The sequence below is a fragment of the Gobio gobio genome (genome assembly GCF_949357685.1).
Source record: "Gobio gobio genome assembly, chromosome: 20".
NCBI lineage: Eukaryota > Metazoa > Chordata > Actinopteri > Cypriniformes > Gobionidae > Gobio > Gobio gobio.
The window spans coordinates 17,000,965-17,061,912 of record NC_137113.1 but is presented as its reverse complement, the minus strand read 5'-3'; the positions used below and the strand labels follow the sequence as shown (position 1 = coordinate 17,061,912).

Genomic DNA, 60,948 nt, shown 5'->3' with positions numbered 1-60,948 from the left:
CATTTTCAGATTTTGATTAAAGATTACGAAGCCAAATAATTTTTTGATGAGGATTGACTTGCACGGATGGATTGTTCACCACAAAACTAGCAATTTGAGCTAACAAAGTAAATATGGTCAATTTTGATTTCACGAGGACTTTAAACAAAATAATGATGTGCACAGTGATAATATTCCTGCAATATTCCGTAAAAACAAGAATGGTCAATGTTGATTTCATGGTGACTTAAAAAAATAGTATCACACAACCTTGTAAGCTGGGACTCAACTTTTTCACCATGCTTTTCACACATTCTAACTACGACCCTTAGTGGCTCTATCAAGAATTACACCACTGCCATGACAGCGTAGGGCAGGCGGAATAAACTCAGCTGTCATGCATCTTTCCCCTCTGCTCAGTGTCTGGCAAGTGTAGTGCAGTGCCGGTTGTGTGGTGGGCAGTTTCAAGGACGAGAGCTGGTTCACAGTTCGCTAAAGAGGGCAAATTCAACAGTGATGGCGCTTCAAAGGCATATTTTTGAGGTAAAACTTTCCTCTTTGCATACGCTTTGTCTTCGGGTTTCGCCCAGTTTAATGCACAATGAGGGTGGGCGCAGGGGTTAGTTAGCAAGCTAGCATAAGGGAAGGGGGTTGCTCACTGAGTAGCCTAAAGCGATGCAGCGAACCGGCAAAACCACATGCCTTTAAATCCAGAAGAAAGTATATGATGATGATTTGGATGTTAGTCGCAAACGAACTGGCTGTGAAAATGTTTCACAGAAAAGCCCCAACGCCGTCGCTTTCATTTAAAAAAACATCGTTTACAGTTGCAGTGGTTTTACATGCAGTGCACTGCTTTCAGGACGAAACGCCCTGACTGTGCAGCATGCGCTCATGGGATAAGACTATTGGCAGTTTGCTCGAGCTCAACGTGGTTGAGTTGACAAAAAAATACTCAAAGGCAGTCAGTCAGACAGATTAGCATGCAGCTATACAGTAGGTAGCGCGAGTCTTGATCAAAGCGGAGGCGCGTGCGTTCCATTCATGCGGCGTTCTAGGTGCGAATGGGGCACAAAACAGGCTAAAACATGCATATTAAGTATTTTATTTTTTTTCAAACAAATGGTCAGTGAAAGATGCTTTAACCTTCAGAAGATGTTAATGGTCAACCTCAGGAGGTCAAACAAAATATTTTAAAAGGGTTTGTTCACCCCAAAATGAAAATTGTCATACTCACTCACCCTCATGTCATTCCAAACCCGTCGACCTTCGATCATCTTCGAAACGCAAATTCAAATATTCTGGATGAAATCCGAGAACTCTCTAATTCTGCCTTCAGGTGCTGTCGGAATTATCGTAAATACGAGTTTCCTAGGTAAAAATTGCACATGAAGACCCTCCACGAGCTCATAATCACGACTTCAGAAGTGGGAATACGCCCAGAAACGTAGTAAATACATCGTTAAAATAGTCCATGTGACTCCAGTAGTTCAATTTTAATTTTATGAAGCGACGAGAATCGTTTTTGTGCGCTAAAATAACTACTTTATTTAACAATTTCTTCTCGACTGTGTGTCAATCTCTGCGTGGAGCTCACGTGAACAACTGGAAGCGCTACACTGTATTTAGTACGTCAACAGCGTAGGAGACTGACACTGATGAGAAGAAATTGTTGAATAAAGTCGTTATTTTTGTTAGTTTTTTTGCACAAAAAGTATTCTCAACGCTTCATAAAATTAAGGTTGAACCACTGGAGTCACATGTGAGAATTTAACTACCTTTCTGGGCCTTAAAGCTACACTGTGTGATATTTTCCCCCATCTAGTGGTGAAAAGGTATATGACCATCCAGTGAATATTAGGGCGTTTTCACACCTACCTTGTTTGGTCCGGATTTTCGGACTTTTCAGTTTGGTCCGAATCAAAATTGCAGGTGTGAAACCTCCCCCGTACCACGGTCCGGACCAAACAGACGAAATTTGGTCCGACGAAAAGAGGTAGTCTCGGTCCGGATCAAACTGAACGAAGGTTCGGTTCGTTTCTAGTGTGAAAGCATTTTCTGTATGGTTCGGACTTTCAGATCATTTACAGGAAGTTCCTGTTTATGTTTAAATATTATAACGTTATTTTTAAATTCAATCTAGGCTACATCGATTATGAAAAGTGAAAATATGCGCAATATGTCAGTAGACAGAAAGTCAGAAATAATTTTGAACGAAATTTTGTATGATTTTGCTTAGAAAGCATTTCTTTAATGGGAATTTCGTTTTGTATAAATTGTATCTTAATTTTAATCAACGTTTAATCAGATAATTGCCTGGATTTAATAAATAAGGAGCAAATAGTCTATAGCAGACAATAATCACGGGAGCGATCATGCTTTACACATGAACTGGAGCGGGTCTCAAATAAACCGAAACTCAGCAGGCTACTTGCCTCACAAACATGAGAAATATGTGTAGATAAAGCTTGAAATGTCCACTTTTAAACGTAACGAATAAAAAAATAGTCAAGCAATGCGCACTGTTCAATAGTGGCAACAGCGATATGCGTCCGTTCATTCAACTTGTCAAAGACGCTGACGTCAGACGCACGTCCGTTTACAAAACAATCAATGTCCAGATGCCGCCCACATAAATGATGACGAGTGGACGCAAGTGCGTCATGTAAAGTTCTTTAGTCCGCTCACATAATTGCAATGTGAAACCAAACCAAAACTAACCGAATATATAAAAAGTATCAAAACATGAACTTCGGTTCGGACCTTGGTGCGGACTTTTAGGTGTGAAAACGCCCTTAGTTTCTCTTCCTCTCAATTCCGATTTCGTTTTAACTCCTACGGTGGCTAATTTAGTCCAAGATTAATATAGCTTCCAGTTCGACCTCGTCCACATTCGACACGGTGCCATCGAGTGTTAAAACGTGAAAGGCGAAGCTTGAATTTACGGATATGTTCCTCTTGGCTAATGTACTTTCAAGATGGAGGGGCAACATGGCGACCCGCATTCGAACCATTACCAATACATTACCCGTATGTATTTTCAATGGCATATTATAAACTTACGAGAATACTTTATTACTTGAAAGAAGTAAATATACATTAATGAGCACACATATTTTTGAAAGAACTAAGTGTTTTAGCTAAGAATAAACTAAAAAAGTTACACAGTGTAGCTTTAAAGTGGTATGGAGGGATCAGAAAGCTCTCCGATTCCATGAAAAATATCTTAATATGTGTTCTGAAGATGAACCGAAGTCTTACAGGTTTGGAACGACATGAGGCTGAGTAATTTATGTTAATTTTTGGGTGAACTTACCCTTTAAGCAGTTTTGTCTATTTCTCTATTTAATAGGGTTTGTCATTTTATGTTTAATACCGAATTGTTTTTTTCCTTTTTCCCCAAAAAAATTAAATCAATAAAATATATACAACTGAAAAATCTATTTAAAAACAAAAAATAAACGAAGTGGTAGCTTAAATTAAAGTTTTTCACTTAGACTAATGAACTCGAACCAGATGTTGATTTGTAGTTAGTGGCTCAGGTCAAAAACACTATTTAGATTGATAATAGTTTATTAAACTTATCTGCTAGATGTCATGTCACAACAACATGACATTGTCCCTCTAATGTCACAGCACTCCAAGGTCTTGCATATTGACACAGGGCCGTTATATTGACATTTGGTCTTCCCAGTCTTTTATTTGATGACTTTTTTATGTGCTGGTACAAGACTATAAATATAGTTTATATCCCTCATGGTGCATTTAGTTGAAATGTGCCGTGTGAAGTCCCTCTCATGGAAGGATTCAGGAAACAAAATTATATAACCTAACACGAAATGCTAAGTAGCATTTTAATGCCAAAAAATTTAAGTATGGCTATTGTTTTCTAACATAAATAAATTACATTTATTTAAGTAAGTTATATTATTATTATGAAGCTTAAGCTTTGCCTATTTTTTAAATATGATGTTATCGGTAACACTTTACAATAATTCATTGTAAAGTGTAATTCATTCATTGTTTTGACTTGAGGGTTAAACTATTGGAGACATTTATTTTTCTTTAATTTAAAGACTGCATGAAATATTATAAGTTCCTATTTGTTTTCTAAATGCATGTTATAGATCTTATTGTGCACAATTTATCCATTCAAATGTAAAAAATTTTAACCTCATAATGTTTAATCAGTCATAACTGTTTAAAAGTCATAACTGGATCCTCCAGTAAATATACCAGACTTCTCTCTGTTGACGTATACAGGACTTCTCCAATCAAGTCCGCTTAAACTCCACCCCTTCAAGCTCACGTTCATCTGCCTCTATTTTTGAATGCAACTCCCACGTCTCAAAATCTAATCAACATCCAACGCATTAAACCAAGTCCCTGGCCTACATTTGTTCTTTTTCGTTAATCCGTTACACTTGAATGTACGTCACAATGCAAAAGAAAACATCTGTTGCTACTTCCTTTTCATAGTGAATTTAAATATTAGGTATTTGCAGTACCATGTTCAGTGAGCATGACTTATTTTTTCCTTTTAAATGTATCAATCCTAATTTCCTGATATTTCATTGTCTAGCTATAATAACCAAGTTATCAAGGTATTTGTTATTCTGTAATAGCTGATCCTTCCTGCATGTTATTAAATTCTATGACCTGTCTTTCTGAATACAGATTGACAAATGAATACCTAGTAAGCTTCTGAATAATAGAGGTTTTACATTGAGTATGTTGTTATGATTCAGATGACTTCAATACAATGTTTGATTTATCATTGCCTTGTTTTACAGTTCAGATGAACAGATTGTGAGATGGATTAACCCACTGGCCCGCATTGCTGGTGGATTTACTCATCACATTTGATTATGTTTAAAAGCTAGTGGCAGCTACTCTGCCTTAAAGCACCATTGACATGGAGTGTGTGTTTGTTGACAGTCAGGTGCCCATTTTTTACTCCATAAGAAAATGCTCCATGTTAAAAAATTTGGCACGTAGTAGACGACCTTAGTTGTTGTGAAGCCAGGAAGGACTGCTTTAAAAATGTAGATCATACAGGATTTTTTCAGACAAGGCCTATTCAGCAACTTTTTAAAGATTCACAGCCAATCCAGGGCTATTTTTCACTTTGTCTCTCTGAGCAGGTCTCCTTTCTGCAAGCTTTGACATCCAGCCAGACTCTCACAGAAAACCCGGTCTTCTCTTCTTTTTTTCTCATCAGTGTTCTGGTCGCCTATTGGTGTAGATCACATCAGACAATGCAGGCAGGGCTTCCAGAGTTCAATGAACTCTCATTTAGCAGCTGCGATATGGCTCGCTGTACACCTCTCTCTCTCTCTCTTTCTCCCGAGGCCCGTTCAGCATGTGCTCTGCGTCTTGCTTGGGGTTGTTATTCTTTGTGGAAGAGATTACCCCATCTTTCCCCCCCTTTCCTCGTGTCAGCTTGGTTTGCTCCAGTCATTCATTCAAAGACCGACTCTTCTGCTGACCCACTTTCACCCTAATGAGAGCATGTGATTGAGTGATCTTAATTACATTACAGTTAGCCAAGAACTGTGGGCAAGATGTGATTAAAGTATATTATATTATTTGCCTTTTTAACACTTGCTTAGTTTTCAAGCACTTAGTTACCAATTTTGTGGTTCATTCACATGTTTTAGAGGGGGATATCTTTTAAGGGACAATTATGATGCACTATAAATGTGTGTGTTTCCTATCGGTTCTTGATTGATGTTAAGTTTATTGGTAAAAGTCTATATTGGATATTTAATTGTGTATGCTAATTACATTCAGATTACTTTGCCGTCATCTAATGTTTGCTTAAAATTAAGTTTTAAAAACACTAATAATTTAGTAAAGCTGTTAAATGTTATCTTTAGCAAGTCTCAAAATTAATATCCGTTTTTCATGCTGTAAATTACAATGTTGTGATGCCTAAATGTGTTTGTTTTTATTTATTTATTAAATTTAATATTAGCCATTTATCGTTATTAGCTGTAACATTCAAATAATTGACTTACTGACTTATGGATTTGGGCCAGTGAGCAAAACATCTAGAAATCATATAGCAAATACGTACAACACCCATGCATTGCAACTGCAAGTTTTATGACGTTTAATGAAATGTGAAAATCTAGTCGGGCTGTGCTCAAAATATCGATACAACGATACATCGTCATGAACCCCTGACGATGCGCGTATTGATACAGCAGCTTTGACCTTTATTCTACACTGCTCTGTCCCTCCTTGTAAAACGGTCTGATGCTTTCCGGGTTGTATGAAGCCAGTCCCTCAAAAATACGCGATGGGCTCAGATTGGTTAGCTGGCCCAGTGTGTTGTGATTCGCTAAACGCCTAGTGCACGTATGACGGAAACGTCACGCCCCTTACCTTTATCGGAGGCTGTGCTTTGGTCAGTGTTAGAAACAACGGCGTCAATAAAACCATATGAGCCCGAATCAGACCCAGAACATTTGAGTGAAGATGATCGAGCAGAACCTGTTCATTCCTCAAGAGTAAAGACTGCGGATCTATAATGATCGCTACTGAATGGCACTTTAACTTTTGTATTTTTAGAACGATTATAGCCAAATATCTGTCACAAGAACTAACCCAAAACAAACACTAAGCACTGGCTTTAACTAGTAAGTTAGCCAAATCACACACAGAACCATGTTTAGCATGCCTGTAGATAAACAATACATAAAAGCTCTAATCAAAGAATCATTTACACTAATGCCAGGTTCGCTGTTGAGATTTTAACGTTAGTGTTTGTAACGATAGGTGTTCGTCGGATAACGTTAAGTATGAATGAGCATTTAACAGACTGGTTTGCAGAACAGCGCTGTCATCTGTTTACTTCCTTGCTACAACCTATTACAGGAAAACACATCGATGAAAAATAAATCAGACTTACAGGTTGTGGCCCGTGAACAGCTTCTGTTTGTAAATCCAGCTTTCAGGACAAGCCGTTGTGTATATCCTGTATTGAACTCGCGAAGTTTGTGGAAGTTTGTGTTGTCCTCCGTGAAATGTGCAGCGCGCGTCATACATCCACGCACCGGCAGTGTTTTTTTCACGCAGCTGACGTTGTGCAAATCTGGCATTGAAATCGCGAAGACGGTGGATGTTCTCCTCCGTGGATGTGCTGCAGGGAGCCCCGCGAGCGCCTGATTCCCTGCTGACTCAAACACACGTGCATATAACATGTTTTATGTTAAACGCTCTGCAACGCACCCCCCTCCCTATGAAGGCTGAACAAAGCAAGTACCCCAGACCTGCAATCCGGATGAAAATAACAGCGTTTCCTTGGCATCGCGGCAACAACACTCCAGCCTAACTATACCACAACAGCGCCGCGATACAAAATGGCCTCACCCCCCCTTATTTAATATTCTCGGAGGAGGGGTTTATGTAAATATTGAGCCTGTTGATGTCACCAACCTTGGAGGAATGTGTGTAGTCGCCTACTGGCCGTTTGCTGTAGTTCTTAGAAACTGATTTCTTTAAAAGCAAATATCTCCCTTTGCTTTAAACTTTGAACGTTGTAACTTTGCAGATGTTGTTTATGCTCAAGCAGCAACATTACACGTTAGCTAAAGTTAGAATAGTGAAATCGTGGTTTACCACCCCTTTAATTGTAACCAATTATCACGTGAGTCAAGTGTTGCCAATTTTAACAACGTGAGCAGCAGTGCAAGACATTCAAAATGGATAAGAGGTTTTTAAGTTGTTACAGTTTTTGCAGCGTGCCTCCCATCCATTAAATCTTTGTGCTTTGTTACTATTGATATGAAACAAAGTCTTAGATTTCAAATTACGTCCATTTTATTAAGAAATCTAAAAACATGAATTAGTTTAGGCGCTAGATCGCTCTGGCGCAAATCAGCTTATGAGAAGCGGCAGGCGGCAGCGCACTGCACACGTGAACTGATCTTCTCCTCCGCCTAATACCAGTTACAGTCCGAAATAAACATGAATGTGCATCTGAAAGTCTGTTGAGCGATAGAGTACAACTTACCGAAATCCATATCATGTCTCATGTGATCGCTCAATCAGTGTTTCAAAGCGGAAAGACATCAGTAAATTAGCTTGTAAACAATGTCACATAACGTCACATTTACCTCAGAAAATCCATATCCAGTGTCCATAAATTAATTAGTGAGCTAGAAAAATTGACTATAGAGAGGAGCATTTTGCTAAATATATGCACCATATTACATATTCATTATCATTTTTAGTTTTTTAATATATTTCATGCATGTTTTTAATTAATCTGGCAAGTTATGACAGTCACCATTTTAAATATTTAATTTCAAAAACAAAATGGAGTAGAAGTATGATTATGTAAATTCTAAAGCTAATATTATTACTTTATTATTTTAAAAAAAAAGTATTTGTACAAATCAGTTCATTTTTGACCTTCAGTAGGCTACAACTGACTCCCATAGTTTACAGCATTAGTTGAGAGATGTGTGTACCTGATATGTATCCAAAATAATCAATTTTGAATCGAGCCATTCCAAGCTTTTTTTGTGACAATTTATTTAATTAATTTAACTCATTGTTTTTAAATAACAAAAACAAAATAATTTTTCACTTATCACATCTGTTATAACACTGGCTATTCAATAAACATATATTAACTGTTATTAAACTCTGCAAAAAAGAAATTCCAAATTGATCCATATCGTGATACGTATCGTATCGTGACTAGTATCGTGATGCGTATCGTATCGTGACGCGTATCGTAACGTGACATTGTTGGTGATACACAGCCCTAAAATCTAGTTGCGTATTTTATCTGATGCCTCATTGAGATCTGCATATTCATAATGAGCATGCACAGCATTGCTATTGTAGCTATTGATATTTTGACACATTGTGTTACAACAATAATCAAAATGTAACCAATTCTTAATCCCTTTCTTCACACATGATGCACAAGAGAATAAAAAACATGCCACAGCCTCAGTGTATTCAACCAATGGACTAAACGGTCCCGCTGCGGATTCTGTAATGCCCTTGTGAGCTGCTGATGGGGTGTTTTTGAAGAAGTGCAGTCACAGAGGAAATAAGAAGAACCCATAATAATAGAGACAACTGTAAACTGTGTTTGACTGTGGAGGAAGTGAAACTAGTTTGCACCTTTGTAGATCATGCCATTTGTTTGACGATTGATGCACTTGCTCCTCCTGCCACAACCAAATGTTGATTAGAAAGATTAACATATGTAAGGTTAAAATAGACATTTCTTGATGCACTAAACATGTGCAGATATCTCCTGCGGTTTTTAGAGGGTACATGCTGCACCCGTAAGTTGGCACAAGCTTTTTTCCACAGCACGTCTTCCATAAATATACTGCTTACCAAGAGCTCTAGCTCCATTCGGTTCTGTTATGACTACCACCCTTGCAGTTTACCTCTGACCTGGACAGCTGCTATATAGTATGCTTCAACAGCCCCCCCCCCCCCCCCCCCCCATCACCTTTTATCCGCAGTCAAGAGGCACAAGCCCTTTAACATGACACAGGAAAGTGGACTCTCTTATCCACTGGTTAGCAGTGTATGTAGCAGCGTGACACCCAGGACTTTATGATAGAGATGCAGAGGTAATAAGAGTGGCTGTGTCCTCATCGCACATGCGCTCGGTTTGGCAACCGTGAGGTTATTTCAGCTGAGGTGTCTCGTGTCCTTTGAGCTGTTGTCAACACTGTCAGTTTTCTTTACCCCAAGGCAGTGAAGCATGTAGACTGAGCCATGATGGATTTGTCTCCAATCAAACTTGTTTTGTTGCCGTTCTTCCCGAAATCTTTGTCAAAATGATAAGCTCACCTGAAACCATCTCAGCTGGTTTGGTGAGCTTTATTTGTTTGCTGTGATTGGTTGGAACGCATCATTCGACATTCCTGTCATTCAACTGCAGCTGAGCTGGAGGTGCTGTGCAGAATAGATGCCACAATGGTTTCACATTCTGGCTTTCTGTGGAATATTTTGCCGGCTGCAGTAATCTATTGTGAAAAGCTGTAATCAGAGATCGTCCATGCTTTGACCTAGAGCACAGAGGGCGGCAATGGACTGGCTCTCATTCTCTGTTTTTCTTTTCTTCCCACAGTTTTGTTGTTGATGTTTGGTTTGAAGAGAGGGGATGGATGTCCGCATGGTTCTGGGTGGTCCAGATAACATTCTACTGGCCAATAATCCTGATGCAGGGAGTGGCTGTCTGAAGCATCCCTGTGAGGACCAGGTAAGCAAAGAGAGATAGCTAGCGCATACTAAGGCAAGCATCACTAGCTTGTTTTCTTCCAAATTTGCAAATTTAACTTTGGCACATATTTGAAATATTGCTATGAATCCATATATGAATCCACAATGAACAATAGTACATTGTGGATTCATATTCATATATGAGTCCATATATGAATCCACAATGAACAATGGTATATTTATACTTTAACCAGTGTTGGGAGTAACGTTACAAAAGTAATGCATTACAGCAACATTACTTTTTGCTGTAACGCAGTAGTGTAAGGCATTACTAATCAATTTTCAGTAATATTTTACTCGGTACATGTTCAGTGACTCTTGCGTTGCAACACACTTTTAGCCCAAAATGTAATTGTTCAAAAAAAAAAAAAAAAAAAAAAAAGACAGTGAGACATTAACGAATGAAAAATGCAAGTAAGTTATTACCTGTTCGTGGTCGGTCAATAGCCGTGTGGTGTCCAAGTTTGTACATAAATGACAGCTCGCGTTGGCCAGTAGAAAAGCGACTAAAGAAGGCTTAAAGGCTCAGTCGTTTCAAAGAATAGCACACGGCGAGCGAGTAGAGTATAAACACCTCTGCAAACGGACGAGGTGCGCGTGCAGTCAGCAGAGGCTCACGCTGCGAAACGAAAGTATAAACAAGGCTTAATGGATACGCATTACTTCGATTTTGTCAGATATAAGGACAAGAAGAACGTAATAGGCAAATGCAGTCAAATGCAACCTTTGTCTAAAACCGAAATAACTATCGACGTTGTGAAATAGCACTAGCAATTTAAAAAAACATCTCTTGCACTTTGTGCATGACGGTTTTGTTTTGTGAACCTCTTGAATTCAAAGAGAATAAAATAATGACAACGATAAGAAAAAAACAAATGTGCATCTTGTCAAGGCATTAGAGTTTACATACAGTTCTGTTGTGTCTAATATGAATAGACTCAAGCTATTCCCAGATATAGCCAGATAATCACTTTACCTCTACCATACTTTTAACAGACTTGGATCGTTTGTGATTCATCCTTTCTTGCATTTTCTTGAGCCTTAACTTTGCCAATTGTATGCTATAAGTTAGTAGCTTGGATAGCCCACAGTCATTATGCTACATCGCCTTCTACTGGATGTACAACGCTCTGTAGTAGCCTACATTTTGTCGTTTTAGAATGTTAAGTTCTACTTCTGTAATTATTTTGGTGAAATTAACTCAAAAGTAATACAGGAGTAATGTAACGCATTACAATTCAGAGACAGTAATATTGTAAGGTAAAGAATTACTTTTAAATAACAGTAACAAGTAATCTATAATGTATTACAGTTTGGAAGTAACTTGCACAACACTGGACATAACACACAGAGTTTCTGCCAATCTCATGTTAATCTTAAGTATAGAGTAGTAGTAGAGTACCTTCACATCTCCAAGAAGTCTTTAGTTTTATTAGATTTATAAACACACAGAAACTCAAAGGTCTTCAAAATAAAAGTTTGGTTTAACTTGACTAATACATTACTGTTGTACAGTAGAATTGATATACGTCTCAGTGTAATAATAATACTAACACTAATGTAATAAAAATAAATTATCAAAACTTTATTTTTGAGTAATGAATTACAATTTTTCATTGTTTTAATTTTAACCGTATAAAGCTCAGTTGTGCAGCACTTTGTTTGACAAAAAAAGTTTAATTAAATTTAAAGATAAATTAAATTAATGTCATGTCTTGATTTGATTACTAGAAAATACACAACACATCATTTGCGGGAAACCTTTTCATAGAAATGAAATAAAAAAATTAAAAAAAAGTTAATATGGTTGTTTTAATTAATTAAATTAAGTACCTAGTAGCCTACTAATTACTAGTAAATATTACAGTAAACACACATCACAGACAATGGCAGACAGCGACCAGGGCAGCTCTGGCATAATGTCAATAATAAATGACTTACAGTTTCTTTACAGTTATTGATGTAAATATCCCTAAAGTACAGAAAAAAGGTACCGTCGGGTACCGGTACCGATTAAAATGTGAACGGTTGTTAGTTCATACCTAATGTAAACAAATTAAACTTATTGTAAAACATTACCATATACTAAGAATAACTTGTAGCTGTACCATTATTATTTTCCATTAACACTGTATTTCTCATGTAGGACAGGAGCTCCAGCCCGTCTGTCCTTCGTTCTGTGACCACCACGTGGAAGGAGGGTCTGCTGAACAGAAAGAGACCATTTGTTGGAAGATGCTGTCACTCGTGCACACCCCAGAGTCAGGTTAGCTTGATGAAGCTTTTGGCATATTGACCGAATGCACGTTTATGTTTTGCATATTGACTTCCTACATTTATTTGTTGCAGGAGAGGCTGTTCAATCTCAGCATCCCTTCTCTAGGGCTCCGTAATGTGATTTACATTAATGAAACGCACACAAGGTAAACATCAATTTCTGTTTGCCATGGGCCTGGTTGCTCTGAATACATGACCACTTTCTTCCTTTATCATTGGAATACTCGCTGCACGTTGCTAAGTTATACTCCTTTCTGTTTAACATAATTCATTAACATAGTTTGTGTTGCGTCATTAATTCCATAGTTGGACAGATGTAGTTTTCCAGCAAATCACCCTCTCTGTGTTTACTTTCAAGCATCAATTGGAAGGTTGTAGGTTTCTGTGAGGAGTGGAAAGTCGGGAAATAAATTATTAATGCTGTTTGTCAGGGGATATTATGTTCCTAGATCACATGACAAGGACCAAAGGTGGTCTGATCTGGTACTGCCAATCAGGAGAGGAAATGGACAGTCCGTAATACTGCAGGAATAATTTAATATTGTCTTTCAGCAGTTTTTGAAAATAAAGGAATTGTTCTTCCAAACGGCTCCAAAATGACACAGAAAAGCTTCAAAGAGAACTGCTAAAACAGAATCACTGAGCCAACCAAAGCACAAGACCGATTTCTAAAACAGATCAGCTGGTTCAATGAAAATAACCAGCTGCAAAGAATTATCAATTTACAAATAATATTTGTAAAAATTGGCCCGCCAGCAACAATATCTGGCCCGCGTCCACAGCCAGATTATTTTGATAGCGGCTGGTGCTGAAATAGATCTGTCATGATAGTGTAACGGAGGCCAGCTAGTGACATCTGTGCAGGTAGATCTCACTGCTGTGACTGTTACAGTGACTGACGCTAGAGGTCGCAGCCTTTAGCCTCCTTGTTAAAGTGTCCGACTCCCATGCAGAAAGACCCGGGTTTGCTCACCGCTTAGAGCAGGCAGTGCGAACCGGAGAGATTACAGCAACAATCAAGTTCGCTTTAGTGATTTTGCCTTCAAAAAAAGAACAAGAACGTTTTTGCAGCAATGTGTTTATTTTGGGAGGAATTGAGAGTTTCTGTTCTGTGAGTCTGTGGAATGGATCGCTAGACCCGCCTCTAAAATAGCCGTCATGAAATTTGTGGTATGATAAAACAAACAGTGAACCATTGAAACGTTTGCTTATAACGCGGAGCCTCAGCACCAACATGTGAACAATAACAATCAAATCAGCTTCCTTTTATTAAAAATATTGACAAGACAACCAGCAAAAAAAAAAGTTGCCATGCTTCGTCTCGTGGTGCCGTCTGATGTTATATTCTTTACAAACAGTGGCGACTTCGTTGCAGATTCAGGGCTCCAGAGTGCGACTAAATGGTCGCATTATGCGACTAAAATTTGAGAGTGTGCGACTGAATTTTACATCCAGTCGCACATGTGCGACCAGTAAATTTGCCTGCTGTCATACTGGAGAAATTAAGAAAATACACTTACTAATTATAATCGATAGAATTCAAATTCTATCTTTGCCAGCCGTTTCTATATGAGATAATATTAAACCATTTGTCCGTGATGCATTTTTGCTATTCGCAATCCAGAAGAGAGAGAAAGCGAGTGAGCTACAGCGAACACAACACCACAGTCAGCTTAATGAGTGACGATGGCCAAGAGAACTACACAACAGTTTAGTCTGCTTACTTTAGGGATGTGCTGTGATAGGCTATTAATCTAATTTTATTTTCGATTTTGGCTTCCAAGAATTATAAAAAGTTGGTATGAGGTAAAACTATTCCTATAGCCGTGTTCCGTTGAGCGCGACTTCCCTTCACAGCTGCGCTGTCATTTCTCCCTAAACCTAAACTAAACGTCAGATTCAATGATTGTTGTAAACTGCAGTCTCTACTGTTGCTAAACAGCGGGATGTGTTTGATAATAAAGAGCTATTAAATGCACAATAATCCGCGCAAGAGACGCTGTTTCCGACTTCAAGGCGGCTTATGTGTGTGTGCTGCCAAATGGACCGACTTGCACTTAATATTTTAGGCTTCGTGTGCGCGTCTAAACCATCAAATAAACAACAAATAGCCGGTGTCAAAATGACCGGATTGGAGAGTAGTTATTTTAACAGTTTATATCTTAAATGGGCGTAAATAGTTTGGAGAAATAGGAGAATATGATATTATTAGTTCTACATTTGATCGGTCTTAAAGGGGCAGCGTCTGATAAACCTGCTGACGATTGAGCCATTAATTCGAATCGAACAAAAGGCAAATAGAAAATATTCACATCTCTTGAATTAATAACTTTAGCTTTTATAAGCATTAATCTATCAATTTATACAGTGAAAACTATGCAGTGTTATTTTACATTTCATTAGGCTACTTTATTAGATTTCTTTGTAGGTTTGTTCTTTACTGTAATATTAATGTTAGCAGACCTTCCGAATGCCTGCACACTGGTCCATTTACAAATAGATGTTTTATATTTTTGTTCAAACTTTGCGGTTTCTTTTGCTATAGATATTTTACTTTTCAGATTATAAAGCCATGTTAATTATGTTTTTTTTTTTAATATATAAAAAATATATATAAAGTATAATAAAAAGAACCGGTAAGAATACTGTTAAAGTACCGGACCGATAAGCAGTATGGGTAAGAGTAGTAATACAATTAAAATCTTAACAATACCCTTCCTATTCCTATTAGTAATACAGTGGAAATTAGTAGATTTGGTTAGCATGTTGATTTACGGTGTGCGCCCCTAAAATTTCTGGTTGTGCCCCTAAAATTTTCAGTTGGGGGCTACTGTGCTCCTAGTGAAAAAAGTTAGTCTGGAGCCCTGAGATTAGACACATCGGCTTTGAATTCACAAAACCAGGTAACGTTAGGATGAACGCAGTTGTCTTTCCATTCTTCTTTGTATGCCCTATTTTCGCTGTCGACTTTCCTCTTTAGACTCTTTGATAATGCCATTTTCTGTCACCGGCTAGCCTAAATGTTAACATCACTGCACACAACGTAATCGTGTACCTCCAGCAGGCAAAAAAAAAAAAAACAATGCAGTTGACTACGTGAGGATGACCAGTAAAAGTAGGCTATGTCAAATAATTATTACAATAAGTTAGGCTCCATTGTGTAACAAGACAATTAAAATACACATTTATTATTCACAATATGGAAAGAGGAAATAAAACAGTTTGTTAAGAGCATGACTCAAACATGCCATTAATGGGCTTATTCAAGTCCTCTTTTATTTTTTGAGTTATTTTTATCCATTCCGCATCTCCCACATAATATGTGTTTTAGCAAGGCGGTCTGTGTTGCAAGTTGGTGAATGATACTTAGGTTACGTGTCACTACTGCTTTATTAATTTATCCAATTTTTTGACAGAGTAAAAGCTCACTACCAGTTACAGAAGACACTGGAACAGTATGTCAACAGGCGATTCTAGTTTTGTTAATTTCTTAAATTATCCCTTGACTATGTTCTGGGCCGCCATTTAGTGGCAACATTTTTTTTTGCCTGATTTAGAGGATCTATTTTGATTTAATTAATTAGTTACATTTATATAGTGCTTTTCTAGGCACTCAAAGCGCTTTACATGGATGGGGGGAATTTTCATGTTCTAAAAAAGTAACAACATGATAGAATTTTCATTTTTGGGGGAACTATTTATTTAATGACCAAGTCAAGGATGAAGTAGATTATTTAAGTCTTTAATACCCTTATCCATACAGTTTTGTATTTGTATAATGCAGGCACAGAGGTTGGCTTGCACGGAGGCTGAGTTATGTGCTGTTTGTCTTGGAGAGAGACGTCCGGAAGGACATGTTTGCCCGCAATGTGGTGGAAAACGTGCTTAACAACAGCAGGTACTAAGTGTTTATTAAAAGTGAGGAGCAAGTTCAATGAAAAGGGCTGTTTCTAAGCAGCAGAAATGCATCTTAGCTTCCAGATTCACTGTAAGTGTTATTGCTGTAGGCTGGAATGTGCTATCGTGGAGGTTGCGTCCGAGGGTGGTGACGCGGATGCAGAGTCTGGAGTGGATCCCAAAGCTGTCAGTAAAATTAAACGGAAGGCCAGAGGATTCCTGCAGAAAATGGTTGCCAACATCTCGCCTGCCTTCATCAGGTGCAGCTTTCACATAATGCTCCATGAGTGACGATGCTAAATACAAATGTACTTTAATAACAATTTTATTGATGTTATAATGTCATTTATTATAATACCATTCAACATTTGGGGGGAGGTAAGGTGAAAGTCTCTTAGTGTCTTATACAAGGCTGCATTTATTTGATCAAAAATGTACTAAAAATAGTAATATTGTGAAATTTTATTACAATAACTGTTTTCTATTTTGATATATTTTAAAATGTAATTCATTCCTGTGATGGCAGGCTGCATTTTTTAGCAGTCATTACTCCAGTATCCTTCAGAAATCATCTTTATATGCTGATTTTATGTATTATTATTATTCCAATTATTATTATTATCAATGTTGAAAACAGTTGTGCTGCTTTATATTTTTGTGGAAACCTTGATACGTTTTTCAGGATTCTTTGATTAAATAGAAAGATAGAATATATTTAGAATATACACCTTTTGTAACAAAAATAAGACTTTACTGTCATATTTGATCAATTTAATGTGTACAAAAAAATCTTATTGCCCCCAAATATTTGTATGGTTGTGTATATAATTTTATTATATTTTAATAGTATAGATTTTATATTTTTATGGGAGCACTAAGGGAAAATAACAGTTTGGGTTTGTAATTCATTCATTGGATAGAAATAAATCCTAGATGTTCTCTCTTTCCTCTGTCTCTTTTAGATTAACAGGATGGGTGTTGTTGAAACTGTTTAATGGATTCTTCTGGAGCATTCAGATTCATAAAGGTCAGCTGGAGATGGTGAAGAAAGCATCATCTGAGGTCAGACATCTGCACAACCGATTCCCGCTCAGCATGGGCATTTCTTCTTATCTGCACTACCACACATACTTTTGCAACTCCCAAAACAGCCACAGATAAAACATCAGTTGACAAACTCACATTACATTAAGATATACAATTCATTAACAAACAGCAAGTCTATCCACCTCCTTTTTATGTATATTTAATGGAATCTAATGGGTGGACAAGATGGAGAATCGTTATCTTGAAATATAACCAACATTTTACTCTGTCTCTTCTAGTACAACGCTCCCCTGGTCTTCCTTCCTGTACACAAGTCCCACATAGACTACCTGCTCATCACCTTCATCCTGTTCTGTCACAACATCAAAGCACCTCACATTGCTGCTGGCAACAACCTCAGCATCCCCATTTTAAGGTACAAAGTCGTAATCTTTTTTTTTTTTCTTCTTAAGTTTTTCAACAATAGACAGTTAAACTGATATGTGCATATGACGTGTTTATGGATTGTACTCCCTCAGCACACTAATACGCAAACTCGGAGGATTCTTCATTCGTCGTAAACTGGATGAAACTTTAGACGGAAAGAAGGATGTGTTATACAGATCACTGTTACATGCAGTAAGTTCCCAGAAACGTCATATCTTATTTGTGTATTAGTGATAAGACACTATTCAAGTTGTTTCAAAGCAGATTTGCGGAAAACTGAAACTCCAAAGTTGACAAGGAAACCCCCGAAGATTTTAGGGAAAAAACCTTGAGAAAAACCAAATCGCGCTGCGAACCCATCCTGTTCTGTTATTACTAGATGCACGTTTTTAGTCAGTAGGATTTGTTTTGTACTATTTTAAATAACTTAACTTTATAAATTAAATAAATAAAACAATTTCTATTCATGAAAGAATCCTGAAAAAATCTAATGTATCATGGTTGTAAAATATGAAGCAGCACAGCTGTTTTCAACATTGATAATGTTAAGAAATGTTTCTTGAGCAGCAAATAAGACTGATATCTGAACCATGTGACCCTGAAGTAATGATGCTGAAATTTCATCATTATATATTTAAATATAAATGGTTATTGAACAATATTTTAAAATATTACAGTTTTTACTGTATTTTTGACCAAATTAATCCAGCCATGGTGAGCATAAGAGACATTAAACATCTTAATCACTGACCTCAAACATTTGAATGGTAACTTTTGATGAAAACAAAGCTATACTACTGATATAATATGTACTTCATATATAACCCAGAACTTATTTACTGAATATAAGTCTCCAGTACTTGCTAAGAGAAAATTCCTTAGTGTCTCGGTTTGTCTATTTTTAAAAAAGCAGTTGTCTGCATGTGGTTCTTCTTTGTAAAAAAATATAGGATATTATCTTGTGAGCGATGGGACATCGGGGCAGCTGTAAAATGGTGTGCTTTAGTTAAAATGACATGGTGATTGTCATTGCAGCGACTGTGGAGGGGCTTGTGAATCGAGGTGACTGTCACAGGATGCTGATGGATTACTTCTGCATTATTCATGCAGTCTCCTGTTGTGCAGCACATTACCACAACGGGCTGCTTTAATTACAGGGAATTTGGAAAGGATGGGTCATGGATCTTAGAGATTGTTATAGTCTTTGGAGATCTTTTATGCATCAGCATTTATTGATGTGTGGATCGTTCTTCTGTTTCCCACTCATTTTCAGTACACAGAAGAATTGTTGCGGCAGCAGCAGTTTCTGGAGGTGTATTTAGAGGGCACGCGCTCTCGCAGTGGGAAGCCGTCTCCAGCACGTGCCGGCATGCTCTCCATCGTGGTTGACACGCTCTGTACCAGCAGCATCCCTGATGTTCTGATTGTGCCTGTTGGTATCTCATATGACCGCATTATTGAGGGAAACTACAACAGCGAGCAACTGGTAGGAATCACTGTGGTGAAATTCACCTTTTAAGTTAACAAATCCACTTATGTTACTTTTTTCCGGCACTTTGCACCATAAACACCACTCTCTTTGTTTTATAGAATTAAAGTCCCCATGAGATCAAAATTGATTTTTTTTTTTGCTTTAGCATGAATATGTTAGTCTTATTGTTATCTATAAGCTACTGCTCCAAAACAATGACAAAATTCACATTTAGAAGGTATAAGCATTCAAGACTAGGCTCCGATCACACAGAACGTGTTTTTCAGGTTTGAAAACGCGAGGTGCACTGCATTGCCTTTTTAGGTCGACGTTTTTCAATTTAGAAAATAGCAGTGCGCTGCGGCTTTTTTAATGTTGCTAGGAAACCCCCTAATCAGCTGTCCTGTCAGTCTCATTAAGGTAACAGTCACCACAACGGACGGCCTGCCTCTCCATTAATTAGATTGGACAATAGAAAAAAAACACGATGACGTCGGGCGCTTTTCTAGTCAGAGTAAATTTTTCTCCTTCTAAAACGCGAGGCGCAGCAGGCGGTTAAAACGCGAAGTGCCCGGGGGCGCATAAGCAGCGCGCATAACGCTCCCTGCCAACAGAAATCTATAAAAAAAGGCGCCTCTCGCTGCAAAAACCGTCACACCGGACACGAATGAAGCGTTTCGTGTGAGTGAGTTACATGTTAAGTCAATGCAAAGACGCGAATAGACATTCTGCGGCGCGTTTCGCGCGAATGAGGTGGCAAGAATGACGCGATTCGCGTGAATTGAGCGTTTGACGCGTGATTTTAAAAATCTGAACTTTGGCGGATATTCGCGCCGCGTTAACCAATCAGGAGCTTGCTCTAGTAGTGACAACAATGAGGAGAAAATCTGGTTTATATTAATCATATTATTAATATCTGGTTCAGACAAGTGTGCATATGATTGAAGTTTATGTGTGATCAATAATACAAAAGAATAAGTAAAAGGTATAATAAGCTATACATGAAATAAAGCAAACAATTCAGTCAAACATTCAAAGTCAGTGCTAGTAGGCTACAACGGTAACGTTAAAGGGTAACTTCAGTGATTTAGCATTAAGCTTTGTATTTAAACTGGGTCATTTATGCAGTAGAAATGTGAAATTATTTTTGAATTTGGTGCCTTCTAGACTGAGAAAAGACAGAAAATGTATTTTTGTCTCATGTGGATGAAAGACAATAACTCCCAGACTGCACTTGCTTCGCTGCCCCACGAGGCCACTCCGTACACCGTCGTTTTGATCTTCATAGTAATCCAATCATTTCGTTCAGTTAGAGAATAAACACTACAATTAAAAACTGAACGTGTCTTTTCAATAAAGTGTGAGTGAGCCGAACGAAAGTCACGGCACAGACGCAGCAGTGTCAGATTTCCTCAGCAGTGTCAGATTTCCTTCATCACGTAGAGCTGAGGTAAAGTTAAGCGCCAGTCTGGCACGTTTTCAGATCGCATATTGAAGCTAAACTATCACAGGAATTCATTGAAAAGTTGAAACACTCACTTTACTCTGCACCACGCTCCGTTATTATGATTGTCCGTACGGCCTTCTGTATCTTACATTCTGTGCGTGAGATCTCTCCCCTATGGGCGGGTTGATAACATGCGGAACAGCTCCATCTAGTGGCTGTAGTTTTAGCTTCTGGCCAAATGAATCCTCCGATGACGATATTTGCGCCATCGGAGGAATTTTTCCAGAAATAAAATGCATAATTCTCTCGTCTCAGGGAGATATGAGGGGGGAAAGTACCATCATTTGAATATACTACCGGGTTTCTACTGATAAAAAGCCTAATGCTAAATCACCGAAGTTACCCTTTAAGTTAAATAGCCTAAAAATAAAAAAGTAATGAAACTTCATTTTCCGCTTACCATAAATGAATTGCCAGCGAACAAATTATAGATCCATGAGACCAAAGATCGCCTGTTACATATACACAAGATGAATTATAGCTTGAGACACCACAGAGACATTAAAGCCAGCGGCAAATGTCTGTAGGACTAGCCAAGGAAAGGCTGCTCTCACCGGGGTTAACCAGCGTGGAGCGCCGCTGATGGCCTGGATCTCACAACTCCAAAAACGCCAGATAAAATGTTCAAAAAGGCACTCTTTTTTATAAATAAACCACAGATTTGAGCTTTAAAGGGTTAGTTCACCCAAAAATGAAAATTCTGTCATTAATTACTTACCCTCATGTCGTTCGACACCCGTAAGACCTCCGTTCATCTTCGGAACACAAATAAAGATATTTTAGTTGAAATCTGATGGCTCTGAAAGGCCTCCATTGGCACAATGCACGGTTCACTCTCAAGACCCTTAAAAGGTACTAAAGACGTCGTTACAAAGTCCATCTCACTACAGTGGTTCTACAATAACTTTATGGAGTGACGAGAATAGTTTTTGTGCGCAGAAAAACCCTAAATAATGACTTGTATAGTGATGACGATTTCAAAACACGGCATCATGAAGCTTCGAAGCGTTATGAATCAGTGAGTCGATTCAGCAGTTTGGATCGCCAAATTTCAGCAGTTTGGCGGTTTGACACGCGATCTGAATCATGATTCGACTCACTGATTCATAACGCTTCGAAGCTTCATGATGCCGTGTTTACATTAATACATTATCGCCTGAAAAAGTCTTAAAGGCGGCATGAAATCAAATTTTACAATTCGTATTTTTATATTAATATTGTAGTGTTTACCGTAAAACTTCAAATAATAGCCCGGGCTTCTATTTACCCAAATCACCGAACTTCACCGGCTTGTATTTGAAACAGGCGTCTATAAGAGACAGGCCTTTAATTTAGTGTTGAGATGTTCAAGCATGACGGTAGGAGGTTACCACATTATATTACGTTTTATTTATAATTAATTCGAATGTGTTTAACAAATCTTTTAATGTAAGAAATGTCTTCGATTATTGGCAGCACAAAAAACGAAACGATGTGACCGCAATGGGCAGAACAATATAAGTTACCGCTAAAATCCATTGAGCGTATGAACTTGTTGCCCGAAACACATCAAAAAGAAAGAATGAAGGCTACCCTGTAAAACAACTGCAATCATGTGATAGAAAATTACTCTATTCATCACTATCATCATCCCCGCGATACTCAATTACAAGTTCATGGGCGAATTCCTCGTCCTCGTCGCTTTCCTCCACTTCTCCCTCTCCAGCCTCCGCTAACTCTGCCTGCCTTGCTCGCACTAACAGATCCCGCCCAGATGCGCACGGCTCTCCCTCTTTGAAACAATGGATAAGGTAATCCTCGCTTCCATCAGAAGCTACTGTCACAAGCTACATACCTAAGCTACATACCTAAGGATAACATCCCGAAGTTAATGAAATATATCTCCTCCTTCTCCCTCGCACACACAAACACACGCGCACGTCTGCGCGCAAGCATTAAAGGAATTTTCCAGCCGCTCCGTATCCAGCTTTACCCACGCTTGAAATTGGACAACTGTCAGCTTAAATGTCAAATTATTCTTTTCTCCATGGTGGTATTGAGAGAATTAAGAAAAACTGAAGACTGAAAGTTCGCTAACCTCTTTGTAATGCTGATAGTGATGAGTCGTTCATGAACGGTTCCGTCTGTCACGTAAAATCTAATCAAAACATTGAACAGACGATCTGACGGGTTTGAGAAGATTTAAATACAGCCCGATACTAAAAAACAGACCCGGCGTCTATTTGAGACCGGCCTTTATTTACCCAAACCTGTCGTCACACCAGGCGTTTAAAAGAGACAGGCGTCTATTTGGGACTCGGCTATTATTTGAAGTTTTACGGTACTATAACTGATTTATCTGTGCACTTCATAATTTTAAAAAAATTAATTTACCCTTATAATCTTTAATCAAATACGTTAACTTTCCCTCCCCCATCGAAACGACCTCTCTTCTCTGCCGGTCATGTGCTATGGCGCGAGGGCGGGGTTATCGCCCCCTGTCTCGTTTCTGCACCGCCTCTAAGAAACCTGTCATTGATCGTAGCATGGTGGTTAGGTGCATTTTTCTCGGTGTACACAAAACCTTCTTCAAGAAGGACTTGAGGCAAAAAGAGAGAAATATATGAGAAATAAAAGCTTTTTTTATGTAAAAATGACTCAAAATAGTCGGACGAACAGCTTGTGGTGACAGCTCGCACTTAGGAATGCAGCATGTGTGAACGCGCTTACGGCGCGCCCCCCTTATAAGGGAGAGCTGAGAGAAAAGTTTTACAGAAATAAAGCCATAAAAGGCTTAAAATAAGTAAAATCTGTAGCATAAACCAGCGAGAAGGGAGGAAATATGCTCAGCAACATATGTAGAAAAGATTTAGAGAGAAAATACATTTATTTAAGAGATAGATCAAGTTTTTCTCCACAACTGAGTGCAAACTTCAAATCTGCCTCCATTTTGTTAGCAACGCCCAACTTCCAACGATCCAATCAATCCCGAAGGACGAAATCAAGCCTCGCCCTACATTTTTTTTCTAATTTCAGAAGCCGTTTCACGCGGATATATGTCATAATAAGGAGAAAAAGACGATCTCAACTTCCGTTTCATGCCGACTTTAAAACTACGTTTTGTCACACATTAACAGTAGTATTTTTACAAAAAAGACGTCAAGTGTGAACACAGCCCATGTCAGCCATTTCTCAACGAGACAAGCCTGGCAGAAGCCCCTTCCATGACACGAATACGCGTCTGTTGTGAAGTGAATGTCAGGCGCGAAAGAAGCGAGTAAACTCAAAATGTTCAAACGTTCAACTATGTGCAAATAGCGCAATTTATTTGCGTCATTCGCGTCCGGTGTGAACGTCTACAGTCTCTCACTTCTGCCAATATGGATCAATGTTTTTGATGATATCACCCTGCACTTCAGCTTCTTATCAGATTTTCTGTCATGCGAACCACTGCCAGGAGCACATCGCCTGCTCCGATCCAGAGACATGATAGTACAGAACGGCAGTTGCTGCATACCAGAAAACTTAATGGACCCATTTAAATTTTGCACAGAATGCTACATTTTAAAGCGATATGGAGATTAGGAGGAGAAACAGTTAGAGATTAGGGGAATCCATCAAAGGAATTATTATTAAAAAAAAATAAAAAATAAAGTGAATTATAAGAGGAAAAAAACAAATGATTTTTAAAAATTAATTTCCACCTATTTTTAGGATTATTTTTAATTGAGTGTGCAACCCTAGTCTACATAGTACTATACTAAAATATTTTCAGTACTTTTAAACAAGGAAAATCCCATTTTAGCTGAAATCTGTATTTTTTTTTCTTTTCTATTTTAACTTTTCTATTTTAAATGTGTTGTTATTGTTGTGGATGTATTTTCAGTTTTTGATTAATGTTCTCACTGTTCCCCTTACTTCAGGGCAAACCTAAGAAGAATGAGAGTCTGTGGGGTGTTGCCTGCGGCGTGTTCAGGATGCTCCGGAAGAACTACGGCTGTGTGCGTGTGGATTTCACTCAGCCCTTCTCCCTTAAGGTTAGAGCAGCTCATCTCTGTTTGGCTGAAATACATAGCAGATCTCTCGCCTAATGTCTGAATCATGCTTCTCTACAACTTTAGGAGTACCTGGACACGCAGCGCAGTCGGCATCTCCAGGCCTCTCTCACGCTGGAGCAGATCCTTCTCCCCACCATCATCGCTGCACAGTATGGCCTTTAGACTGCCAGCCACCAACATAATCATGTGGACTGCTGTTCATTGGTATGTAGAAAGATGTGTGTGGCTAATGGGATTATGCTTTTCTGTGCAGACCTGATCAGGCTGTTTTTAATGGAGAAGATGAGGATCATCTGATTTCTAGAGACTTGTCAGATGAACCCTGGAGGAGGCAGGTCATCAATAACCTGGCCAAGCACGTTCTCTTCAGTAAGGGCAATCTAAAGACCATGATGCATTAACAGTTTCTTGGGCAGTGGGTGAAATTTGTTATTTTTTTTATTTTTTTTATTAAACATTGAGGGTGGTCGATTGGGCAATTGATGTTTATGTGGGGTCAGCAGATATATAATGAAAAATAGCAGTACTGCTCATCTATCAACTGCCTGGAAAACTTGCTTCTATATCATGGCCTACAGAACCACTGACATTCAAAATCTGAAACAGGGGCGCATTGTTCAGAACAAAAAGCTACATAAAAAGTCTCTTTCTAATATCATGATTGGCAAAGAATACCAACACATCTCACATGGGGTTCATATTTCACAAGATCAATATAAGAAAATGTTCTATTTTAGTACATTAATATTGGCATTGCTGCATTATTTTTATGAAAATATTTGCTTGTTTCTCCCAAAATTCTAGTTATTTACTTTTGAGGTGGTTTGGAATTATTATTATTCTCAATGATTCCTGCTATATTTGCATTACTGGTAATAAATAATAAAAATAAAAAAACTGTAAATTGTTTAAATATAGTTTAAAGATGTCAGGTTTATATTGCTTTGCCATTATACAAATATTGTGCTAAAATATTACATTATCTTATCATTCTTTCTATATATTTTTTAAATAACATTTTCTTTGATTTTTCTTAATGCATATATCAAATTATATTTATTATTTAGATTTTTGGGTGAAATATGGCCCGGACACATTATATATACAGCACCTGACAGTTTTTGTAGGTTACTGCTGGTCAGTCCTCACCATGGTGGCATGTTGTTCTTGGCCAATCACATTCCTCTGTGTTTGAACGCCCTCTGTTGGTTTTTTTTTCTTTTTCGAGGACAGGACGCCAGAGGATCGGCACTCTGAGGTGGAATTGCAGCTTGCTTTTGAATGTTTAATATAGACACTGTCATGAACCCAGTTTTCTGCTCTAAAGTCACACTGTTTTTCCTCATACAGCATCTTTCAGAGACTTTCAAATGTTTTTCAGCACACAGACAATGTTATGGAGGTTGTAGATCATGTAGTTATGAATTTAAATAGTGTCCTTTCATGTCCCTTCATCTGAGCATTTTAAAGGTGAAGCCAAGTGTGTAATTTCTGAGGAGTGTTTAGACTTTTCTGGAAAGTCTACGAATGGCTATTTATAGTTAAGTCTCTACATATTAAGCCTGGATTTTGACATTGAACAAAAATGTCACTTCTCCATTATGGGTCAGTCTCTTATTGAGTGGCATCTCTTGCAGTTTGTTTCAGTTAAAGCCCTTTCACTATCAATCAGTCTGATCGCTGCCTTTTATGTTTCCCATAGCCGCCTGCAAGTCATCTGCAATCATGTCCACTCACATCGTGGCCTGTCTCCTCCTGTATCGGCATAGACAGGTAAGCATCGTCCTCGCTTCCTATGCAGCATGCACAATGGCAGCCCTTCTTTGGCCAGTTTTATTGGTTCATAACCATTATAACAAACGGTTGCATTGGGCAGGGTGTACTGCTGTCCAAACTGGTGGAGGACTTCTTCAATATGAAGGAAGAGATCTTGTCACGGGACTTTGACCTGGGTTTTTCTGGGAACTCGGAGGATGTGGTCATGCACGCACTCAGCCTTCTGGGAAACTGTGTGAACGTCACCAGCACCAACAGAAACACAGAGTTCATCATCTCCCCTAACTACACTGTGCCCGCGCTCTTTGAGCTCAATTTCTACAGCAACGGCCTATTCCATGTCTTCATTTCAGATGCCATTATAGGTAAAAGATCTGAAGTCATAATTAATTTGCCACTCTAGGGTCTGTTTTTGATTCAGTCTGCAAATATTGTGACAGCTACTGAGGTTTTGGTATTATGACCACTGGTGTAGTGCAGGCTATACGCAGGTATACGGCGTATACCCGCTTCTTTATCAGTCGGCATTGCGTATACCCACTTTTAAATCCCCTCTGATGCGCATCATTCAGCAGTGTTCTGCATTAGCCATGACAGTCCAGCACATAATTTATAATTATATGTATATAACGTCATCTCACAAAATTACAATTCAATTACTATTCTTTATCGATTAACTTGCAGTTAGTGAAGGCGGGATAGGCGGAATGAATCGCGCTGAATGACATACAACAGAAGCGCGCTCTAGCGTACGCTCTCTCTCTGTCTCGCGTGCGATCAGTTCTCCTTGCACCTGAATAGTCAAATACGCGCACACAGATGTCAAAATATCCATCGTGTGGAGTATCTCACAAGAACACGGTTATGGCTTAGGTGTACGTAAACAGGTGGGTGTGTCAGAATATTACGTCGATTTATTTAGCAGCCCAAATGAATACCTGTCTGTCATAATGTTAATCAAACAACTACAGGTGTTAAATAAATATATACATATTAAATAAACCTACTATATCTGAATTTTTTTTTTTTTTAATTTAGGCTACTATTGTTTTTGTAATTTTGCTTATTTGCTTCTTTGTTCTTTTATATAGCCTAAAAAATAACTCGTATCATATTAAATTTCTCATATTAGCCTGATGCTCATATTGCCCACCTGCACATACCAGCTGATTTGCAATGTAGTCTTGATTTGGGTGGTCACTCTGCATTTGAAAGTTTGAAAGGGTTTTAAATCTTCTAAATCAAGTAAAATGACTCAAAATCAAGTAATTTAAGCATGCCAAAGTCAAATTTAATCATATAAAATGTAATTTCCAAACAGCAAAATTGTGGCCAGTGAAAATGCTAAGTGGCTAGTAACTTTGGAAAACCACGAGCCACAGTGACTGCTGAGCAAAAAAAGTTAATGTCAAACCCTGTATGTAATATTTAACATATTGTTTTGAATATATTGTTTAATTCTTTGAAAAATGATATAAAAAAAAAAAAAGAAACTAATCTCTGACACCATGCTTGCCTCATCTTGAATATATCTTATATTTTGGTTTGACAGGTTTGAAAACCCCTGGAATAAGGAATAGTCAAAATGTATAATTATGTAGTTGTCTTTATTGTCTGTATGCCAGTATTGATTGCAAAATCTGCACCTCTTCCGTGGCTGATATTAATGTCATAGTGATCCTTACTCCGTGAAGTCAAGCAGCAAAAGTCAAGAGACAATGTGCAAATACTACTGGCTCATTTTCGGGTGAACTAAATATGCAAGACTAGTCTTACATGTCACTGTTTATAACACAGGATGTTCATCTATTGCTGGGCCACTTTAAAAAAAAATTGGGGGCATAAATTAAGAGTATACCCACTTCTCCAGGCACCACTACACCACTGATTATGACGACCCTAACACAAATATATGTGTGCACTTTGGAAGCGTAACAAATTTTACAAACACTGATACATGGTTAAGGATGTGGCTACAGATGTAGCCCATAATTTATGTGTATATTTTGGAACTCTTTAAGAATGATCTAAACCATGTGTATGTGTGCTAGCTTGCAGCGCGCTGGCCCTGCTGAGAGAGCAGTCTGCAACTTCAGTGAATGAGCAGAATTCATCATCCACGTTGCTCAGCCAGGAGAGACTGATCCGCAGAGCTGCAGGCCTCTCCCACTTTCTGTCCAATGAGGTGGCAGTAGCGCTGGTATGCACTCACATCATTGTTACTTAAGTAGCACCCCCATCTAGTGGTTGAATATGGATATAGTTTCAAGAAAAACTTAAAATGCTGACTTGAAACTTTTGACTACATAAATCAACATTAAAAATGACTATATATATATATTATTTATTCATGTTTCAATTTGATAAAGAAATACCCAGGTTATTAATTGTATTTATGTTGTCTTTACCTTCTATAGCCTTGTCAGACTTTGTACCAGGTCTTCCATGATGCTATCACCAGGTTAATTCAGTATGGTGTGCTCACTGTAGCTGAGGTGAGCTTTGTCAACTCTTATTTTTCTTGTTGTGTAATAATCTTTTTTTATTTTTTTATTTTATTTAAAGCTACAGTACTTAATGGGAAAAAATCCCATCAGAGACCATATCATGTTTGAATGATGCTGTGAGTTTGCTGTTAATTCCTTGTGTATCAGTGTTGCTGAACTTTTTTAGACAAATTTTTTTGTTGTTGCCATTGACCAATTCATTATTGACTTTTTGGCCGCATTTAAACTGCAGGTCTTGATGCACAATTCCTATTTGGTGACTATATCCGATTTTTTTTTTTGATGACTCACTTACATCATCTTTTAAATGACACCCTGCCCTATCCGATATTTGCATTTACACTATACACTGGCGAGCCCAAGACTAGGACTGTGCAATAGAAAAATGCGATATCCTTGTTAAATAATGCGATATTCGATATGCGATACGATATTGCTTTAAGTGTGTAAAATCTATTTCTTTTCACAACTGATATCTTTCACTTCAAGCATAACTGACTGTGTTTACATGAATACTCATCAAGACATTTTGACATAACTGAGGTGTATTTGACAGTTTGAGTGTGTAACAAGACACGGAAAAAAGAACGGCTTGTGCGCACGTTACGGTGCACACACGGTGCTTATCGCCAGGGTTTTTTGTGATTAGCAGCATTAGCAGCTCATCTTCTTCTTTGTCTACTTACTACTTCAGCAGCTCCAGGCATGCGAACTAAAGCGCCGATCTCAATGGTCAGCCAGTTTTTAACGCGCCGCGTCAAAATAAAAAAACGAACCCGAGGCGTTTTTAAAAAAATGTCGCTTTTACGCCTGCCGTTTTGCGCGTCGTGTGCACACTCACATTGGCGCCCTTTGTTTAGTTACGGGGCGTTAAACGCCGGCGATTAAACGCGCGCGAAAATCGTCCCGGTGTGAACAGGCCTTGAGACTGCAAGGAGCTGTTTTTCGCAAGTTATTGTGTTTAATAACTCTTCTTAACGTCAAGCAAGTCACATAAGTAACAGTCGCGTGCCCAGTCTATTCTCTGCTATATGCGTCAACCTAAAACGTACACTTTACCTAATCTCCATATCGCTTTAAAATGTAGCATTCTGTGCAAAATTTAAATGGGTCCATTAAGTTTTCTGGTATGCAGCAACTGCCGTTCTGTACTATCATGTCTCTGGATCGGAGCAGGCGATGTGCTCCTGGCAGTGGTTCGCATGACATTGTGAAACCAGACTTCATTCCCCCTGATGTCCGAATAGTTCCTTCTTCCCTATAATGTGCACTATGTGCCATTCACTTTTGCAATATGCATATTGCGATATGTACATTTGCGATATTTCGATATATTGTGCTGCCCTACCCAAGACATTCGACTCTGAAAGGGAAGTAAAACGGCATTAGACGCAATGGATGCAGACTAAATAATTACACTGTACAGTGTATTTGCCCCAAAGGCTTAAAAGACATGAAACCTCCGCATTACTCCACTGTGTCGTACCTTCGTCTTCCATCGCGTCATTAGTGTCATGTGATTGCAGTTCGTGTCCACCTGAGTTGACGTCATTCGCCTCTGTCCCTTTTTCAACGATGTATGGCTCGCATTTTACGGGGAATATCTGATTTGACCGCTTACATGGCAGACGTAAATCTGAATTATATCGGATTTATTACACATACGAGTGAGGCCTGAATCCGATCTGAATTATATCGGATTTATTACACATACGAGTGAGGCCTGAATCCGATCTGAGGATATCAGAATTCATGTGTTTTTAATCCTGCTTACATGTTCACATGTCACATCCGATCTGTGCCACATGAGAGGGAAAAATCGGAATTGGGTCACTTGAACCATGCAGTGTAAATGGGGCCTATGAATCAGTGAAAGTACAGGAACCAGATAGGTTTTCTTTTTTGGGAAATACAACACATCACATAATAATATTAATAATATTTGTGAGTCAATCATTAATTAACAATAAAAAATAGACTGAAATTCTTTGTGTTCAGGAGGACCAGGAGGAGTTGAGTCCATCTGAGGAGCCTTGGCCCAAGAAGTTTCCAGAGGCTCTTTCTTGGCGAAGTGATGAAGAAGATGAAGACAGTGACTTTGGAGATGAACAGAGAGACCGTTACCTAAAGGTTGATATTATACCGCAGGGGCCTATCATTGTTAGAACTAACATAACACCCAGAATAAGAAGAGTGAGATGCAAGTTAATTGTTTGGCTACAGTAAGATCACTCAAAAAAAAACATGATCATAAGTTTGCTAAAAAATGTATCAACTCCTTAATTCCATTTAAATAAATAAAGAATAAAATCAGGACTAAACCATGGACATCACCAGCAAAAATATGCTCAAAGTTGGGTGCTGGACAAAAGAGAAGATAAAAAACAGAAACAGTCACACCACAGCTCCACAAATATGCAAAACATTTAATAGTGGACTCACACACTGGTCACATTTCGAGCACGCAGGCTCCTCTTCAGACAATTTGTTTTCTTGACATCAGACAAGATAAAAATCTCACGCAAAGTCAAGGGTTTAGTAGTTTAGGGGTATGATTCACATGTTCATGTCCTGAATAAATGTATTACTTCATTACTTAAATAATAATGTATTATACTATAGTATTATTATTATTCATCATAATAATAAATGTGTAAATTTGTAATCTGGGAGAGTTGCTTAAAGGCAAAGGTTACATTGAAGATGCAAAAGTATGACAATTTATGATAGTGGTCTATATTTCAGGTTTTTTAATAATTTAGAACAATGCACCCCTATAAAAAGTAGCTCTTTTAAAATCCCCTCATTAAACATCTTAGAAGAAATATTGCCATTACATATTGTTAAACCCCAGTGTGCTGTTGTGTTATTTTATTTTAGGTGAGCCCATCGGCTGAGCACCAGGAGTTTTATACTTTTCTGCAGAGGATTCTCACTCCAGTGCTGGAGGCCTACAGTTGTGCCGCTATCTTTGTACACAGCCTGAGTTCGCCCATGTCAGAGAGAGAGTACACCTATCTACTTTTCAAGTATCTGCTAACACGCACAGAGAGAGGAGTGGCTGCATATGGTAAGCCACCGGCACTTTCCATTTGAATGTGCTCTATATGAGCCGTCAAGGAAACTCAAGACGTTTCATTCCTCTTAAATCTTTCCCTGACGTGCCATCTTTATCATTTTGATGAATGCTATTTTTAAATATTTTCTGATCATTCATTCTTTTAGCGCATCATAGTTCAAATCTGATTTGATTTTTAAGCTCTTTGAGCTACAATCTTGTATGAAGGGTGCTCTATAAAGGTCTTAATATTGATGACATTGATGAGAATGTATAATTTTTTTTTGTTTGTATGTTTTTAGGAGAGAGCGCCACACACTGCCTCGTAAAGAATACAGTGAAAACATTCAAAGAGCTGGGGGTGAGAGAGCCGTCCTCTAGCATTAACAGCTTATTCACAGATCTTAACCACTGACATGCAAAATATTATAATTGGACTCAATGTGCCACGCTGATGCTCTTTTTGCTTGCCTAATTAATGGACTTGAATGGTAGAATATCAGTGAATTACTCTTTAAACTCTGTCTGTCAGATGACTTTAAAAAATGCAAAAGTAGTAGTACCGCTGCTTTTATCGTACTTTGTGCTTTTTGAAGAATAACATGACGCAGGATCAGTAAATGATTTTGAACTAACCCTTTAATGTTGCTCTTGCAACTATAATGCAATTAAATGTATTAATTTATCTTTATATGTTTTAAAAGCCATTCTCTATAATTAAAATGTGTATGTAGGCCTGTTTTGCAAAACAATGTCTCAATGTTATTTCCCACCCGCCCCCCATTTTTTTCTTAGATTTTGAATATTTAACAAAACTGCCAAGTGAAAATTAAAACTGAAAAACATTTAGTTCTCCCCACCCCCATTTTTTCCCCCCAATGTTTTATATATATATATTATATATATATATATATATATTAATTTTTTTTTTAAATGCCAAACTCATTACAAAATTACTGAAACTTTAAAGTTAAAACTGAAAATATAAAGCGAAGCTAATTCAAAATATGAATAAATACTATAATAGTATATAAGTAATACTAAAATAATATACACAGAATTTAAAATGATTGACTTCATTATGATTGACTTTATTTTAGGTGTTTTATTTTTAGTTGAATTTTAAAACAGTATAATTTTAAGATAAGCCATTTATCGTTTATCAGTAGGGGTGGGCCATATCTCGATATTTTAAATATATAGAGATATTTTTTCAACACTATATGGATTTTGACATATCGTATACATCGATATATTGTTTATATTTAATTCTGATTCCGCCACTTTGTTTGCGTTCTCTGTGCTGTGCTCGCCCCCCGCCTCCTTGCTTTTGTTCCCCCTCCCCTTGCGTGTTGTCTCATTGAACATGGCGGCGTCCGCAACCAGCTCGGAGGCTACAGAACTCTTCTTATAAAAAAGGACAACTGGCTCCATTATATGGAGATACTTTGGTTTTAAGGCGTCGGACGAACAGCAGACAGATGTCTACTGCCATGAATGCCGACAGTTGGTTCTCAAACACTTGATCCAAAATACAGTTTACCTAGTCGGCATTACTTTTCGAGACAAGAACTCCCGCGACTGTACACTACAGAGAGAGAACGGCTTAAGTAATGCGCGCGCACTAAAAGCCTGTCAAACAAAAGTGATTACTGGACTAAATCTTAATGCGCTAATAATGTCAAATACACACACGGTTAACATAAACGCAGTCGGTTATGTCTAAAGTGAAAGTAAAATCGGCGTGTATCTGTATATTAGATGCTTGCAAGTCTTAAATTGACAGCAGGGCAGCCTAGTGAACACGCTGCCACTTGTTCTTAAAGGGACAGTTCACCTCTAAAATGATGTCATTATTTACTAACTCTAATGTTGTTCCAAACCTGTATTCATTTCTTCTGTTGAATACCAGACAGTTGATGGTAGCGATTTTCATCCATATTATGATTTCCTACAATGGGGACCAGCAACTGTTTGGTTTCCAATATTCTTAAAAATATGTCCAACAGAAGAAAGAACTTTATTCAGGTTTAAAACAACTTGAGCGCGAGTAATCAATGACAGAATTTTCATTTGAGTGAACTGTCCCTTTAATGTTAATACAACAACAAAAGACAAAGAGAAAATCACTCATTGCTCTTGACTGAAAAACTAATACAGTAGCTTTAATAAGAATCAATGGATATTTTATAGTGAAGTCTATGTAGTGTTTTTATTTTTACATTTATTCATTAAATTTCATACTTAAATACTGCTGTACAGCTCTGAGCTGCCAGTGTAAATCTTTATATATATATATATATACATACAGGGCTCCAGAGTGCGACTAAATGGTCGCATTATGCGACTAAAATTTGAGAGTGTGCGACTGAATTTTACATCCAGTCGCACATGTGCGACCAGTAAATTTGCCTGCTGTCATACTGGAGAAATTAAGAAAATACACTTACTAATTATAATCGATAGAATTCAAATTCTATCTTTGCCAGCCGTTTCTATATGAGATAATATTAAACCATTTGTCCGTGATGCATTTTTGCTATTCGCAATCCAGAAGAGAGAGAAAGCGAGTGAGCTACAGCGAACACAACACCACAGTCAGCTTAATGAGTGACGATGGCCAAGAGAACTACACAACAGTTTAGTCTGCTTACTTTAGGGATGTGCTGTGATAGGCTATTAATCTAATTTTATTTTCGATTTTGGCTTCCAAGAATTATAAAAAGTTGGTATGAGGTAAAACTATTCCTATAGCCGTGTTCCGTTGAGCGCGACTTCCCTTCACAGCTGCGCTGTCATTTCTCCCTAAACCTAAACTAAACGTCAGATTCAATGATTGTTGTAAACTGCAGTCTCTACTGTTGCTAAACAGCGGGATGTGTTTGATAATAAAGAGCTATTAAATGCACAATAATCCGCGCAAGAGACGCTGTTTCCGACTTCAAGGCGGCTTATGTGTGTGTGCTGCCAAATGGACCGACTTGCACTTAATATTTTAGGCTTCGTGTGCGCGTCTAAACCATCAAATAAACAACAAATAGCCGGTGTCAAAATGACCGGATTGGAGAGTAGTTATTTTAACAGTTTATATCTTAAATGGGCGTAAATAGTTTGGAGAAATAGGAGAATATGATATTATTAGTTCTACATTTGATCGGTCTTAAAGGGGCAGCGTCTGATAAACCTGCTGACGATTGAGCCATTAATTCGAATCGAACAAAAGGCAAATAGAAAATATTCACATCTCTTGAATTAATAACTTTAGCTTTTATAAGCATTAATCTATCAATTTATACAGTGAAAACTATGCAGTGTTATTTTACATTTCATTAGGCTACTTTATTAGATTTCTTTGTAGGTTTGTTCTTTACTGTAATATTAATGTTAGCAGACCTTCCGAATGCCTGCACACTGGTCCATTTACAAATAGATGTTTTATATTTTTGTTCAAACTTTGCGGTTTCTTTTGCTATAGATATTTTACTTTTCAGATTATAAAGCCATGTTAATTATGTTTTTTTTTTTAATATATAAAAAATATATATAAAGTATAATAAAAAGAACCGGTAAGAATACTGTTAAAGTACCGGACCGATAAGCAGTATGGGTAAGAGTAGTAATACAATTAAAATCTTAACAATACCCTTCCTATTCCTATTAGTAATACAGTGGAAATTAGTAGATTTGGTTAGCATGTTGATTTACGGTGTGCGCCCCTAAAATTTCTGGTTGTGCCCCTAAAATTTTCAGTTGGGGGCTACTGTGCTCCTAGTGAAAAAAGTTAGTCTGGAGCCCTGACATATATATATATATATATATATATATATATATATATATATATGTCAGGGCTCCAGACTAACTTTTTTCACTAGGAGCACAGTAGCCCCCAACTGAAAATTTTAGGGGCACAACCAGAAATTTTATATATATATATATATATATATATATATATATATATATATATATATAATTTATTTATTTATTTTATATTATACAGTACACTAGGAATGTGTACAAGTTTTTTTAAAAGTAAAGTTTTAAGTTTAATTAAGGTTTTTCAAGTCTTTTAAGTAAAATAAAGATAGGTAATAAAAAATTGTATTGTAAAAATTGTATAAAAAAAATATTGCAATAAAAAAAATAGTATTTTTTCCTCCTTAAGCTCTTGCTGTTCGGCTAAGAATAGAATAGCAAAAATCTGTTGCGACTAGCCATCAGAACCGAACCGAAAACCGTGGTAAAAAAACCGAGGTATGTATTGAACCGTGGACTTACTGTATTGTTGCATCCCTACTTTGTTCCTACATGAACTGCCTACCTCTTTGCACTTTGTATATTTGTTTTTGCAGTAGTTTTTGGGGGGTTATTTTTCCGGTAAAGATATCGAGATATATATCGTATATTGAGATATAGCAAAATCTATCGAGATATAATTTTTGCTCCATATCGCCCAGCCCTAGTTATCAGCCATAACATGCAAATAGACAGAAAGAAAGAAAGAAAATCAGAGAATCCGTGGTCTAAATGATTTAAAACAATGAAGCGAATTGAATGTGCACTTGCTATTCTTGTCTTGTGTTTTTTTTGTTCTTTTCTGAAGCATTTCCTATGCAAGTAGTGAAATGATCATGTTATTTGTGATTGACAGGTACTTAAAGAAAGACGAGAGGGTGGCGTGTGCAGTCTGGAGCTGAGCAGCGCTTTCTTACCTCAGGCCAACAGGAACAAACTCCTGCAGTACATTCTGGGTTTCAGTCTGCTGTAACATCAGCGCTGCTGCGCGGCTCTCCACCCCACTCAAGGGCTTTTTACTGGCTAATCATGACTGTCAAAGGTGCTACTCTAAGGAAAGCTTTACCTGGAAGTGCCTTCACCAAACGCCTCATACTAGACTTAAGTTAGTCTTCCCTTCACTATAAAACCCTCAACTTATGCAGTCCTCAATACACAAGTAGTTCTGTCAGCCCACTCGTTTACTAGAAGCTTCTACACACACACACACGATACTAATACTGTACCAGTTCTGCCAGTGAAAGCCCTTGGTTTTGAGCTAAATCAGGGGTCTTTATAGCTCTGAATGTTTATATGGAGTCAGACAGTTTGGTTTTAGTTTTTAACTCAGATCAATACATAAATGTCGCTCTTTATGAGGTCACCTTCAGTTTTAGCAAACTTTCATCACTGGGATGACAGCTAGTGTATGGAAATCTTTAAAAATGGGCATTTAATTTTCTTTTTAACCACTAGTTCTGTCAGAGCATGTAAAGAAATTGATATTCTCTGCTCTTTATCTTGTGACAGAAAACGGAAAGACTGTAGATTATCCATTGATAGCGGCCACGTGAAAGGAAAATAGTGATTCATTCTGCAAATCGTGCTGCAAACTTAGTCATAGAGAAATGTGAGCCATAAAATCGTGTCGGTTAGGTCATATTTACTCATGTCAGATGTCTGCGTTTGGATGTCCATGAAGGATAGTTACAGCTATAATATTGTGTAATACACCAAACAGTAGGTACATGTAATGGTTTTAGCAGGCCTGGAGGATCATGAGGCCATAAACTAGGTTGGGGGGGAACGTTACTGGAAACGGAGCTTGAATGCTTCTACTTGGCTGATCATCACACGATCTAATTTGTAATATTTGGAGGAGGCTCTGTTGCTGCTGCCAAGCGTTTTTATTCCCTCCTCAGTTACTGGTATGTTTTATTTTGGAATTAAGATCCTCGGCAGCAAGTCTACTGTAGCGTGTGTGCATGTGTGCAATATGTCTGTAGTATGTGAATTAAACTGTATTTATGCCACAAATCTGTCTCAAAGCACAAAATAACCAGAATGCAGATAAAGGCACGTCGCCTTAATAACAACTTGCTCAAAAAGTGCAATATTTTGTTTGTTGTGGAATGAATCGAATGGTAAAAGTTGAGGATACCCCTGTACGGTCCCAAAGTTACAGTTGTCATTCCGTCTTTATCTTCTGCCGATTTATCATTTCCAATTTCGTTTGTCATGTGTTTTGCATTATCCCGAATTTGACCGCATGCTTGTTTTGACAAGTCGTTGAAGAGAACTCCTTCGTGCGTCAGCCTGTAGATGTTGCTACGCGATGGACCTGTTTTTACTGTGCAAGAATGTAGTTGGCAGACATGCACGCATTACGTAGGCTACTGGGAGACTTTGAAATAAGACACGGGGTTCCCATGGTCATGGAAAAATCTGGAAATATCAAGGTATTTCAAGGCTGTGAGTTCCAGGCCTAGGAAAGTTGTGGAATTTTCTTCAGTGCATATAAAATATATCATCAATTAAATAAATATAAATGCTCTGCTGTAACTAACATGTAAAAAAAATCCGTATCTGGTCATCCTGAACTACAGGAAAAGTCAGGAATATTGGTCAAAAGGTGGGAAAACCCTGATGAATATAGTAGCTCAAACTCCTGAATATATAATGAGTTTGAAGCAATAATGACATTTTTTTTGATTACACACGGCATATTTTGGGTCCGTTTCATGCAATAGTTTCTCTGTCAATATGGCCTCAAACATTCAGGTTAAAATGGCAATACTACTGCTCTTATGAATGGAATAATAGCTTACTACTTGCTATATACTGTGCAGTATATACTGCATACTACCTATTATTTGAATCATTTGGCTTTATTCCACATTTAAAAATTGACCTGATCATATTGCATGATTAAAAAATATTTTCTAATTGTAAATCACAACTGATATTATTTACCATTCATTTAAAACGAGATGAGATGCAGTACTTCACACCATAAGCTCTCCTATATAGTGCTCAATAGGACATCTGGCAATTCTATGCATACTATATAGTGCAGCAATAGTAGGCCTAACAGTAGTATGCTATTCTGAATATACCCAATGTTTTTGAGGCAAGGGAGGCAGAATAACAGATCAAGTATGTGATTCCTAACTCTTCTCTACAGTGTGTGAATGTGTTCAGTTAGCACTGAAGATTGCCGATTGTATTTTCGAAATTGACTTGACTATAAACATCCACATGCATTCATCTCTCACAGAGAGCAATAAGACGTTAACCATACGTCCCCTGTCCATTACCGCTGTCGTGTACTCTCAACCCAAGTGGATTGTTTGTTTGCTCAGCAAATGATCAAGAGATCCCATTTGTGCTGTGAACAATATAGATTTGAGGTGTTATTTTAAACCAGTCCCAGTCCTGTTCCGATTTTGAATAATGTATTTGTTTTCCTCAACGTTTTTAATTCAGCTTTGTATATAATTAAGTTGCTATTTGTTGTCTTGTGGGATGCGAGTTTACTAAATCAAACTCATGGTTGTCTTTTGGTTAAACACTGACGATTCTTATCAAAACGCTGTAAATCTGCAGACAGAATGCCTTTATGCTGTTTTGTAATTTGGCATGTTTTCTGAGTGGTGTGTCATTTAGTGCAAGGTTTCCCAAACTGGGGTTTATGAGTTAATTAAAAAAAGCTAATAATTAAATCGTAAAAATGAAAAGAAATCATTTTAAAATAAAAACAAAACACAAAAGAAAAGGTTTGGGAATCCCTGTTTTAATGCATAATGTTGAAAGGGGAACAATAAGTGAGGTCATACTAATTTTTCTGTGAAGCATTTTCATGCACTGTTATGCACTCTGAAATAAATGAATGTTAACAAATAGTGGACTTAATTTTCTAAGTCGGAGCAAAGTTACTTTGGATGATTTAATGCGCCAGGATTTGGACGACCATAACTAAATGTGGTCACACAATATTGTGCATTGTAGATGTTACATCTTTCAGAAATCCCACATCCATCTGAAGGCCTTGGTGTAGCTACGTTATCTTCCACGTTTCGCTCTGTCTCGCGCACTATGCTCGCGCACAGTTGAGTGGGAAACGCGTTCTGCGCGCGTGTTTTCACGGTTTTCAAGCTGGGGTCCTTAATTCAAATTTATGATAAAGCAGTAAATTAAATCTAAATAAATAAAATATATGATTAAAATAAAAAAGTTATTAAACTATTAAATTAGATTAAAATAAAAAATTATTCATATAAACAAGAAATGAATAATACATATACAAAATATATAATAATGTAACTGAAACTAATTTTGGAATTATAATATTAATTGTTTTGTGTATAAATGGACTGTTTAGGGTCTGTGGCATCTAAAAGATTGAAAAACCCCTGATCTAGTGGACTTCGTTTTCAAGCGCTCAAATCACTCGCACATGCGCTGTTCATCGGACACCGACCGTCTGGGGAAATGGGCTGCACATGGACAGTGTGCGTGGACATCTGTGAGACCGCGACCCTCCTGATAAAGAAAATTGCATCACGCGAACCGTCGAGGAACGGGGACGGCAGAGGTTTAGGCTTTTTTTGTTTATATACTTAGTCCAAAACACACAAGAACATCTTTCTTCATAATTTCTTGCCTCAATTATAGTCATTATTATCCACACAGTTTCACTCGTTTCTCAATGTCAGTGCTGCTTGAAAAGGTTTAAGCCAGCCTAAACTTGTCTGCTGGTTTAAAGTGGTCTAGGTATCAAGCTGACCAGTTGGCAAACCCATAGAAACCCTCTAAAACCGCGCGCGTGTGTGTGTGTGTGTGTGTGTGTGTGTGTGTGTGTGTATGTGTATGTGTGTGTTTCATCAAAGTATATAAACATGCACTTTTAAAAGGGAGGACATTAAGGAGAGATAGATGAGAACTCTCTGCCCACGACAACAACAATTTAAGGAGACCACAAAAGAAGAGGACCTCGAGCACATCTACAATGATGAAGAACCAAAGCAGAGGTCTCAGTGTCATTCTGCCAAATAACACGAAACTAAACATGACTGTCGGGGTAAGTGTGTGAAGATGTTTTTATACCTTTTTATCACAGTGATATTGACATGAATATTTGACATGGAGTGCTGATTTAGGAGTTACAGCCTCTTTTGTGTTCATTAGAAAGTTGCGTGATTAATGTTGGATCTTGTTTAGCTTTTTCCAAAACACTGCACATTTAGTCTTTGTGATGAACATTTATTCAGATTTCGGTTATTTAAGGTACAGCCACTGATGAGAACAGAGAGACATGTTATGACAGAGTCTGTAGCCACTCATAATGTAATAAGTACATTATTATTGTAATAAAATGTTAATAATGTTGTAATTTTCTCAAACGTAATACAATCTTGAGCTCATAATGTAATAACAATTATGGGAAATGTATTACACTATAAACTCACCAAAAACATTTTCATATTTTCACTATTGTAATAGCTTTTAAAACATAAAAAATATTAGTATTCCCAGTACATTTTTAAAATTGAAACCTGCCTACAAAATCCACATGGATAATTGATAAATTATTTATCTGAGTTTATAATGTAATAATTTTCTCATAATATAAAAATTACATTACATTTTAAGAAAATGATTACATTATGGACATTTTATTATATGGACATTATGGACATTTTATTATTTATATAGATCAGTGGGTACAGCCCTGCTTAAAAAAACAGCCAAAAATGGTGTTCTGGTTAATGTATTCTATATGTAGTATGTCTTATTGTTAAGCATGTCTATATTACAGCTTAAGGCCAGAGGTCAAGACGTGTTCAACCAGCTGTCTGAGCTGCTCGGCATCTCGGATCTTCATCTCTTTGGTCTGAGTTTTGTAAAGGGTCTGTGGTTTTCCTTCCGTTTGTTTGTATGCGTGAAACTGCTAACTGAGCCTTTTTTGTCTGAATGATTTGACTAAATGCTGAGCTAGACAAAAAACAAGAATGAAGGGAGTGACAGCTCTGTTTGTCTAAACCATATAGGCTTATAATGTTCATTCCATTTCACCAGACAATCAACCGCTTTTCCTAGATCTGGAGCAAAAATTGTCCAGGTACCTGCCAAAGTCCTGGAAAAAGAACACATCAAAGGTACAATCAAGCACAAATTAATCATTCTTCACTGGCACATGATCCTTCAGAAATCATTTGAATATGCTGTTTTGGTGTTAAAAAAAATATTATCATCAAAGTTTAATATTAATTAAAGTTTAGTATGCTAAGCTGCCATACATTTTTAAAATATTCTTTGATGAAAGTTCAAATCATCATTTATTTGAAATAGAAACCTTGTGTAACAATGCAAAAGTCCTACTTTCACTTTTTATCAATTCAAAGGACAACTCCGGTGAAAAATGAACCTAGGGGTAATTAACACATGGTTACCGAGTAGACCTAGCCTGACGTCGTCACTCGTCATACTCAATTCTAGTCAGAATTTGAGTCTGATACTGCTCCGTTGGGCTGTGATTATGGGGCGTGTTTCAACCGAACCAGGAAAGACCTCAATTGGATAGACCTACAACCAATCAGAGCAACGGAGCGACGCATAACGTTAGTTGTCAAATGTCAACAGAACTCAACTGCACTGTGTTGCCAAGTGGGTTGAAGCGACCCCAATTATGTGATATACAGACCCAGGAATGCGAATTTTAGCAGGCAGCCCTGCCAAAATAACACATTTTACCCCCCAAATGCCTTTTTTCCCCGGAGAACCCCCCTGGAAAGCTAGTGGGCTTGTTTTTGGCTAGTTTTGAGGAACGTTAGCAATTGGGCGGGTTTTGTAAAATCTTGGCAACCCTGTCTGCATGCACGCTGGAAGTTAGAAGAAAAAGATGAGTGTAAACGATCTTTGCCGACCGGTATTGTAAAAAAAGAATTTATGGATAGTATACACAGAGTACTTGCCAACACGATCATCATTTCTGAGAGAAATAGTAAAGGGTAATGCATATACGAACAAGTTCTCCGTTTAGGATTAGAACAAATTCAACCCAAGCGCCTATGATGACGTGGATGATTACGTTACTGTTTATCATCTGTCCATCATCGTCTAAAGCCCGCCCTGACAATTTCATTGGTCTGAACAGTTTCAGTTTCCAGACCGAACTGCCCGAGTTAAAATGTTGTGGGCGGGGCTAAGTTCGGCTGGCATCCAGGCTAGAGTAGATCGTTCTCTGGGATGCGTTTTCATGAAAATCGAATGTAAAGAGTTTTATCTCTAAAAACAGATTAGCTTATAACGCGAGTAAATGGGGCACAGAGTAAGTCAAATTAAATTGCTAGTTAAAACCACTAACAAGGCTCAAAATAGCCTCACACTAACACGGTAGTATAATTAGGGTCCCTATATGCAAACCGAAGCATTGAGAACTTTGTAAGTGTACAAACAGTTTAATAAGAAGATACTTTATAAAGACAGAACATGACGCGTATACAGACAAGGAGCCATCTTGGAAAACAGTCTCGACGAGTCGAGACACGAACGCTGTGCTAAGTGAGCTGGTCGATAGGAATTATCGCAGCTTAGCACAGCGTTCGTGGCTCGAAGCGCCAGTCTGGCACGTTTTCAGATCGCATATGGAAGCTAAACTATCACAGGAATTCATTGAAAAGTTGAAACACTTACTTTACTCTGCACCGCGCTCCGTTATGAATGTGTTGCATCATTCTCTCCTTGTGTGCTCCAACCTGACCTTAAAAGTTGGCAACCCTGCCACTGTATAACCCACATGCTGCTCTGTGTTGCGTGGATGCAACACAGAGCAGATCTTGTCGCAACTCTTCTTTTTCAACGGCTATGGCTTTAACTGTTATGCCACATTAAGTGCGCCAAAACTGTATTTATTGTTTGAATTTCACATTAAAACATTACAAAATGTAAAAGTTTAGACTTTGTTTCATATCAAAAGCAGGTTTGGCATTTTGGCGTGAGATTTACTTGGTCAGAGTGAAAGTGAGAGTGCGTGAGAGTGGGCATCCCTGCAGCGGCAGGGGATTTTTGGGTGACATCACTGTATTGATGAGTAAAGATAATGTTAAGCATTAACTGCAACAGTTCACATTTTCAAAACAATGAATAGTTTGTGTAATATGATAAATCGTTGTTTTGCCTGATTGATTACAGGCATTAAGGTAAATAGGTAAGGACACAGAGCAAACAATGGACAAAATAACCTATGCTTGTCCAGGCTAATAGCCTACAGTTTTTTACTCTTTTTATTTCATTCATTTACTTGTATCTGTCACATATTTTAAGGCTTTAACAGAACAACATCAACATTTTTCCACATAAACCTATTTGGAAATCAAATACTCCAAGTACTAATCGATTAAAGTTATAGTCCATCCAAAAATGAAACTTCTGTCAACATTTACTCACTGTGTGAAGATATTCTGAAGAACATTGGGAACCAGTAGAACAATACTGGTGTCCATTGACTTCTATTGTATACAAATACACTTGCATTGCGGCAACAACACTCCAGCTTACTAACCAGATTTGCTGTTCACAGCCCACAGCACAGCAGATAGACGGCATGTTGCAATTCAGTCCTACAAATGGCACCCGCGCCACTGTGTGACATCACATGAAATCTAAAAATACCACAACAACTCTTCTCCACAGCAATAAAAAATGGCCTCGCCCCCCTTATTCTCGGAGAAGGGGTTTATGTAAATATTGGGGCTGGTGATGTCAGCAACCCTGGAGAAATGCCGTTTGCTGTAGTCCTTAGAAATTGATTTCTTTAAACGCAAATATCTCCCTTTGCTTTAAACTTTGAACGTTGTAACTTTGCAGATGTTGTTTATGCTCAAACAGCAACATTACACACTAGCTAAAGTTAGAAAAGTGAAATCGTGTTTTACCACCCCTTTAAGATTCTGGTCAGTTGGGCAGTTATTATCTGATGGCTGTCTATCTTGTGCGGTTTGATTTATTCATGTATTTACTTTCATAGGAGGAAGCTCTCTCTCTGAAAGTGCAGTACTTTGTAGAAAATACTCAACTAATTATGTAAGTACTTTTTTTGACATGTTGAATATGTTTTTTTTCCTTTTCCATCATTTTCTCATCATTAGAACAACTTCAACAGTTTCACAATACTTTGTGTCAGTGTCCTGCATCACTCTGGCTTATTTGACTTAACCGATTTCAGCCGCAGCTTCAGCGTCTATTTATAGTGTAAGCAGGGGGGGGGGGGGGTGGGGGGGGGGGGGGGGCTTCAGATTCTAGAGAGCATTTGATTGGACAGAAGATGTGATGAGAAGGTAAAGTCTGCGATGATGTCATACAAATCTGTGATCCATTTTAACGGAAGTGAGAGACTGTAAGTTTTGAAAGCTTATATCTCCTAAATGCGAATTTTGTCATTGTTTTGGAACACACCAGCTTATTGCTAACCTTAAGGCCCACCAAAGCGTTTTTTTTTCACCCGGCTGGCTGGCGTATTCAATTGTTTTCAATGGGAGCGCCGCAGTTTTAGAACGCCATGAGCGTAACGAGGCGCTGAGCGAGTATTTCACGCTCATGTGCTGAGGGCTCAGCTTTTCTTACTGGTCGCGAGAGTTAAAGAATGTTCAAGTTTGAGCAAAATGCAGCGCTCATCACTGTCACTTTTTACCAAGCCGCCCAATCACAGTGGAGGAGGGGCAAATACAACACCGACCAACCGCCACATTCTGCTTGTACAATGTCAAAAGATGAAAACAAGCAGTATAATAACGGAACAAAATAATTTAAATACTTAGCAAATACTTTACATTGTATCAGCATTTTTATATAGAATCAATACAGAAACAAACTATCTATGAAATGAGATACTAGTAACACTTCCGCGGATATTCCGTATCATAACAAGCAAAGAGTCTCAACTGGAAAAAACGCTCCGCTGCCAAAACGCTCTCAAGCGCCCACAGCGAGACATTTTCAGCTGGCTAAAACGCTTTGGTGGACACGCAGCCATTCACCATTCACATGCATGATACGACTGACAGACTGCAACGGTTGGAGTTAAAAATCTTAATTTGTAGTCTACTGAAGAAACAAAGTCACTATATCATGCCAATCTCACCATCTCACCATCACCATTGGAAACATGCCAATCTCACCATCTGTCACTGCCACAACTATTTTATACTTCCTTAGTCATATGACTAGCCACCCGCACCTGAAACTCATTGCCAGTCTCCTCCCACACCAACATGAAGTACTGGTTTCACTTTACTGTAAAACCGTAGGGGGAACCTTATGGGGGATCTTCCTTGACCAATTTTCTTGTAATGGCCTTCTTACTAGTTGCCAGTAGTATATTAAAAAGGTATATGTCCTTGTAGATGCGAAGTCCTCAGTTAACTTCACATGTATTATAGTGGCAGGAAAAATGGGTTCTTACTCGCCAAAGAAGTCAGTCAAAAAATCTGTAAACAACTGCGAGTTTAATCAAACACAAAAATACAATATTGTACAAAAATCCTGTTGTTTGCTGTACCCTTTATCTTGTGTTACCTTAAATGTTTAAGCACACATTTTATTCATAAATGACGGCGCTTAGAAAACTGTTCCTCATTTTTTTCCTATGCCCGAAACTGTTCAAGTTCAATCTTATGCAACAACAAGTAGGTGTAACCATTAAAGACAGAAATGATAAATCAGAAAACGTAGGAAATAATACTGAAATATTTATAACATAGTAACTAAATATCAGAATTGCCTCTCAAAGAAAGTTACAAAAATTTAACTTTTTTATTACTTGCTAAATCAACACTCTGAGCAACAATAATAATCAAATTCAAATTATTGACATTAAATTGGCCCTTACAGTCCTTTGTTATTTTTGAAGGAAAAATGCTAAGTACATTTTAGTTACACTCAAGATTCAACCCTATTTTTACATTCATCTCTCTGTTCAGATCCTGCCAATAAGCATGAATAACATTACAGTCCCAAAAGATGCGAAAATGGTCAGCCTTCCACATTTTCTTCGTCATTCACCAGCCATTTGATTCTCAGTTTGCAGATATTTTACTTTGGGGGTTATGAAAAACATACTGCATTTTTCCAAGCAAATTCCCTCCATGAATCGGATTTGTAGTATTCTTCTGTGTTTTAAACATTCTTCTTCTGGTATACTTATATTGGTTTCCTTTTTTCCATTTTTGTTTCACATATGTTTAACATTTCAATGTGTATACATTAAATTAAAATTTAATTATTAATAGTAACATCAGTTAATGTATTATGAACAATGCTAAATAAACAATGAACAACAGTATCTCTATCAGATAGCATTAACCCTCTGGTGCTCTTCGTTTAGCGGTTTCTTTGGTTATCTTCCCAGTCATAAGTGACTGGACACCTAAAAATTAAACTTCCTCCACCCCAGTAAAACCAATGTAATTTATTCTATTTTCTTTTGTATTTTGAGATGATTTGATGGTACTTATTAATATTTATGCAATAATTATGGTCTATTTTTGCCATTGAAAATTAAAAAATTTAAAAACTACCACTAGAGGTCTCTGTGGGGAGGCTTGTGAATTCCCTAGTTCTCTTTTGAACACATTTAATGATTTTTTTAGATGGATTTAAATATATATTTAAACAATCTCAAAGACTATTTATTATAAAGTTTTAGATATTTTTTGTGTAAGAAATAGTGATTTAAAGTGTTAGTTTTTGCAGTATGATTAGAATAATAATAATTATTATTATGTATACAGTCAAACCTAATCATTGTGTTAGGAAGAGAAAGCAAGGAAGCATTTTACTACCCATTTTTTTATTCAGAATTTGTATATATATATATATATAAAAAAACATTCATTCAATTATAACACTTTATTTGAATTATGTATTTTGTTTTTAAAAATGCTCAGAAAGATGCAAAGGATCGAGCTTGAGCTTCCAAGTGCACAGTTCGTGTGTGTGTGTGTGTGTGTGTGTGTGTGTGTGTGTGTGTGTGTGTGTGTGTGTGAGAGAGAGAGAGAGAGAGAGAGAGAGAAGATTTAGAGTGTCACCACTTCACTTTTGTGAGCTTTTTCTGCATTTTGACTGAATTATTGAATGGATTTCACATTCCATAAACTTTGCTCTGTATTACAGACACAGTGGTTCATAGGTGTGTGTTTGTGTGTGTTTGTGTGTGTGTGTGTTTGTGTGTGTGTGTGTGTGTGTGTGTGTGTGTTTGTGTGTGTTTGTGTGTGTGTGTGTGTGTGTGTGTGTGTGTGTGTGTGTGTGTGTGTGTGTGTGTGTGTGTGTGTGTGTGTGTGTGTGTGTGTGTGTGTGTGTGTGTGTGTGTGTGTGTGTGTGTGTGTGTGTGTGTGTGTGTGTGTGTGTGTGTGTGTGTGTGTGTGTGTGTGTGTGTGTGTGTGTGTGTGTGTGTGTGTGTGGATGTGGATGTGGATGTGTCAATATCACACTCTTGATGACTTTTTTTTCAGCATTGTGGCCGGTGAGTTTTTGCAGATTTTCCATTCATTTCCTATGGGGGTCATTTTTGACCGAAGAACACAAAAGGTAGTATTTTTTTTAGGACCACTTAGCATGCTCGAATCATACCTTCAATTTTTTTGTGTTGATTTTTAAAAATTCAAAATGTTCAAAGGTTCATAAGTTCAGTGGTTCATAGGTGTGTGTGTGTCTGTGTTTAAGTGTGTGTGTGTGTGTGTGTGTGTGTGTGTGTGTGTGTGTGTGTGTATGTTTTAGAGTGTCACCCCTTTACTGCTGTGTACTTTTTTTCAGCATTGTGGCCAATTTGTTGATGAATAGTGAATTTTTGTGTTTTTGCCGATTTCCCATTCATTTCCTATGGTCGGTCATTTGTGACCAAAGATAATGAAAGGTAAACCTTTTTTTTTACGACCAATTAGCATGCTCGAATCATGCCCTCAATTCTTTTGTGTGTTCACATACCTAATGCCAATAAAGTCACCAAGTTTCATATCATTCCGATCAAGCTGTAATTTTTAGAATTTCAAAACATTTTCAATTTTCAAAATCAGAAATGACCGAAGAGCACCAGAGGGTTAACCTAGATTACTAAATGCTGTAAAAAATGTTGTTCATTGTTAGTTCATGATATGTATTAACCACTATTAACGAGTTGAGTTTATTTTATTATATTAAGGAAATGGGTTGAGTCAGTTATCATTATACAAATATATTTGATCACAGAAGGCTGTGATAGACCAGTCAGAATCAAGTATTCCAGTGAGCCACTTTAGTAAAGGCCTATCTGAGATCTAAATAAAAGTATTGTTGAACTATTTTAGTGTTTTAAGTGTCTGTTTTAAACTGTCTGCTTCATTATCAAAGAAACAGTGAAGCCCGCCAGCTGTATTATGCCGAACTGAAAGGGAGAGTTTTGAGATCTGAGTGCTTTGAGCAAGAAGGATTATACTTCCAGCTGGCTGCATACGCCCTGCAAGCGGACCTGGGAGACTACGAAGAAGGAACTTCAGCTCCATACTTCAGCCCACTGGGCTTTTTCCCTTTTTGGGTGAGGCCTTCTTTTTAGTTGCTGGGTTTTCCCTTTAGACCTGTTCAACCATTCTTATTGTGCAAAACCTTTGTTAAAACGGTAACACTTTACAATAAGGTTCATTAGTTAACTACATTAGTTAACATTAACTAATAATGAACTGCACTTATAAAGCAGCTATTTATCTTCGTTAATGTTAGTTTCGACATTTACTAATGCATTATTAAAATCTTGTTAACATTAGTTAGTGCACTGTGAACTAACATGAACAAACCATGAACAGCTGTATTTTTATTAACAAACATTAACAAAGATGAACTAATGCTGAACAGAGGTGTTGTTCATGGTTAGTTCATGTTAACTGATGCATTAACTAATACAACCTTATTGTAAAGTGTTACCGTTAAAACTAATGATGTTTTCATTGTGACACTGACAGATTATACAGAAGCGTGGGAATCCTTATATCCTGGAGCACACCCCAACCCTACATAGGGAGCTTAAGGGAATGGCATCCAGCGAGGCTGCCTTACATTTCATGCAAGAAGCATTTACCTTGAGTGATGTGCCCCTCACCATCTATAGATTGTTCAAAGTTAGTGACTTTTTTTAACACAAGTCCACTGTTCAGAAGTGTTGTAATAACACAAGTTCAGAAGTGTTGTAATAATCGAGGCCAGAGAAGACCGGACTCAAGTCTTGAGTCCAAGACCATATTTTTAAGTGCACTCAGACTTGACTAGTCATAGAAAATATGGTCTTTGACCTGACAGTGTTGTCTGAACTTACAACAACTCTGGTATTCAGTCAAACTAGAGTTATGCGCCACTCAGAGCTGAACTGACAATGCCTTTTAAGTTTGAATTTAACTCCTAATTTTGAAATGAGGTATGTGAATTGAATATAAGGAAATAGTATTGAACTGATTAGATCAGAATTCATATAAATTTATATAGAAATACAAAGTTTATCTTTGGTTTGACAATATATATGATATTTATATAACAAGCATTGTTTGAAAGTTTTGAAAAAATATATTTTATATTATATTTTAAATATATTATATGTAATAATTTCATAATATTTAATAAATCCACTTTTAATTTTCCAGACTGCATTACCAGTGTTGAATTTCAGGAAATTCCTCTTCATGATATTCCAATTCAACATCGTGTATGTTGTGTCCAATTCAATTAAAATTCACACTCATGAATCGAGTGCTGCAGGGATGACGTATTTTGACGTTTTTGGTTAAATGCCTCGGGCCTGTGGTTAACACAAGCTTAGGATGTTTTTATGTTTTATTGCACAACATAAAATACATTAGTAAATTATGTTATACATTTTTTATTAAAGCCTTTACTTTTAACTTAAAAAAGTGGCTAAATGTCAATACAGATGTTATCTGGGACCTTAAACATCAACACAGTGCGCAGATAAACTACTCTACTCACTAGTCTGCTTTTTCAGCCTCATTGTGTTAATAAACACGTACTTGCAAACTATTTTAACTTGAACTAAATAAAGTCAAAGAGTTGTTGATAGCTTAATTGTGGTGACATTAAGGTCATGCGACGTATAGCTACTTCTAGCATTTGTATTTAGGTTTTGTATTTCATAAAAGTTGTGTTCATTTGTGAAGATTTTTTAAGAAACTTTTGTTGGTCACAAAGCTTATTTTCTGTAATAATACAAATGGCAATAGATAATTGCCAAAAGTTTTTAGATGCCTGCCTTTACATGCACATGAACTTTAATGACATCCCATTCTTAATCCGTATGGTTTAATATGAGTTGGCCCACCCTTTGCTACTTCATCTCTTCTGGGAAGGCTTCCCCACAAGGTTTAGGAGTGTATTTATGGGAATTTCTGACCATTCCTCTAGAAGCGCATTTATGAGGTCAGGCACTGATGTTGGACGAGATGGCCTGGCTCGCAGTCTCCGCTCTAATTCATCCCAAAGGTGTTCTGTCGGGTTGAGGTCAGGACTCAAGTCAAGTTCCTCCACACCAAACTCGCTCATCCATGTCTTTATGGACCTTGCTTTGTGCACTGGTGTGCAGTCATGTTGGAACAGGAAGGGGCAATCCCCAAACTGTTCCCACAAAGTTGGAAACATGAAATTATGCTAAAGCATTTAGAGTTCCTTTCACTAGAACTAAGGGGCCAAGCCCAACCCCTGAAAAACAACCCCACACCATAATCCCCCCATGATTGGTCACTCCAGAGACACACGTCTCCACTGCTCTAGAGTCCAGTGGTGGCGTGCTGTACACCACTGCATCCAATGCTTTGCATTGCACTTGGTGATGTAAGGCTTGGATGCAGCTGCTTGGCCATGGAAATCCATTCCATGAAGCTCTCTACACTCTGTTCTTAAACTAATCTGAAGGCCACATGAAGTTTAGAGGTCTGTAGCTATTGACTCTGCAGAAAGTTGGTGACTTCTGCGCACTGTGCGCCTCAGCATGTGCTGACACCTCTCTGATTTTACATGGCTGAGTTGCTGTTGTTCCCAATTGCTTCCACTTTGTTATAATACCACTAACAGTTGACCGTAGAATATTAAGTAGTGAGGACACTTCACGAATGGACTTATTGCACAGATGGCAACCTATCACGGTACACTTGAATTCACTGAGCTCCTGAGAGCGACCCATTCTTTCACAAATGTTTGTAGAAGCGTCTACATGCCTAGGTGCTTGATTTTATAAACCTGTGGCCATGGAAGTGATTGGAACACCTGAATTCAATGATTTGGAGGGGTGTCCCAATACTTTTGGTAATATAGTGTACATCATCATTCTATTGAAAAGCAGCCAATTCTTCAGTTCTGAATTTGCTCAACCCTGATTCAAATATGTCTTACCGACATGTATCATGTTTCATTAAGATTATCTGTTTCTGTCAGTTTCAGACACACTCTCTTTTTCTTTCCATTTCTGCCCCTCCTTTCTGTCCATGCTGTCTCAGGAAAAGAACAAAGCACAAGGTTGTGTCCTCATAGGCTTGGCTTCCAAGGGACTGCAGATCTCTGAGGTAACTCTGAACTCAAGGCTAGTTACATTCAGTATTGGAGATTCTGCATTATAAGTAACACACAAGTTACAGTAACTAAAGTAACACATTATTTTAAATTCATTTAAATTACCGCAAGTCATTTTGTTTTCCCCTTAATTGACTGACACTTCTCCTGTCCGCATATTGAGAGATATCAAGTAGTTCTAGACAAAATGTGGGCATGCATTTACATATCTCACTTGCATAAAAACAGATTCAGTATTCCTCAAAATGAATAAAAACAGTGAAATGCAAACTCAGAATATTATACAAACCTGCAATAATAGAACATAATAGAAATGCATATGAGTCTAATCTAATATTTTCTGCAGGGTTAATGATTCCTCACAGCATGCATGTCCCCCTTACAGTGTATCTTGTTCGTATTTAGATTATCTTGTTTAGAATTAGAACTAAAGCAATGCATTACTTTTAAATGTATTTAAATTACCGCAAGTTACTTTGTTTTCAAATTAATTGAAAATGTAATGCATGTCCTCAGTTGTGTGTCTTGTTGTTACTCTCAGATGCTGAATGGAAAGCAACAGTTTCTATATGATTTGCCATGGGCTGACATTCACTCCATTACCTTTCAGGTGGTTGTTTCTAGTTTTCCGTTGTTATACTGTTTACAAATGCAACCAGTCAAAAAAAAAATCACTTGTAATATATAAACATCCTTTTGAGAAACCACTTGTTATTCAATTGATGTGTTCAGTATGTTCTACCTCTGTTTTGCAGTTTTACAATTAGTGGTTTTGTTTGCACTACAGGGTAGGAAGTTTGACATCCGTGCTGATGGCTTACGTCAGAAAAAGATGGTGTTCTATAGTTCTTCTGTCCTTCATGCCATAAACCTGCTCCAGCACATTAGCAACAGCCACCGGCTGCATCTGAACACAAAGCCCTTGGTCATGTCGCTCAAGGGAAAAAACGGTCAGTCTAAAAGAACCACAAAGCTGTGGAATAGGGTTGTTTTAATGATTTTGAAAGAAGTCTCTTATGCTCACCAAGGCTGCGTTTATTTGATGAAAAATACAGTAAAATAGTAATATTGTAAAGAAAAATGACAGTTTAAAAGTTTTCTATTTTAACATTTTAAAAATGTAATGTGATGGCAAAACTGAATTTTTCAGCATAATTACTCTAGTCACATGATCCTTCAGTAATTCTAATATGCTGATTTGGTGTGCAAGAAACCTTATTTTTTTAATCAATGTTTTGCTCCTTAGTATTTGTGGAAATCATGTGATTGTCACGAGTGGTTGTAGGCAGATGGACGAAGACTAAGAATAAAGTTCAACCACAGGTTAATAATAATAATAATCCTTAGACAGGCAAACGCAGCACACTAAACTGAATGGAGATCAGTGCAGGAGATTGATGAATGGGTGCAGGTGGTGAGCTGGAGGGATTCTGGGAAGTGTAGTGTTGAGGGTGACTGAGCTGGTCACTCTGACAATAATGTCGCGGTGACGAGCATCGTAGGTGGACCAAGGACAGAGGCGATATCGACAGGAAGAAGGAACCTGCTGCAGCTGAAGGGGGTGGAGGGAGGGAGCGCAGCGAATGGTCCATAAGTCCATGGCGGAAGTGGTGTGACGACTGACCAAGAGGGAGCCGGTTGGACGAGGGAACCCAAAAAAGCCACTAGGCTGAGGGTCTCTGGCAAAGCTGAAGGTGAGAGGAACCAAGACGGAACCGACAGGTTGACTGGCCGAGATGGACCGAAGGTATCCAAGGTTGGAGGCGGAGCCACAGGATCCTCTTGGACAGGTGCTGCTGGTGGTCGACCTGAGGCTTGACGTCCTGGCAGGGCATCCCCAGAGACGGTGCAGGGCTGTAATCTTTCAGTAGTGATGGGGTTGGAGGACTGGCTGAGCTCTGTGGTGGTGATGAAAGAGCAGTAATTCCAAACAGACGGATGAATCACAGTTCTTAGAGTTCTCCTTGGATGATAAAGATGATTCAGATACCGGGTGGGGTAGAGTGGGAGGTGACAAATTCCCACCAAAATCTATCAGCCAGTCCTCCGTCTCCATTCTCTCGCCCACTGGTGTCACAGGCTCACTCCCCTGGTCAGATCCACACTGGGGCACTTCTTCCGGGGCGATGGCAAGCTCTGTCCTCTTATCCTCGGGCTTTGGCTCGCTTGTTGTGCCGGGTGGTGCTGCTCGGTCTGCAGAGGGGCTCACATGACTTCTCTGCGGTCGCTGGTGAAACGGGCTGTGGGTCTGGCAGTGCTCTGGATCGGGGCATGACAGTCTCTTTCCAGTTCAGTCCTGTGGTGTCTAGGAGGTCGATAGGATGGTGGAAGGTTGCCCCGATCCAGAACAAGGTCCTCAGGGTCTTGTCATCAAGCATGCTGGTGATGGCAAAGCAAAAAAAAGAATTAATAAATGAAAAAAATGTTTTGGCTCTCCTAAGCCAGGACAATAATTCTGGCCCTATCATCCATTTTGGACGGTCCGATCTTCTGTCACAGGCGGTTGCAGGCAGGCAGACAAACACTAAGAATGAAGTTCAACAACAGGTCTTAATAATAATATTCCTTAGACAGGCAAACAGGCCAAATAAGAACCATTATTAATAATTGAGCACCAAACTAGCATATTAGAATGTAATGCATTAGAACAATATTTTACAATATGTATTAATATTGATTAATGTACAGTTATTTAGTATATATGTAAAAAGCATATGTAAAAATTAACATTAAACAATATTAATAAATGCTGTAAAAGTAGTGATGATTGTTAATGCATGTAAATAGTGATAATGTACACAGCCATACTGTAAATTGTTGACTTTATTATTCCTTTCTTTATTTGAATATTTTACATAACTAGACATTGTTTTTGCAAACACTCTGATTTTTAATGTGATTCCTACCTGTTTAGATAGAGGGACACACAGAGAGATGTACATCACAGATGGAGCTGATCTGGACATGGAGGACAGCGATGATGAGCTTCCACCAATGAAATTCCTCTTAGACCACTGGCGAACCACTGGCACCACTGAATGTACAAATGTCAAAGGTAAAGAATGAGTCTGATGTAACTTCCCCATTATTAGCAGCACCACATGGAATTAGAGTTTGTTTTAGAGGCCGGACTAAATAATACGGAAGTGGTTTGGGGGCAGAGCCATTTGTTTGTCTGATATAAGAAGCAAAATTGTGATATGCCTATGTATTTTGTACAATACATGTTGAATCCAAATATTAATATTAACTTAATATTTCACAAACCATTCAAATTTGTTGTTGCATCAACTACTTGAGTTACATGGGAGCATATAAATATGATAAGAATTGCCTTACCTTAGGAGGAGCACAGAATGGATTAAATTTGTGGATACATTTTTTCCCCGTAATGACAACGTGAAATAAGTTTGTTTGAAATCTTTGCAAATTTATTACATAAAAAATGGAGAGAAAAAAAAAATCACGTACATAAGTATTCACAGCTTTTGCTCAATACTTTGTTGAAGTACCTTTGGCACAAGTTATAGCCTCAAGTCTTTTTTAGTATGATGCTACAAGCTTGGCACACCTGTTTTTGGGCAGTTTCCCCCCTACTTCTTTGCAGAACCTCTCAAGCTTCATCAGGTTGGATGGGGAGCGTCGGTGCACAGCCATTTTCAGATCTCTCCAGAGATGTTCAATCAGGTTTAATTCTGGGCTCTGGTTGGGTCACAGAGTTGTCCCGTAGCCACTCCTTTGTTATCTTGGCTGTGTGCTTAGGGTCGTTGTCCTGTTGGAAGATGAACCTTCGCCAGGTTTTCATCAAGGATGTCTCTGTACATTGCTGCATTCATCTTTCCCATCGATCCTGACTCTCCCAATTCCTGCCGCTAAAAAACATCCCCACATCATGATGCTGCCACAACCATGCTTCACTGTAGGGATAGTATTGGCCAGGTGATGAGCAGTGCCTGGTTTCCTCCACACATGACCTTTGCATTCAAGCCAAAGAGTTCAATCTTTGTTTTATTAGACCAGAGAATTTAGTTTCTCATGGTCTGAGAGTCCTTCAGGTGCCTTTTGGGCTCCAGGGCTTTCCAGACGGGCTGTCATGTCCCTTTTACTGAGAAGTGGCCTCCGTCTGGCCATACCATACAGAGCTGTAGAGATGGTTGTTCTTCCGGAAGGTTGTCCTCTCTCCACAGAGAAACGCTGGAGCTCTGTCAGAGTGACCATCGGGTTCTTGGTCACCTCCCTGACTTAAGGCCCTTCTCCCCCGATCGCTCAGTTTGGCCAGGCGGCCAGCTCTAGGAAGAGTCCTGGTTGTTCCAAACTTCTTCCATTTACGGATGATGGAGGCCACTGTGCTCATTTGGGACCTTCAATGCTGCAAATATTTTCTATACCCTTTCCCAGATCTGTGCCTTGATACAATCCTGTCTCGGAGGTCTACAGACAGTTGACCTATCTTTAAGCCCCTCCCCTCAAACGCAGATGAGCCAATGGCAGTTAAGTATTAGTTGCGCTGAGAACGGAACTTGGACATCTTTAGGTTTCAGCACCATAGAGAAACATTGTAAAATCCGAAGCTCTCATCGGTTTGATAGTGTTTATGCTACAAAAATGGTAAAACGATGTGTCTGATGTACTGTAACACTGATTCCAGGTATCCTGAGAGAATTGTCCGGTTGTGATACTCTCATTAAGTTACGATTAAAGTCCCTGCTAATGTACAAACCGAAATAACTAACTGTTCTCACGTCATGTAGCGTTAACAGTGTAGGTCAAAAACAGATACATTTCTGTGCGTTTAGATATGTTTAAGGTCTGCATTATCTGTCTTACTAAGGAGGGACTCCTATTTTGATGGGTATTATAGTCTACGGAGCAATGCGGGGAGTGAACGGGAGAGCTCGCACTCGCAGATGTTTTCAGATACGAAGTTTACAGTTTATTAGCATCCCCGAAAAGCCATAATGTCTGTATATGTTTGTTTACTGTTAGTTGTATGAGTGTTTTTGTGTAATTTGCTGTGTATGTTAATGATAATGCAACGGAGAGAGAGAGTTTGTGAATGAGACGTTAATGCGCTCCTCTTATGCTTTGTTTGTTCAGCTCTCTGGGTGATTTTTTTTTGTGTGAAAAAGGACGCAATAAACTTAATAAAGCATCATTTAAGTTTGGCCATCAATCGGACGGGGTCCGCTACATTCTGCGTCCAAAAACAACTTGGGATAAGGTTTTCACACAGACACTGTCATTGTTAGACAGTTAGCAACTCTGTTTGTTTGTCCGAGTTAGCAATAGTAACTAAGGGGGTCTTGGCTTACCGATAGGTCAATTCCTTGGACTTCATGGCTTGGTTTGTGCTCTGACATGCACTGTTAACTGTGGGACCTTATATAGACATGTGTGTGCCTTTCCAAATCATGTCCAATCAACTGAATTTACCACAGGTTGACTCCAATCAAAGGCTGTGAATACATACATGTGATTTTTTTTTCCGTTTTTTATTTTTAATAAATTTGAAAAGATTTCAAACAAACGTTTACGTTATCATTATGGGGCATTGTTTGTAGAAGTTTGAGGAAAATAATGAATTTAATCCATTTGGGAATAAGGCTGGCTGTAACATAACAAAATGTGTAAAAAGTGAAGCACTGTGAATACTTTCCGGATGCACTGTATGCCTCTCTTGCCAAAACAAAGCCTCCTATCAAATGTGTGAAAATTAGCCGGAAACTCGCAGTGTCAGGTCTTTTTTTAACCTCCTCACTTAATCCCAAATGAGATTTAAATCTTAAAGTAATGGAGCAATACAATTAAAGTTTATAATGCAATTTTGCTTCTCAAATAATTTATCTGGATATAAGGATGTTTAAAAAATTTAATTGAAACATTACTAAAATATATACTAATTAGAAACATGTGACCTTTAAATAAAGGCCATTACTGTTTGTGACTTCAAGATGAATATCTAACATATTTAAAGGAGCATTTCTTCTTGTCTTTATTTGTGCAACATGTGCAGATAGTGATGTTTCCAAGGGCCCTTGTGGCTTAGAGATGAGTGTTGATGAGCCAGAAGAAATGTTTGTAGATGACCCTGAAGACATCCTGCGTTTAATTGAGCTGGTGGAGGGTGTATCTGTGGATGGTCCTTTACTTCTGCCAATTGCTCACTGGAAAGGCGAGACCAGGATGTGGTAGCACTTTTATGTGTCACATACACTATGGTTCAATAGGGTCAGTAAGATTTTTTTTTTTTTTAAAGAAATTAATACTTTATTCCCCAATGATGCATTTAAATGATTGAAAATGACAGTAAATACATTTATAATGTTACAAAAGATTTGTATTTCAAATAAATGTGTCTCTTTTCAATTTTCTATTCATCAAAATACTGAGAAAAAATGATCACCGTTTACACAAAAAATATCAAGCCAGGCAGCCATTTGTAAAATTGATAATAATAAGAAATGCTTCTTGAGCAGCAAATCAGCATATTAGAATGATTTCTGAAGGATCATGTGACTGCTGAAAACTGCTGAAAATTTAGCTTACATTTTAAAATAAACCTTTTTGATGGTAGTGTACACAAATCATTTCCATAACATGGTGAAATTAATCAAATCAGTTAACATCAAACTAGCCTACCCTGTTGAAATAAACATTCTTGAATTAGTATAACAGCTCACAGCTGGTTTAAACTGGTTCTCATAACCTGACTATCTGGAAAGTGTCCTAAACCAGCCAATAGGCCAGTCTAAACAGGCTGAGAGGCCAGCCTAAACTGATTTAAATTGATTTTCCAACAGTCTTTCAGTTCTGATGCATTTGTGTTTCAGTCAGTGAATGGAGGACTGAGTAAAATGTCATTTATTTCCTATCTGCAGGTCACATTTCAGCCTTTGGGTATGATCGGCGTCAACAAGGAAGTGACAATCTCAAGAGCAACGGAAAGGAAGATTTGGTGATTTCTGTCTGATGGGTCCATGTCATTCCCTTCGTTCATTTTTAGATGTACTAATATTGAAAGTAGAAAATTAGAAAACGGCTATCGTTTTTCCTTTAAATGAAATAAATGAAAAAAGAGAAGAGTATTCGGAATGATTTTTATATTTTTTAGCTTCAGTGCAGGGGCGGTTCTAAGATTTTCAATTTAGGGAAGCTTAGCCCCCAGTGATGGTATTTTAGGGTCCAAATTGCGCTATTAACTAGTAGCTTACTAACATGCATATCCATAGGATAATTTTTGGCGGTCACTTTTTTAGCACATTTACAACAATATTTATCAACTTAGAGATATTTTAAATAGTTAAATCTAAATGTTAAATCTAAATCTAAATGTTAAATCTAAATGTTAAATCTAAATCTAAATGTTGAATCTAAATCTAAATGCTAAATCTAAATGTTAAATCTAAACGTTAAATCTAAATGTTACATCTAAATCTAAATGTAAAATCTAAATGTTAAATCTAAATGTTACATCTAAATACAAAATCTAAATCTAAATGTTAAATCTAAATGTTAAATCTAAATATAAATGTTGAATCTAAATGTTTCGGGTGAAACTAAATATTTAACTAATATGCAAATTCAGAATGCTAACCGGTTTTAACATTTAGATTTAACATTTAGATTTTACATTTACATTTAGATGTAACATTTAGATTTAACATTTAGATTTAGCATTTAGATTTAGATTTAACATTTAGATTTAGATTTAACATTTAGATTTAGATTTAACATTTAGATTTAGCATTTAGATTTAGATTTAACATTTAGATTTAGCATTTAGATTTAACATTTAGATATAACATTTAGATTTAGATTTAACATTTAGATTTAGATTTAACATTTAGATTTAACAATTAACATTTAGATTTAACATTTAACATTTAGATTTAACTATTTAAAATATCTCTAAGTTGACAAATATTGTTGTAAATGTGCTAAAAAAGTGACCGCCAAAAATTCATACCAGTTTTTTAAACATTGTTTGAAGCTAAATGTGTCAAAATGTTGCTGTTATTTTCAGCGTGAGCCGCTTTACAAACGGCGCCCCATAGTTCTGAAGGCCAAAAAATAGATAACAGTAGCTTGAAGACCATGTCACTGGGCAGTAGATTATTTGTCTTTCTTATCTCCACATCTCTTTTTCTCTGTTTTTATCGTGCCCAGTCTCTTCCCCTCATAACGCTGAGCTTTAACTGATATAGTTTTTCCATTTTCGTCAGAGAAGAAAGTAAATATGGTTTACATATTAACATACTGATATTTATATGTTTTATGAATACTTTTTTTAGACACGTTAATTTACTGTTTATTAAAGTTTTAAGTTTATTAAA

At 37.7% G+C, this 60,948-nt stretch overlaps 1 protein-coding gene and 1 long non-coding RNA gene across 4 annotated transcripts in view; one reads left to right on the top strand and one right to left on the bottom strand.

Annotated features, from left to right (window-relative positions):
• Nucleotides 1-349: 349 nt before the first annotated feature.
• gpam (glycerol-3-phosphate acyltransferase, mitochondrial) lies at nucleotides 350-38,115 on the top strand. Of its 3 annotated transcripts, none has more exons than XM_079846000.1 (21): nucleotides 350-522; nucleotides 10,094-10,225; nucleotides 12,392-12,511; nucleotides 12,595-12,668; nucleotides 16,307-16,420; nucleotides 16,530-16,679; nucleotides 17,382-17,481; nucleotides 17,745-17,881; nucleotides 17,985-18,084; nucleotides 19,166-19,378; nucleotides 24,773-24,886; nucleotides 24,971-25,056; nucleotides 25,161-25,276; nucleotides 26,610-26,680; nucleotides 26,784-27,048; nucleotides 28,735-28,883; nucleotides 29,101-29,178; nucleotides 31,189-31,320; nucleotides 32,071-32,260; nucleotides 32,551-32,609; nucleotides 36,897-38,115. In XM_079846000.1, the coding sequence occupies exons 2-21, from the start codon at nucleotides 10,127-10,129 to the stop codon at nucleotides 37,011-37,013; spliced, it is 2,484 nt and encodes an 827-aa protein (XP_079702126.1). In that variant the 5' UTR covers nucleotides 350-522; nucleotides 10,094-10,126; the 3' UTR covers nucleotides 37,014-38,115. The 3 variants fall into 3 exon arrangements, with proteins under 3 accessions (XP_079702126.1, XP_079702127.1, XP_079702128.1); XM_079846001.1 differs by lacking the exon at nucleotides 350-522 and adding an exon at nucleotides 9,628-9,836; XM_079846002.1 differs by lacking the exon at nucleotides 350-522 and adding an exon at nucleotides 9,628-9,915.
• A 15,477-nt stretch (nucleotides 38,116-53,592) lies between these two features.
• The window catches only part of LOC307144164, a 12,479-nt gene continuing 5,123 nt past the window's right edge, over nucleotides 53,593-60,948 (bottom strand). Inside the window, exons 2-3 of the long non-coding RNA XR_013818682.1 lie at nucleotides 55,522-55,649; nucleotides 53,593-54,994 (exon numbers count right to left, since the gene is read on the bottom strand). This is a non-coding gene — a long non-coding RNA (uncharacterized lncRNA). The remainder of the gene's footprint in view (nucleotides 54,995-55,521; nucleotides 55,650-60,948) is intronic.

Coding starts and splice junctions, on each gene's coding strand:
- gpam (XM_079846000.1), top strand. CDS start 10,127: ATGGATGTCCGCATGGTTCTGGGTGGTCCAGATAACATTCTACTGGCC. Junction 27,049..28,734: donor CATTTCAGATGCCATTATAG/GTAAAAGATCTG, acceptor TATGTGTGCTAG/CTTGCAGCGCGCTGGCCCTG. Junction 28,884..29,100: donor ATGAGGTGGCAGTAGCGCTG/GTATGCACTCAC, acceptor TACCTTCTATAG/CCTTGTCAGACTTTGTACCA.